The following is a 68,090-nucleotide window of genomic DNA, read 5'->3' on the forward strand; positions in this document are numbered from 1 at the left end:
CATCCGGTGTCTCCCCTTTCATCTCCTCCTCCTTCTCTTCAGCTCCTGTTGACCATCTTCCCTTGAGTAGATGCGCACTGATATGGACAACGCATCGAATTCCCCCCTCTCTCTCTGCAGGTCGCCCACTCGCAGACCAGCATGTGCAGGACCAAGGTGGTTCGAAAGCGACGCCGGCCGGCCGCCTTTGATTCGAACTCTGCCAAGAGCTTGTCTTCGTGATATACATTGTCCATATCAAACTGATTCTCCGAACGCGGCTCAGTCTGCGCCTCCGCTTTTGCCTTTGTCTTGTCCTTGTCGAACGACAACGTTCATAAGGCCACCTCGAAAGCAATGTCGGCATAACAAATGTCGACGGTCCCGAACGACTGACCATATTGACGTTATTTAGTTACAGCGCCGGTGCCTTTAAGTCTGTATCCTCAACTTTCCTTTATCTTTTCCGCCTCAATTCCTAGCTGGGTTGAGATACAAAATGGAAGCGCAACTGTCGTACGTCACCAGTCCTTGCATCTTGGATTCAACGGCTGTCAATGCCGGTTGCGAGCGGCAAGGATGGATCTCTAGTTACTGCGTGTTTACATTGTTCTGCAAAGTTGCCTCTGTGTTCTTGCTCTTGCCCTTTTTGGCTACCATTTCGTACGTGATACTCACAGTCGTATATGCAACTGTGAGCAGGCCACTACTCCTTCCTTGCCAACGTTTTCTGCCCTCGGCCCCAGACATGAAACGCAACTGCACATCATTTGTTCTTTCCCCACGGCGCATTCTGCTGGTAAGCGACTGGTGGGGCAAAAGCTGGGTCAGATCCCGCAACGCACTATTTCGTAACTTACAGGGTAGGAAGGGACGACTGGGGGGCTTTACTGCCAGAGAAGGAAAGAAAACACCCTGGGTGGAACAGTGGCGAGGAAAGAGCATCCCAGACAGCAAGCAATATTCGGAAAGAGCGACGAACGAGCTTGAGCTCTTGCGGTCTGACCTATTGCTCGATACTTTTGGCCCTTCCCCCTTTTTGGTATCTTGTTTTCTTCACAACACCAGCCTCCGTTTTACATCGTCAAGTATCAACATCTGTAAGCCGGATCCCAGAGTATCGCCAAACCGGCCCAGACGTGTCTTGGCAGGACATGCCACGCATCTGTGAGTTTGATATTGCAGGGCGCTCTGCTAAAATAGACTATCTATGCAAGATGGGCCTGGCATCCCTTGTTTTTGTCCTTTTCTTTTTCTTTTTCATTTTCTCTTCTGCGCCTTTCCAAGTCTACGTTTCCGTTCGCCCTGCTCTTATCATCATATCTCGTGGCGTCGCTCCCTGTATCATGTGTTAACAAACTGCTCCAGAAATAAACAGCCGGCCAACACCTTAAGGACGGAATTACTACGGAGTATTACGCCGTATATGGCCCTGCTGAACAAGCCCCGTGTCGTCTTCCAGGGCCCCTGGGCATAAAGTGCGAGTGCTCCGGAAGGAGAATCTGCAACTGCGGACAGAGGACACATCAGCACCGCTGGCTACGAGAAGAGACACTCTCCAGGAAAATCAGTAATACCTGCATTGTGGATGAACCACAGAGTAGTATGCACGTCAGCCGCGTATCTCACACCCTTCACCCGTGTCCCTTCACCCGTGTTTCTTACCTTCGAATGTTTCCAGAATCCCTCAGTGCCTGCCCCATCAACCCACAGAACCACTCAGATACCACTTCGCTTCCACCTACTCTGTACAGGTGCGGAGCTAACTCTGTTTCTGAGAACTCACGCACAACGTTCAGGAGAGCAACATCAACTCCTTCGTTAATTACAGATTGCTGAGCATCACCGGCGCTGACTGGTGTGTTGCGGCCCCCATGACCGCAGAGCACTCGGTTCATACATACACTAAATGCCTGGATATATGTTACCTTCTACTGGTATTTCCAGAAAAGGATCACACAGTGCTTTTTACTTGCGGGTGGTGGCACTCCAAAGGATACGATACTACCAAACCCCCATGTTACCTGGCCTGAAGTTGTTTGCATTGGCCATGTCCACATCGGGATTTGACTCGGCCTCTTTGCTGATTTGGCTCAAAGTTGCAGTTGCATGATTACGCCGCCAACTTGCGTCTTTTGGATGTCCACACGGAACAACCACACATTTGAACCGCCAACGACGACATGCAATTTGCAAAAACGGAAAACGATGTTGTCGATGCGACGGGGAAAGACGAGAGGACGGGAAAGTGTGTGGGTGTATGTGCAGCGTAGCTCACCATCCACGCTCGTTCTTACCACCAAGTCAGGAAACACCGAGGTTACTCAGGATCGCACCTGAGAGACTCTTCGTCGGGTTACACATTTAAGGCGAAACGGAAGCGGTGCTCGACGCCCCGAACACACGTCGCTGCATGGGCAAGAGGTACGACTGTGAATACGACACAAAAAGCCGCTCGTCCAACTGGGCCTGCTGCCCCTGGCCGTGGTGCTTGCTCTTATGCAGACGTTCCACACGCTACACTGCGGCTCCATGCCTCTACTCTCCCCGCCGAGAAGCCTCAATGTGAACGATTGCATTTTGCAATCGCAGCCCACTGGCTAGAAAAACGGTCACGCGCGTCAATATAGCCAACCCAGGCGAAGAGGGGAAAGCTCCGCGATATCCCTCACGTTTCTTTCTGTTTTTATTGCTGTGTTCGCCAAAGTGACCCCATCCTGGCGCCGAGGAATACGGAGAATGGACTGGAGTTTGGACGCATGCACTGAAGACGCACGTCCGATGCACTCTGGTCTCCATTTCGGGACTCCTGCAGGTGCTGCCTCCCTAAAACCGTGTGCTGTTGCATTTACTCGCCCTCCCCCTCTCACACTGACACTCGGTCGTCAAGGCCACTCACAGGCCTCTCGTTATTGTATAGTATATGTTTTTCTATTTCCCGTACCTTTGATCTTGCACAGCGTGCAGACAATACCCCTCTTTCAATTTATCTCGCGCCAGCTTGCCATCGCGTTTTGCAATATGCATCGACACACCTTCACGTATCGTCATTTTCTGGCCATACGACTAAGCCTTGTGCCATGTCAGAGTCGCATCAGAGGCCCGACGGACGCCGCCGATCCCGCCTTTTCAAGCTCCGCCTCGCGCCGCCCCTACCACCGTTAGCAGCCGTCTGTCTAATCAGTTGCTCGGTATTGCCCTCGTTCGGCGTCGGAAAGAGCGGAGTTTCTCACTTTTGAACGATCCTTCGTGTGTGGTGATACTGTGTTGGTCTGTTGGTTCGACGTCGTATGCCGTCCACTCATCGTTGTTGTCGTCGTCTGTTGACACTCTACACAAAACAGACAAGGCAACGAGACCAAAACTCCTCCGGACACAAGTGCCATGCATTTCGTCTTGTGTCCCAATTTGTCTTTTGAACACACCTCGGGGCTCTCGGTTGAGCAGGAAGCTGGGGTGCCTCACGATGCATTACCACCTCCTCGCCCACACTGTTTGACAAATGCGGAATACGGCGGGGGCTGCCCACACGTCCAATATACGAGCACACTCTACTTAAGACTGGGAGAATGAGCACAATAGAGGAGAGGCTGATTGCTTCGCTGGCAACTTGGCGATGGGGCGGGGGTGCGAAATGCCCTCTGATAGAGGTTACTGAGCTCCCTGGGCTGCAGATATGATGTGTCATTTTCTGCCTCGTCAACCCTGCTCTGTTTGGCTCCTTTCTGCATGGTCATCCACACTCATTCCTACGCGAGGCCGGTCGACTTTCTCAGGCAGACCATTTTCCTATTGTCTATTTCCCATATCCCAGTTCCCATTTCCTGCTTTCCTCTTTGGAAAGGTGGGCCGGCTACTGCAGACGTGCTGCACATCTGTTTCTGTGCGGCGCACGGAGGCCAGCTTGGCCGAATCAACAGGCCGCAAACCGACTCTGCTGCACACTGCCTCCCAATTGCCATGCCGCGCCTACCAACAGACCTACCAACAGACAGCGCAGAATCTGCCAGGCGAACCGCAACACACCACAATACTCAGCTCTTCCAAACGTCTACCAGGGAGTGGTGGTATAGGAGTGATTGGACCGAGCTACTGGAGTGCTCTCCAACACGGGTGAACGGGTGATATCCTTCGCCAGCCCTATTCACCTGCAAACCTGGCAGGCATCGTGGCTTGGTAGGAAGGAGAGGATTGCGGTGATGGTGTTGATCGGGCAGAAGAAATGTGTAACGTGATTGGGCAGGCTGGGAAATTGCTACGGCTCACGCTCCAGTGAGTATCGCCAGTCCTTAAAATGTGGTACGACACGGATGGTTGCTTCCTACCTATCACAAAGTTTTCGGTATGGCTGGCTGACGTTGAATCAGAACTATTTGTACGATAAGTCGAACAGCGAGCAGGTTGCCCGCTTCGGTGCTCCATATGTACGCCGCGACGTGCGGCCTGCGCCTCATTTTTTACCTGCCGGCCTACTTGCCAAATGCATGCTACCATCTCAACGCCATGGTGATGCATATGCAGCCACTATTGCCTTGGGGAGCAACGCCGGGGATTACGTTGGACCAACAGACCAAGACCAAAAGGAAATATTGTTGCAGGCAACTCTCCTGGAATTTCAAAAGACACCCTATGTCTTTCCCCATCAAGAGACCCGCCCCGGATATGTCACGGCTGGCGTTTGGGACCTGTCTCCTGCGGTCCTCTCCAGCGCCCTCATCACACAACCACAAGTTCTTCTACTTGCGCCATCCCATTGACACATGAACTTGACAGCGCTTCGTCTCCTTTCGGTCGTCTCGTTTGAGCTCCCATGCGTCGGTAGAATTGGCATGCGGCCCTTCTGTCCTGCGGTGTGCATGGCGTCTTTCTCAGTCCTAATGCTGCCGTGGACTTCCTCGGCCAAGGAACCAATGCTTTTGAATATGCAGCTATTTGTCGGAGAGGGATAACCAGCAAAAGATGCCCATCTCCTACGCCAAGAGACGTCAACGAGCGGTTGAATGCACGCGTGGATGAGCCAGGGGCGTGGGTGCAACCTCTGCCCTCCCGTTTTCCAACCTCGCTGTTTCCGGTTTTGCCTCTGGGGTACTTTTGTGCTATCTACGTCGTGCCTTTAGAGGCTTGCCCGAGATACGATTAATGCAAAACTACGGAGCACTGAATCCCATCAACTGCTGTGACCTCTTCGACGGCAAGCTTACTCGAATTGCCTGCCTAGATATTTGCATCAGACAGGCGATCACCGCCATCACCAACACCATAGCGTACGACTGGCAGCCTTTTTTATATTTTCCTTGCCTCCACTCGGCGCACGGCACTTATACACCTTTTGTGGTCATCTCACGAGTTAGTTGGGAATCCTTCTTGCGCCGGATAGCTCATATATTTTGTCCACGATAGGACAGCTCGATCCCTCCCTGCTTCAGGTTTTCTTTGACAGTTTTAGAAAGTGACTGATCCTACCTTACGAGGTAACGACAGTGCACTCTTCGAATGAGTCCGACACCACAGCCCACCCACGCAATTTGCCTCGGAAATTCACGCTTAATGTTGCCTGCCGCACCATCGTATGGTTGCACACGCCTATGAACAGGAAGAAAATACTGAGCAGGCGACTCTTGGCATTTACGACGCGGAGTCTCAGGCACGCTGGGCCGACAGCATTTCCCATTCAAGACACATCTTTGGCTGCATCGCATTCCAAAGGGCTACGAACAGCAAGTTCAGTTGCAGGTGCCAGACGAAGACGAGGTCGAGCCTCTCTGTACGTCTCCCCCATGTTGTCTGTCTTGGGGCTCTTACCAGCTTTACAGGTACACCCTTCATTACGAGGCTTTACACGCCCCCTCCCTCCTCCTTTCTGATCAACCTTTTCGGTACCAGCGTCACCAGAGCAGCAAGGTGAGACCAAAATATGATATGCGATAGAGGTCAGCCTCACCAATCGAAAAGGGGAAAGAATGGCGGAGAGGCGTGGTAGAAAGAGCCTTTGCAGGGTGGTTCGGGACACCACACAGGCTCCAACGTTGCCATTCAAGTGTGCTTTGTTCGTCATTGACTCTCGTGCGTCGACGCAAATGCTTCGCAGGCAGCAGCTTAGTCACGTAGACTGTCGTGGCTGGCTTTCCCTCTCCATGCTCACTTTGGTACGATGAGAGGATGGACGGTCGATTTTTCGGGCCTCTCTCGTTTTGTGCAAGGGATGCTTTCTCCTGCTCTCCCTACTCGTCAATGCACACGCCCTTGTCTGCAAAGGATTTGTCATATCAGAACTTTTGTCTTTCATTCTACTCCAGTCTGGCTACGTGATGCCATTGTATCTCTTTGCCGACTCGAGTTGCCCATTCAGTCCATCTCGGCGTTTGGAACCTGTTGCAGACTTGCTCCTTTTCTGTCAGTTCGGCTCTCGACGGCCTTTCCTTTGCTTTGGGACCGTTGACGTTGTGATTCCCGGGGGCGTGTGCATTGTCACGACTGCCTGAACAGTCTTGACTTTTTTTGTTCTTCTCAATGTACCTTTTTGTCAGAGGTACTTTCACGACTCGTTGAGCTCATCATTCCTCAGCTGAATCTCACAAACATTCACAGCACGTCCCATATCGGCACCGGTCCTGTCCTACTATCGGTGTCCAGGGGGGTTGAGCAAGTTGCCTGCATGGCCGACATGGTCACGCCTTCGCCTTGTCGTGCTCTCTCATGGTCAAAAGGATCGTGTCCTGTGTCATCAAGTGAGAACCACTCTGCATCGTTTTCTCATACTCGTGCCATATTTGCTTCCCGTTTCCATCCGCTTCCCGCCTTCACCGTCTGTTGGTAGGCGTCCGAGACAACATATCCAAGAGCGTGCCGGGGTCAGGGTCGACTGTTGTGCGCCTAGAATCGGAGAGAAGGCGTGCGAGATCAGACCTTGGAAGCGAGAGACGAAAATGAAAATATTGAACAAGTGAAGCCGTGAAACAGACCGGTGAGTCTTGGGAGCCGGAAAGGGAAGCCAGCGCACTCATAGAAGACAATAGGGCGCAAGCTGGGAGAATTCGGCATCCGAACCGAGTGTCGAGTTACACAAAAGACGTGGAGAAAAGAATGGACAGGGGCATCATGAACTTTTTGTGCCGCCCACTCCAGCGTCTTATCGTGTCCCCTTATTTTCTCCTTCCCTCTGCCCCCACACATACATGTTACCCGACGTGGTACAGCCCTGGTGTGTTTTTGCTTCCATTTTGCTTCGCTTCTTTCTCTTCTTCTGCTTTGTTCGCTTTTGTTGCTGTTGCCCTGGATTTTCCTTGGCGTGCCTGTCTTGTGAGCTGCTTGTACTACCAAACCATCCTTTTTCTCTCCCTATCTTTTCATCCTGCCACGTCTGCTTTATGCAGGGCACCTCAAATCTTGCTTCAGATAGCCTTCGGTCTTCGGTGTTTATCCGTTCTGTCCAGTCCCCTAGTTTTCCCTTCTCTTTCTACCCGGCTGCAGGATCGTTGTTACAGACGAGCTGCACATCTCGGGGCGAAGGAGGAGAAACAAAGACATTCCAGTCGAAGATAGGAGTGACTAGACATTTCATAGTCCACCATCAGCAAGATCCTATGCAGTTTGGCTGCTGTAGCAAGTGCCAAACGACAGAGAGGAGGCAGGTAGAGGCGAAGTGTCTCTTTGTTAACGCATAGGAACAGTGTGTGCTGTATGTGCAGCACAAGCAACATGAGCAGGTGATGAGATCATACGGCGGTCTGGCTGCCGATGCCCGTCCTGGTGTTACGACGACAGGATGATGAGAGTGACTACCAGCGATAGCTCAACACCCGAAAAGACTCTCACTCGGTCGGCCATTCAGAGAACGACTCTTTTTTCTTAAAAATAATTGTTTGAAAAAGAACGGCCGACGTGGGCCCGACATTGAGCGGAAGACGGACGAGAAGGAAACAAAGGACGAGAAAGGACATAAAACACGAGAATGACGACAGATACGATTCGTCTCAGAAACGACAATGGCGGCATATAGTACCGGTGAGCCTACGGAGAGGGCAACCAAGCATGAAGCTTCAAAAGTGACCTGTCACCAGCTCGGGCACCAACTCGGGCGTCCCGTTTCTGCTGTTATTTGATTAATTTTATGAGGTCTGCGCACCGTTTCTCGGAAAGAGGCGGTGAGGTCTGGCCGTTTTCGGTTTGCAAACGTCGCACAAGCTTCAGAGACCATGGAGGAAGAAGGAAGTCGACCAGGCAACCCGTTGTTGACACTTGACTCCTGTCAATACGACCACACCTCCCTCCCTCGGCTCCCTCTGGCAGTCTTCGTGCTCAAAGGGACATCAAGGTTGCAAGTGAGACATTTGGATAGTAGGTCGGTGAGGGACAATATATTGAGCTCTGCCTCTCTGCCATCGTTGTGCTGCCGTCTCCTCCCCAGATATGCACCTTTCCTTCCGTACACCTCCCCCCTGGTCTGAGACACTGCTCAGCGAGTATGGAGCACCCGCTTCACCGCCTCGTATAGAAGGGCGGGACGTGCAGAAGGGAGCAGAAAAGGAAGCAGAAAACAAGGCGGCAGGGTCGTGTCGAGCTCGACGGCCGTCTGTTGGTGGCTGATATGAAACCAATACGAAGGTCTTGGTGCAGAAGTGCAAACGCGCGGGGCCAGCTTGTGCTCCGATCCCACTGAAGGCACCAATTTATTTTCCAAATTGTGCTGTTGGCTTGCTTTGGCATCGATCACCAACCGTCTTGTCTCGTGCCGGCCAATGCATTGGACATCCAGTCTGATACATTGAAGGGGAAACTCGTAGTGATGTGTTACTTGCCGCGACAAAATAATAACAAATAAATGATATATATTTGTAAACAAGAGCATTCTGCGTACATGCACCCAAAAAAACTAAAATCACCTTTTAAATATTATTTAGTATTTTACGTATAACAAAAAAAAAAAAAAAAAAAAAAAAAAAAAAAAGGTAGACGGCATGTAAGACATTTGCTTTCTTTTCGTCTGCTACAAATAAACGAAATTATCAATATGGCAATTACTTTTTTCCTAGCCCCACGAAAACCTAGTAGTAATTAATAAAATGAAACAAATGCCAGTGTCAGACGAGATTTGGCAAGGCTTGATATCGGACATCAATATTCACAAAGTACATGCTGAACTCGGCTCCAGGCTGAGGTCGAGTCGCGGAGACAAGATCCTGAGTCGACATAGTCACACTGAGAACCGTTTAACAACCTGTGTCGCCTTCCAAAAGAAGACCATTTTGGATGGGTAGATAACTCCAGCCTTGCCCAATAACACAAAATGCAATAGAGTGGACAAAACGGACAAAAAGGACAAAGTAGAGTACACGTTCACAGGTTTCAGACTTTATCAACACGACGCAAGGAACTGGCTTTGCAATGGTACAGACGAGGAATAGCAAGACAAAACGAGCGCAATGACAGAGGACGAAACAAAAGAAAAAGAAGCAGAAGCAGAAGCAGAAGCGGAAGCGGAAGCTAGCGTAAGGAGTCAAACAAAACTCCACGGATGTGATAGATCAAGGAAATATAAAAGAACGTGCGAGCAGATGGGTCTACAAAGGCCGCTCCTCTCTTCGTTGCTCAATGGCTGTTCAGGCAACAACGTGTCGGTTGCATATCCCAATTTCGTGGTCCCGTCCTGCACGGACTGGGTTCGACGACATCGCCTCGAGACGAAGGACTGAAGAGGCGGACGATCGCAGTCGACAAGTGGACCGTTGCTCCATTACAGAGCCAGGTTGTAGGCGTACTCGTCCTCCATGTTCTGGCTGACCCAAAGAATGACGGAGCTGCAGGTTAACGTTAGCACAGGACGACAAGAAGAAAACGGGGCAAAGAAAGACAACAACAAAACAACAAAAACACGTACCTCAGACCAACCAGGCCGTTGGCCACAACGTTCTCAATGCCCATGCCCAGCATCGGCATCGCCACCTTGGGCACAATGTACTTGAGCACAAAGATGCACACGCCGCCCGCCATGCCGCCCGCCAGGCTGGCAAACCCCAGGAACAGCACCACGCGCGCCTGCCACGCCACGCCGCCGCCGCCGCCGCCCATGCCGATGCCCGAGTACCCAATGTTGTCCGACGCCAGCCGCGCCTTTTCCACCGAGTTGATAATCAGCATGCCCAGGCTGCTGCACATGAGCGGCAGCCAGTCGACAAACGAGACGTGCACGTCCGAGCCGTTCTTGGGGCTCTTGGACCACACCGCCGCATCGAGCATGACGTAAAAGGCGAGCGAGTAGAGCGCGCCCGAGGCATAGACGCCGGCGTTGCGGGCCCAGACGCTGCTGGCCCACTGCGGCCACTGGAACTTCCAGAGCCGATCCTCGTCGTAGGACATTGTGTGGGAGCGAGGGAGAGAGTGGGTATATGATGGAGCGGAGCGGCAGACGGTCCGATTGCGACCGTGGGACGCCGATGGGTTCGATGAGGCAGACGGCCGACAAAAGGACGACAAAATATCCTTGAGGAGGACGACGACTTGGTTATCGCTCAGGGCGTCTCGAAAACTCTAGTGAGGGAATGAAGCTCGGTGGACCGTACACTAGCTGGGGGGTTTTAATGCTTCGCCGTAACAAAGCTATTGTAGACCGGCGGGGTTGTGTCGTCGAGCGGTTGCGATGATCGTTGTGGTTGCGGCAATGGTGATGCTTTCCTAGGAAATCGGGGGGAGGCTGACAGGCATGACGGAGCCAAAAGCGCCTGCTGCACGCACGAGGGCCTTGTTTTGCGCCTGCCTGGGCCCACTGTTTTGGCGCTGCTCTCAGCCACAGCATGAGTGGCTGGTGGGGATGCCACGTGACCATGTTACCAACGCACCTTAATGTTATCTCACCACGACCTCTGTGTATACCGCAGATTGAATTCACTGGGATATACTACTGAGCTGAAGCAGTGAGTAGAGACAAGATTGCCACGTGCAATGCATTTTCTTAGACATCATTATCTCACAAGGCACGGTAGAAAGATTCATGAGGAGTTGAAAATAAAGTGAAATACCATTATCAAAGTTTGGACATCTGTGAATAAATAGACAGTTGATTACCATGAAAAAGAAGGGAAAAAAAGAGCAAAACATAACGTGCATCGCCGAATTAAAATCCACTCCCAGCTTCCTCTTCATGCTTCCTTCTTCCCTTGCCGTCTTTCTCCGCTTGCTCGTTATCTCACTGTTTCAATGCGTGCATGAGGGCATGATGTGCTAAAGACGAGAAAACAAAAAGGCCGAAACAAGTGCGAAATAGTCATTGCTCGGAACGAAGTCGTTGCCGTGCGTTTCATTCAATGGCATACATGAAAGAGCCGCCCATCTGGCCACGCCGTGTCGTGTTTCTGTGGTTGGCGGTCGATATGAGATTCGGAAAGATTGAAAAAGCCGCAGTCGTAAGAACAGAGGGCGCGTGAAGAGAGAGAGAGGCAAAAAGTTGAGAGAATATGAGAGGATATGAGGACGATGCAAAAGATGAAAAACATGACAAGATGTGTAAAGACAATGCCGCCAATACCCTTCTTTTTCTTTTTGCATTAAATACAAGCCTGACGCCGTAATAAACTCCTATCCAAAGTCAAGCTGGTGGTATCGCGTCTGTACGGTCGCTCTGCTCCGTGTATGGATGGGTATAGAGTGAGGGAGATTCAGAAAGAGAGAGAGAGAGAGAAATAGAGATCAAGGCCACGAGCTCACGGACGCGATGCTCGGAGCATGTGATGGTGTCAATCAAGACCTCTAAATCTCAATCGTCTTCATCGCATCCTCGGCCTCCGACTCCACCGTAGCCTGCTTGCCCTTGCCCTTGTTGGGCTTCGCCGCCGGTGCGTTCTCGTCGTTTTCGGCCTCCGCGACGGAGTCCGTGGCAGTTGCGTCGGCAACATTTGTTGCCACAGATAGGTCCGGCTTTGCTGCAGTTGGCGCAGGAGTCGCTCGTGGTGTAGTGGCCTCGACCAGTGTCTCTGACTCCTCGCCGGTAGGCAGGACCATGTTGAGCTCGGGCAGAGACGTCTCTTCTGTAACGCGCGCTAATGGGCTCAGTTTGCTGTTGGCGTATCCAGGGCGGCTGGGACTAGCCAGCGGAGAGTTGACGTTGAGGCGCTGGAGCGGCCGGCCGCGGTCGGAGGGGCGAGCGTCTGTGGGGCTGGCGTACGGTGAACCGGTCGGCGAGCCGTTGGCGCCCGGGACGACGGTTCTCCGCTTGTTGGCGCGGCGGTTGTGCTTCTGGTCCATCCGCCAGCGCAGGATGTCCATGTAGGGGGGCTCCACGCGCGCGCTCTTGAACTCGCGCAGCTTCAGCTCGCTGGTGTCCTCGTCGATAAACCACTTGCCGCTGCTCAGGTCGTCGGCAACGAGGGCTATGAAATGGGCCCACGACCGTGCGACGACATACTTGGTGTCGTAGTCCCGGCCAAACATAATGACCTGGCCCCAGATGCCGCGAGGACCAGGCGCAAGGTCGATGGCCAGGTTGTTTCCGCCCCAGTCGCGAGCCAAGGGGATCCAGGCCGGGTGCGCGTAGGCCTTCTGGATGGCGCCGGGCGGCACGCTCTGCTGGCGGGACAGGAGATCCTGTCTCCAAGTCGAACTCGTGCCGTTGCTGGCAACCGAGGGGGCCGACCTTGATGAAGATGCCTCGCCGTGATCAACGCTGCTCCGGGCACTACCGCTGGCGCTGGGGGTACCATCTTCAAATTGGTCCAACGATTTTAACGGGGACGGCCGGGCAGCAGCGGCGGCAGCAGCAGCAGCGGCGGCGGCCGAAAGGTATTCCGTGTTGACCTTGCGCCATTGGTCCCGCTCCTGGACGATCTCTTCGCAGTCGAGCAGCATGCATCCGAAGATGATACCGGTTGGGTTGCCGCCGCGCTCCTGACCGTCGTGCTGCTGAAGAGACTCGCGGACGTCGTTGGGAAGCGAGCAGTCGAGAACGTGCTCCAACTCGTTCAGGTCATTGTTCGTGCAGCCTTCGCAGAGCTGGTCAAATAGCTCCGGGTAGTTCTCCTCGGCCCACTTGTCTATCCGGCGCCACGAGCTGGCAACTGGAGGGGCTGGTGGCAGGCCGTCCTGGAACGACTGCATGGGAATCTCGCCCGTGGGACTCTGCATCTCAAAGCCTTCACCCATTTGGCTCTGGCGCCGGGCGCTTTCGGACCGGGCACCAGGTGAGTAGGGAGCGCCGTTATTCTGGGGAATGCGGGGACTCGCGGCGCCCGGGCGAGATGTTGGGCTCATGACGCGGTCCAGGGGGTTTTGGGAGTAGTCAGAGTATGGCGACGAAACGTCGTGGCGCGATTCAGAGGCCGTGGCCACCGTCGCCAGGCCGCTCATCTGGCCGTTTTCTGGGTTGAGAGGCACATGCTGGCCGGTGCGGTAGGGCGAGTTAAAGGTAGAGTCTAATAGCAGAAAAAGCAGGTCCAAGTTAGTCAAACACCCCTATTTCGGAGATGGACATAGAAATTGAGCAAAGTATGTAGGAAACGACATACGTCTGTCATTGCTGGTCATGGTATGCCAGAAAGACTTGAATGCGGATCTGGAGTAGAGGGCAGAGGCCGTCTGTCAGTATCTGTACTCCGTCCAACTTTTCCCTCGGTGGGTATCTCATTCTGGCGCCAAACGGGGCTCCAACTACCAGCAACTGGCGGAGGCTGTACTCACGTAAACATGGCGGGCAAGGGAGTGCTGCTGGCTGTGACAGCCAACGGACAGATGGGAAAATGGAGAGAAGGAGGAGGCCGTGCCTGGGGCAAGACTGAGCTCGAATGCAAACGCGGTCAATCGTCTACAGATTCTCGTCGGAGAACGGCAGCGGCTGTACAGCTCGTTTCGATAAGAATACAATGACAAAGCGACAATCGTCCAGCCGTGAGATAACGAGAGCAGGAGGAGGCTGATACGAGACGGGGTGAAAGACGGGCGGCACAGGGGGGGAGGCGGATGATGTCGTTTGCCGCTCGTTCGTTGCTCCCTTTGCTGCGGGTGGTTCGGGGACGGGAAGGCAAGCCGTCTAACTCCTAGAGAACTGATGGATAGATTGAAAACAAGAGGGATGCCAATAGGAAATGCTCCTGGAGAACGAGCGTGTCGTCACGAGTCGCAGTCTGCGAAGCGAAGCACCTTCGAAGAGGATTCTGGCCGTTGAAGATGCGTCGCGGTGAAAGGACTGTGCCGGGCGAGCGAGTGACGAGAGACGCGCGCACAGGTAATGTGGGCGAACGGAAGACGGTCGTCGGGGGGTTGTACCAACGCCAAGGTGAAAAGAAACTGAAAAGCAAAAACAAAAAAAAGAAAAGAAAATTGAAAGACAATCGTAGAAGCGAAAAAATGAACGTGGACAAGAAAGACCTAGAAAGGTATGTCGCACCGCAAAAGAAAGAAGTAACGAGAGATGCCAGAACAAGAAAGAACAAGGACCGAAAGTGGACAAAGGGGGGAAGGGGTGGAAAATAGGAGTCGCGAATTAAAAATTCGATTAGGGAAAGAGAAACCAGGTACAAACACCAGGTACAAACACCAGGTACAGCAGGACCACGGCCACAGGGCCTGATATGGCAGGAGAGGGGCCGTAATTCTAATAAAAGCCCCCTTTCGTGGGGCGACAAGGAAAGCGCGACTGGTGGTGACGGGGGGGCGTGGAGGGCGTGGAGCGTGGTGGAGGGCCGCAGCTTCCTCCTGGTTCTTTGGTTGGCAGGTTCTGGGCCGCTTGTTCAGCTTTGTTCCTGTTTTTGGCGGAGTAGCGGCGATTTTAGTGGATGAGGAACTCTTGGCAGAGGTCGGAATGTGTGCATAGAAGCTTATTGTGCAACTACTCACGCTACTGTCTATTTGCACAGCCGCAGTTTTGTGGTCACTGGCGTCAGATACTGTGCAGAACAACGTGCCTCAGTCACGTTCCTGGGCCTAGTTTCCAGCGGTTGCTCAGTAGCTGCAAGCGGCCGCCCATCGGCGGATGGGCGGCAAACAACCGCGAATAAGCAGGCCGCGCAAAGTCAACAAAGCGCTTGTGCGCGTCTTGGCTGAAGGCGGCCTTGATAAACAAGACGTCCACGAAGCGAGCTAGCGGACGAGGACGATTCATGCAAGGGACAGACGGGACCGAAAATGTGCGGCGTAGGGCTCTGAGCGTTGACGAGGGATATGGAGATACGCCGATATGGAAATATGGAGATGGAGAGATATGGAATAATGGAGATAGGCAGGGCTGGCTCAACTGGCAGGATCTGGAACAGACAAGATTGCAGCGCGCTTGGGTTGGACGGGCCTTGATTTGGTGGCATACGACATATACGGCGTATGCCTCACTACATAGCACGCAGTTACGATGTAGTTTCTTGTTATTTGGTGATGTACGAAATACGACATACTCGCATAGTGTCATAAGCAGAGCACCGTCCCTCCTTCCGTCTGGGCACGGTATGGTTGTCTGGGAAGCTGCGGCCCATGTTGCACGGAAGGATTTCTCTTTCCCAATATATGTTATAACAGGCTCCTGGAACATCCCCGTGTAATTAACATGAGCATTGCATCACGGCAAAAGAACAGGGCACCAAGGAGAACGTTGGACACGGGACAAACGTCATCACTTTTGGTCGAGCAGTCCGTGCGAGGCGAATAACATACGTAATTGTTCGTCGGGTGCTCGAGACGGTGAGCGTCCTTTTATACGCCCGAATATGTCGCATGTCATAGTGTCATAATGTGGTATCGAGATCGCGCCTCGTTCTTTCCCTGCGTTTGCACGCAAAGCACTTTCCGTGCCTGAATTGTGGCTTGGGGACAAATTGATTAAAGGCGCAAGGAACAGATAAGAAACTTGACCAGAAGAGCCAGAAAAGGAAAGAACGCAAGGCAAGGCATCCATCCAGGAAAGGAAAGAGAGGCACAACGGCGAACACCCCGACCGTCCCCCACAGGCTCCTGCCATTTCGAGCTCTTTTCCCTTTTCCACTTATCATTCTCCAAATCCCATCGTCAACGATCAACCTCTCCTGAATATGGCATACGAATTGCCTCAATTGCTCGCCAATTTACCAACCCAATCGTTTCCGCGAACCGGCATCCTCCGCACGCATCTCTGCTCGCTCGGTCTCGACCTGTGATCCGTCCCCACAACACCTCACCGCGCCGCACTAATAAGCACACCGTCGTCAACTACCCCTGGACACTATCGACACTTTTCTGCAGTGGATGTGGTGCGAATCTCCTTTTCTCTCTTTTAGTTCTTTGTCCCCTCCTCCGCCGCGTCCTTAATTCCGTGGCAAAAGCTCCCAACGAATGGCAGCACTCTCTATGTTGTGCGGCGGAATGGAGACCACGGTACTTTTTGTTGGCGGTGGGCCTGTGGGCTAGATCGCATATTCGTAGCCCTCGATTGGTTTGTTCAAACGAACAGGTCTCAAAAGCAAAAGCTTGACCCGGTTTGACACGTCTTCTGTCTTTGACGGCCTTGACGGCCTTGACGGCCTTGACGGCCTTGACGGCCTTCTGGTTTCCTTCCTCCCTGAGCTCCCCCGTCCAGGGGGCGATCCACTAATTTTCCTCACAGTCTTTCCGTCCTTCTCGTCTGGAATGAGCGCTACGCACGGTGTGCAAGACAACGTGACAGCGGAACACTACACCAGGTAGCAGGGCAGGCCGGACGAAGAGCCATACGATGTACGTACAGGACGAAAATCGGTGGTCCAAGAAGCAGGAAAACAGTGCTTCGTAGGTAGAGACTGAGGGTGAGAAAAGTAGTATTATCTTACATCAGTGACGGGTCTCACGCGCTGAACATGTCTCCATTCTTCACCAAATGACACCACTAGCGACATCCTCAACGCGTACCGGTTTTGCCCAAACCAGTATTCATCGGCGGCGGACGGAGTCCAGAACTCGACAAGCGGCCAAAGGCCCGGGGGCTGTCGCCTGCATGTCTTTCTATTTCGCGGCAGCTGCAATTAAACCTGACCCACACAGTCTCTATTGTCAGTTGCAGAATGGACTGTCTCTCTCTTTTTGATGGTCCAAGACACATCCGTGCCGGGCTGAGCTGGACAATGAGGACGCGACAGTTCAGATGGATGGATTGACTGCTGTCAGCACCGAAACGTCCCAGCTGCAACGTAGCAGGGAAGCAAGTGTCAACCGACGACAACGCCGTGGAGTAAATGCGTCTTACTGTGTGCGGGTTCTGCCGCAAGCCACAGAAATGCTCTGGTGTCAGGTCTGTGCGCAGCGGAAGCGTGGACTGGATCAGTCTGCTGTCACCAAATGACCACACAAAATTGATACTACGACGCCTGTCGTACTTCTTCATATAGCTTCCACGACTTCTGATTTCAACACAGTCTCGTGTTGCAAGGCAATTCCACTTTCGATCAAGACAATTAATTCTCCTTATTATCATACAGCTTCATCTGCCTCCCTAGGTTGCCAATAATAAATCAAAAACGCCCCAAGATGCAGCCAGATCCTCTTCCCGTAATTTTTAAAAAAAGAATTCACCTGTAAATGGCAAACGACTCAAAACGGGAGCCAAAGTACAAAACGGCCCCAAAGACAAACTCCGCGGTCCCTGAAATCAATAATCTGTTGAAGTGCGTGTGCGACTTCGCACAGCGTCTTCAATGACACACCCACTCCGCAAACACGCACCACCGAGCTGTGCGGTCGGCCAGCACCAGGCCGCGCCACACGCCACGCTCACTGCACTTGATGATCGTCTCCCAAGTGCCGCCGTCGGCCGGGTCGTCCTCGCCAAGCCCACTGCCCATGGCCGCCGAACGGCCTCCAACGCCGATGCCATTGCTCTTGCTGCGATCCTCCTTGCGCATCAGACGCAGGATCTTGCCGCCGGGCGTCTGGATGGCGAGCTTCGCCGGCTTCTTCGTGCTCCCGCTGCCACTGCTGCTGCTGCTGCCACTGACGCTCCCCGCCGGAATCGTGTTGTTCAGCTGGTTGCTGCCGGTCATGCTCGAGAGCATGCTCATTGCCGATGACGGGCGCGCAAAGGGCGAGGGCGACGAGGCTCTGTTCTGCGGGATGATGGGTGTAGCGCCACCGACCGAGCTCGGGTGCTGCCGAATGGCAAACACAAACGTGTTGTTGAGTGCCAGGCGTTGGCACTGTGGCTGCACCACGTAAATGTCGTGCCGTTGCGCGTGCGGCGTCGGATGACGTGTCACAAACTCGTAGCTCGGGTTATCCCCCGTATGGATGACCGGCAGCGAGAAGGCTAGCGGGTGCGGGATGTCCTTGATACTATGCATCAGACCCCGGCGGCCCGCGTACACCTTGAGAATGCCCGTGCCTTCGTCGCCAGGAAGCAGGGCCTTCACCGTGTACCGCTTGATGCCACCAGCAATCCAGTCGGCCTGGGCCAGGGCCCGCTTCTTGAGAACATCGCCGCTCTCAAAGTAGTCGCCGTCCGCGTCTCTCGACAGGGCACGCACCTCAATCTCGGCAGCCACTTCGACTTCTTCGGGTACGCTGAACCGAATGTGCACCATCTCGAGGTCCTCAATGCGCAGCAGAGATGTGTTGAAGTCCATCAGCTGGAGTCCGTTGCGGAAGTAGGGTGGGCCAGCGCACGGCAGATTCTGAAGGATCTCGTGCGCGACAGGCGGGCACAGGTGCTGTTGCGTGTGATGCTCCGGAATGTGCGTGTAGCAAGCCTCGCTGGGCTGCACGAGGAACCACCATGGATCGGCCGTGGTACTGCTGCCGCCGCCACTCAAGTATTGAGAGCGGCGGGGGAACGACGGGCTGGCCAAGCAGGTGTCCATGATGCGCCACTCGTTGTCGACAAGGACAGCATTCCACCAGTGGTTTGCACGTGGCATGATGCCCAGCTCGGGGATATCGCCTGGTGCTTTCAAGTAGCCACGGACCACCTCGCACGGTAAGCCGGTCGCCGCGCACATCTCAGCCACGAGCACGGCGTACTCCTCAGCACAGCCTCGCTTGGACTGGATGACCTTCCGCGTGTCCATGCCCCCGTCACCAACATCGCCCATCTCGTAGTCGTCCTCCCATACAATCTTCTCGGACACCCACGTGAAGATGGCGCGCAGACGCTGCACATCACTCCGGTACGGACGACACACATACGTTGTGGCCAGCGTAATGGCTGTCGTCATGGGCGGGAGGCTGCTGATGAAGCGCGAGTTCTTGTCGACTTGGCTCAGGTTCAGAGCGCCGTAGTTGGTGGGCTCCGCCACGGGCATACCGTCGGCCCCTTCGTCACCTTCGATCGTGTTATAGAGCTCATCAACGGGATCGAGCGTGGGGTAGTCGAGCATCTGGCATCGGTCACGCCGCTCGTTTCGCTCAATCCGGCTCAGCGAGTTGGAACGGTTCACATCTCGCCGGACCTGCACCCAATCCACGCCGTTTCCGCCGCCAGCGGCTCCCAGGCCCATCTCCCTAGCGGCATCGCGGCCGTAGCCTACAGAAAAGGGCGATGCGAGGCTGTTCATCGGCGATGACTGAGAATAATTGTGGCTTCCGACACCACTGATGCCCGTGTTTCCAAAGCCAGTCATGGCGATGGAGCCACGGCTGCTAGCCACGCCGGTCTTTGCGGACTCGATCATCTTTTTGAAGATGTTGCTTTTCTTAACTGTCGACTTGGGCTGTGTAAGTCCGCCAATGCCCGAGAGACCGCCGAGATCATCGACACCGCTGTGGAAACCGATCTGAGACTTAGACCGGAGCCGGTTTGCTGCACTGTTCTGCTGGTAGTCGGAAGCATGGCTGCTGTGGTAGGTGACGCCGGTAAACGGGGAGTCAGGTCGGTCTCCGTCCCACTCTCTCATTCCCAACGCGCTCTGGGCACGGCTCTGGTTTTTGCGGGCGAGACTGCCTGCGCTCGTAGCACTAAAGGCACTGGCCGATGCACCGCTCATGAGACTGCGGTTTGTGCTCTGGGTGTTGGTGCTGCTGTTGGTGGTCGTGCTGCGGTTGCCAGCAGATGCATTGGTGGAGTTCGTCTTCGTCGTGAACGTGCGGTTGAGAACCTGGCGGCCAACATCATAAGCCGATCGCCGATGGCGCAACTGCTGCTGCTTGAACGAGTCCACATCATCTTCCCCACCAAAACCACGATTGCCTCCACCACCCATAGACGACTTGGGTCGCTCAAAGAGACCGGGAGCCTTGGGAGGCGGCATGGGCGCTCCATTGTCGGCAAACGACTCGTCGAACTCGGGCTGTTGGTGTTGCTGGTGCATGCTTCGAAGCCGTGATTCCATTCGCTCGACATAATTACTGAGCTGTGGCAGCTGCTGCTTGTCTTCGTGCTGGCTAGAGCCATAGCCGTTGTCCTGGGACGAGTTTCCACTGCCACTGCCGCTGTAAGTCTCGTAGCCTTCGTCGACAGGTTGCGGTATGCCCATGGACGTTTGTGGCCGCATCTGGTCTTTGCGCTGAGCTCGTCTGGAGCGCTGGTTGACAGTATCAAACGACTCCGGTGACCATGCATCAAATGCTACGGGCACTGGCTCGGGTGTTCCTGCATTGTCCCGTGACATCCCAAGAGCATCGAGCTGCTCAATCACGCCGTCCATGGCTTCCCGTAGCGGTGACGGTGTCAGTCCCGACTCAACGGGACCTGGAGAGGGGACAGGTGACGGCACGCGTGGTGTGTGGTATCCTGCAACAGAGTGGTGGCTGTTGTAAGACATATTGGAGCCATGACGTTCAAGCCCGTGCATGCTGCCCATCATTCCTGTTCCACGGTTTTCATATGAGCCGGTCGAGTCTTGTCTGCTGATAGCATGGCGATGGGGAGGTGGCGGTGGTGGAGGCGAGTCCAACTGCTCAGTCGAACTCGAGGGCCGGTATGGCTGATAGACCTTCTCATCCGGCGGTGTCGGTTGGCGAAACTGCTGCAGCGGCATAGGTGGCGCTGGTGACGGCTGCCGCGAGGGCATATGTTGATGGTGATAGTGTTGTGCAGGTGATGGTGAAGGAAGTGGTGGTTGCTGCTGTTGCTGGTGGAAAAGCGGCTGGTGATGAAGCTCGGGATTATGGTAACTATTCATGCGCGTGTTGGGCGATGGTGACCTAGAGCCGCCGCCGTATCCCAGGGCCTGATGGTAGGGTGATGGGCTCGGCACGCGTGCAATGCTACTGTTGCGCACGCTGCCGTCGGCACTGCCTTGTCGGGAACCGTTTACATGACCGGTGCCTTTGCGCACGCCATTGCCGCTGTTGCTGCCCGTACTTCCAGTCGAGGTCGCCGACGTTTCCCTAGAACGTGAGGATCCGGGCTTGTAGATCTCGGGCTGTTTGGCTGTTGTATAGTGTGGTGCCTTGGCGTATGCTTCAAAGGGTTTCCGGAACGTCTTTGCCTTTTGAGGGGTGTTTTTAGGGCTCGGGGTGTTGCCGGCGGGCGGCAGCGGGCTCGTGGAGCGCGTGACGGGACGAAAATCGGGGGGCAGCAGCTCGACAAAGTTGGAAGGAAAAGCACCGACCATGCGGCGGTCACGGAACAGCCGGCCGGTCCACCAGCTGCCATCACCGGCGTTGAGGCACTCGATCAGGTCGCCCTCCATGAATCCGAGGTCGCGTTTTGACTGGCAAGTTAGCAAGACGAACAGCAAACAGGAACAACAATGCAATGGGAGCTTGGTGAGCGAGCATACCTCGCCTCCCCAAGAGTAGACTGCTCTGCACCAGCACGGAAACCGCGTGGGAAGCGGCGGGGGTGCTGGCACCGTCATGATGGCGGTGGCAGACGAAAAAGCGAAGGGTCTGGTGTCGTCGACAGTTTCGGGGTAGATCGCAGACGTAGATGTGTGGGTGATGGAGGCAGAGAAAGCAGTTCGAGGTCGAGGATGTGTCGCTTTTCGAGACGAAAGGATCGTTTCGTGATGTTCAGTCCAGTCGTAAACAAGACGTGGGAGAGTTGGAGGAGAGAGCGAGGTACGGACAGAGAGTCCACTGTTGTCCACCGGAAAACCAGATTTTGAAACGGCGAGAAAGCTTGCGTTAACCGATTCGTGACGGAGGATTTGGCGAAAGAAGACAATTGCAGCGTGGAAGTAATCCAGAGTCGAGAAATGCAAAAATAACAAGACACGGAAAAGATCATAGCAGGGCCACGATATAGCACGAGCGACGGTTCGGAGAGGCAGGAGCGATGAGAGACTGCCTGGCATGAAGGAAGGGACGTTGTGCCGTCGTTGTGTGCGCTTTCCCTGTTTGGTGGGCTGGCGTTAGTGTGTGGCCTGGTCGGCAGGTGCGTTGCTCGAAACGCTTACAGCAGGGAAAGACTGCGTTGGCGAGGAAAGCACAGGTGGGTATTTTGATCGTGTTGCCCAGCAACGCGGCAGCTGCCCCTGGGCGCTGGGATTGTCGCGCGACCCCACCTTGGCCAGGCCATAGGGCGGCCCGCGTGCTTGGGCGCACTAATGCGGAAACAGCGACCCCGGGCTTCAATCTGTAGGTAAGCGATCCAGTTTACTTGGAGACGATAGTGGCACGGTGCATCGATGCCTTCTTTCTATTTCTGGCCACAGTCACGCTGCATTCTTCGCAACGACCAATTTTTTCGTCTCAATAGTAAAACTCTCAATGCGATGCGCCACGAGACGACTGCCATATACACGAGACACAAGACACGAGCCGAGTCAGCGCCAGCACAGGCGTTCCGGAGATTGCATGCGCCTCCGTTCTACCACGCACGAGGCTGCGACGCGTCTCTCGTTACTTTATTGCCGTGGGCCATACATCGAGACATCTTACGATATTGAGAAAAGGGCTAATTGTCTTTCGTCTTTTCCACCTCTTGTTACACTCGCCCATAATCGCCAGAGTTGTGCTTGAAGAGCTCAACTTTTTGTTTGCTTTGACGGACGCTGCTCTGCTAACCCAATGCCGCCGCTACTAATACAATCCAGCACGCCATCCTGTCCCTCAAAACAACAAGAACTTGTCGTCGATATAGTCTTCACCAGCCCATCTGCGCACCACTCGTCTGGCCGAAAAGCTGATAATCTTATGGCCAGATTATGAACCGGACAGCCCGGGCTGTCAAGCGACCCGGCGAGCCGTCGGAACCTGCCCTTCTGACCAGTGTCATTATGCATCATTGAGTGCATCATCGCGACGTACATCATCATGCTCCCATTTCGAGGAATGATACAGCCTGAATCGCGCCTTATCAAGCGATGAATCAGATTGTCAACGGTGTTCCTTGGCATGCATCTTCCCAGTGAGCTGGCCAAGGCGAGAGGTGATGAATGGAGCCGAAGGATTCATGAATCGGAGATGCAAAATACATCTGTTTACGAGACAGATATCTCAGGGAAACAATCGGCTTTCCCTCCCGGAAGCCATGAATCGGCGCCTCTGGTCGTTAGGAATGGCTTCGTCGAGGCAGATGTCGCTATCGCCAGGCACCTCACGGAGTCAGACAATTCACTGGCGCAAGATGGCGTTATCATGGCGCTACCCACGTACAGCTGTGAGCGACACTGAATCCAGCACCACCAATTCAGTTCTGCCAAATGCGCTCACAACATCGCACTAAATGAATTGCCCATTGCACATCCAATGATGCGACACGGCCGAACATGACCGACGCTCTTGCGCTTGGGAATGCGAGGCTGTTACAAGCTAATATATGCCGCCGGGTATAAAAACAAACCACAAAGTAGACTCAACGAAGCGTGGTCTTCACGTGGACCAATCCCTGATCGTTTTCTTCCGTCTTGGTCTCGACACTCGTCAAGAGCTGCATGATCGGGCAGGACTGTCCGCTGGATGTGATCTGGGCAGCAGCTCCAGACGACTCCATAACGTCCGCCAACGCTGTTTGATGCCCGTCTTCCGACGACAGCCTTAGTCTGCCACACCTGTCGTCGTTTATATCGCGGAGTCGTTATCGACACCAGGTTGTGCTCTATGACGCGACAAATAAGACCTCGCACCTCACGCGGCGGGATGCGGGGATGCTGTCTCTCAAATGCTCGGGCATTTCCACATGTTTGTTCCTATCGCTCGCTTATGGCTCCGGGACAGCTCCGGGTGCAAGATGACAGCCACCGAGTGGTGTGCTGCTTGGCCTGGTGATGTGCTGCCGACGACGGCGCCGGTTTGCACGAATGATGGCAGCATGCATGGCTGTGGAGGGTGCTAGCCTCGGGGTATAAAGATGTCCATGTCGACGTGTCTAGACGATGGCTGCTTTTCACTTTCCAGGAACAACGAAGCAACAGTCAAGACACTCTACTCTTCTATTATACGCCCTTTTTTTTAAAAAAAAATATTTTCGCTTTCATCTTCACACAATGGCTCCTCCTGCTGCTGATGTCGATCTCGACATTGCACCTTCGCCCTATGTCATTCCAACCAAGGCCGTGAGCGGCTCCAAGCTCGCCGAGTCTCTGGTCTCGTCGGGCTCCCTGGACAGCTACGAACAGTTTGACGTGACCAACGTCATCGGCCACGAGTTCCCCACCCTGCAGCTCAGCGAGATCCTTGGTGACGACCAGAAACTGCGCGACCTGGCCATCCTGGTCTCGCAGCGCGGCGTCGTCTTTTTCCGCAACCAGGACCTGAACATTGACGACCAAAAGATCCTGGGCCAGAAGCTGGGCGAGCTCACGGGCAAGCCCGAGACGTCCAAGCTGCATCGCCACGCGCTGTCCAACAGCAAGCGCGGCATTGCCGTCGACGAGAACGGCAAGCTCGACGACGAGGTATCGGTCATCTCGTCGGAGCAGAACCGCAAGTACTACAAGGACCGCTTCACGTCGTCGTCCAAGCAGCTTGCGGGCGTCGGCTGGCACGCCGACATCACGTTTGAGCGCGTCCCCTCGGACTACGCCATCCTCAAGATTACGCAGCCGCCCGAGGACGTCGGTGGCGACACTTTGTGGGCGTCGGGCTACGAGCTGTACGACCGCCTGTCGCCGCCGATCCAGAAGCTGGTCGACGGCCTGACGGCGACGCACTACCAGCCCAACTTTGTCAAGGTCAAGGAGGCGTTCGACCTTGAGCTGATCGACACGGACCGTGGCGCGCCCGACAACAACGGCCTCGACTTCAAGGCCGAGCACCCGGTGGTGCGCACCAACCCGGTCACCGGCTGGAAGAGCCTGTTTGGCGCCGCTCACCAGGTCGAGGCTGGCTGGATCAACGGCGTCTCGGCCCGCGAGAGCGAAATTCTCAAGACTTACTGTACGTCTGTTCCTGTCTCCTACCCCTCCCCCCCCGAGCGTATTTACCGAGCGCAACACTAACACAGCAGTCCTCCAACTCATCACCGACAACCACGACCTGCAGGTGCGCTTCAAGTGGAACAAGAACGACCTGGCCATCTGGGACAACCGCTCCGTCTTCCACACCGCCACGTTCGACTACTCGGGCAAGCGCCAGGGCAACCGCGTCGTGTCGCTTGGCGAGAAGCCGTACTTTGACCCGGCCTCCAAGTCGCGCCGCGAGGCCCTGGGCCTGCTGTAAAGGCTGGGTGAAAGAGTGCAGGCAGTAGTAGCTAGAATGCATTGAATGGTTTCTCTATACGGCGTATGCGTCTTGCGTGTGACCCAACTCAAACATTGTGGCAGTGTGTACGAGATGGCAACGGAGCTACGCCATGGTAGCCCAGTAACACAAGCTGTAGAATTCCGACAATGTGCAAAGCACTGCCGATCAAAAAGGCCACGATGGATAAGACGGCGATGGCAACCATGTTGCAAGGACTTTTGTATAAATATGCAACCTAGCGTATGGTGTGCCTATTGTTTACATATTACCTCTTAAGCGCCTTGGTGACTTCTACGGAGTAGAACTCTGCATTGGGTTAGAGCTTCCCCACGAAATGGCTGGAACGAGTGTGTGGCGCTGCCGCCTTGCATATGGCGTCGATGTGTCAGTGCTCGAAAAAGCAAGTCCCTTTATTCCGTAGTTGGGTCACATCCCATTCCAGGCGTACGTTCTTTTGTGTTCTCTTTCTGTTTTTCTTACGAAAAGTTCATTCTCGGTGTACGTCTGAGGAGTATGCACTATTCCTTGTTCTATTTATTACCAAAGAGGAATAATGAAAAAAATAAATAACTTAGAAAAAAATTAAACAGGTTTTCACACAATATAATGTTTATTATATTTTCACATTTTTTCTTACTCGTCATAGAAATATCCTTTCCACGACCAGGAAATCGATACGACTATTCAAAGGCCGCTCAGCTGCCAATGCACCTCACACGTCTCAGGTGCGTTTACTGCTGCCACGCCTCAGCCAAAAGGTCTCTCCGTCGGCGATGTCTTCTGAATGCCCCATCTGCTTCAGACCGCTCAGCGTTTCTCCATTCGGATCGAGATCGACGGCGCGTGATCAGCATTGGGCTATCCTGCCAGTAGCAATGGCTGTCTCGCAAAAAACAGAAAAAAGGGCAGTTCGCGAGAGCCTAGAATCGCACTTCATACCCGCATGTCGCTCGTTTCCGAGTGTCAACAATGCATTGCCTATTTGAGTAACTGCAGCCCGCGCCAGCCAATCCCATCGCGATCCCCCCCGGGCGGTGTGCGCCCTCGTGCACCCTACTGGACTGCCAGTCGCTTCTATCATGATCTCTGAATCAGATCGTACGAGATGTCTCCCAATTGGAGCATGCTGTCAGCCACCATTCGTTCTTTCCTTGCAACATAACCTGCGCTTTCCTTTACTCATAGTACACGAAACATTCTGTGGCATAATACACCAGTTTACGGTTACATTTGTCCTCGAAATTTAATGAAAACATCATAAGACCGGTGCCGGGTTTCCGTCTGTGTATTCGTATCGACGATCGTAAAATCAACAATGCGCCGTATTGCGAAGACCATGTGTGGCATGCAAAGGCGTATTGAGTCTTATTACGGCCCAGAAGTGCCCTGACAGCTAGCCTGAATACAGTGGGATTTGCATCAGCCCAGCGCACTGGAATGCGCCCACAGCTGCCGTTGCCCACTAAATCGCCGCCTGGCAACGCTGCAAATCCCACCCAATTCTGTAGGCGAGAACGGGAGAGCGACCCGCCGCCGAGGAAGTACTTGAACCGACCTCCTTCCCCAGTTTGACGGTTATGTCGAAAAAGACAAAAAGAGAAACAATTTGGAAAGAGCACACGTCATGACAAGCACCGCCATCGTTCTTTCTTTCACTTCGCCAGCACTCACTTCCTTCCTCCTCAAATGTGCACAACGTCGCGCATCGCAGAACACGTCCTCCCCATCATGAGAAAACGCCGACTCGCTCTTTCCGCATCTGACAACTGCTTTTAGCCAAGAGAGACACGCACAAGCCGTCTTTGCTCCTTCCCTGTCCCTTATTGCGCCCGCTGTTATTGAATGGATTTGCACCTGCCAATTTCAATTTATGGCTGGGCCCTCCAAAATTCCGCCGTTGCCCCCATAACGAAACAAGGAGCCCCTCCCCATCATACGAATTAAGTAAGGGAGCCCGCTCCACCCCGTTGGGCTATATCGCTATAGTGCCCAATCCGCCCAAACAAGCCCCTGAGGCCGCTGCGTTGCCCGGACAGCTTGGCCCAAGCTCTAAACAATAAGCTGGCGCAGGGGCGCCTTCACGGAAGCTGCGACGGAGCTCTTATCGCACTGCGCTTTTACTGCAAGCAATCAAACTGGGAGGGAAAGAACGACGTCGATTGGGAAACGAAAAAGAGAAAGAGCCCAGAAAATAAAACAAGGCTGTCAATTCGTGACTTTCTTCTCTTTTTCCTTTTCTCGACACGTCTCTACATTTCTCCTATCCCTCCATTTCCTCCTGTTTCGAATGCCATCCTTCTCCTTGCTCCAATCACAACGCTGGGCTTTGTTGACTTTCTCCAATTCTCACAAATCTTCGCTTTTGGCTCGTCTATTCCACAATTCGACACAACGAGCACGAAGAGCACCTGGATCGCATTCGACAACTTAATACTCTCCTACCTCTCCCCGCCGGTGCGGAAAAAGGGTCCAAAGTGACCAGGTGCGAGCACAATGGCCGAGAGCATCGCGAACCACTACCAGCCACTGGAGGAGCTGGGCCGTATGTCCTTCCTACTTCATGAGATGACGGTCAATGGACCTTCGATATTCCACTTCATTGTTCTGACAGTCTTTTTTTTGCAGGTGGAAGTTTTGGTGTCGTTTACAAAGCACTTGATCGGGCAACAGGCGAGACCGTTGCTCTGAAACTGGTAGGTAGAACACAAACAGTTCGAGCGTATGCGGATGCGTCTCCCATGAACATTGCTGACGAATCTTCTTCCCGTTACAGATCGATCTCGAATCCAGCGACGACGATATCCAAGAGATCCAGCAGGAAATCTCCGTCCTCAGCACCTGCGCCAGCCCATACGTCACCCAATACCGCGCAAGCTTTCTCCACGGCCACAAGCTATGGATTGTGATGGAATACCTCGGTGGCGGCTCCTGCCTCGACTTGCTGAAGCCGGGAAACTTTGCCGAGAGCCAAGTTGCAATCGTCTGCCGAGAGTTGCTGCGCGGCCTCGAGTACCTACACAGTGAGGGCAAGATCCACCGCGACATCAAGGCGGCAAACATCCTTCTCTCCGAGACGGGCAAGGTCAAGCTGGCTGACTTTGGTGTCGCCGCGCAACTGACGGACCTCAAGTCCATCCGCAACACGTTTGTGGGCACGCCCTTCTGGATGGCCCCCGAAGTCATCCAGCAGGCTGGTTACGACTTCCGCGCTGATATCTGGTCACTCGGCATCACGGCGATCGAGCTTGTCCTGGGTGAGCCACCACACGGCAAAGTGCATCCCATGAAGGTGCTGCTCCAGATTCCCAAGAACCCGCCGCCACGCCTCGAGGGCAACTTCAGCAAGGACTTCAAGGACTTTGTCGCGCAGTGCCTCATGAAGGACCCCGATCGGCGGCCTACGGCAAAGGAGCTGTTGAAGCACCGCTTTATCCGCTCGGCTGGCAAGGTTGAGTCCATGCAGGAGCTTGTGGAGCGGCGGCGAATGTTTGATGCCGACCAGCAGCACCGCGTCTCCCACCCTGTGTACTACCAGGAGACGCTCAACTCCCTGGCGCCAAAAGACGATTCCGACGACTGGGTATTCGATACGGTCAAGTCTGTCGCTCCCGCACGCCGCACGATCCGGTCGCGGAGGACGTCGGCACTTTACGCTACAGAAGAGCTCATGCGCAAGCTGGACGTCAAGGACGGGCCTCTGCAGCCCAGCTCGCCTACTGCTACGGGCACCGTTCGTCACACTGGTACGGCCCGGCGCATACCGTCCAATGTGTCTACTGGCTCACCGCGGCGCACGTCTCTCGTCTCCAGCGGGGTTCCTGCCATTCAGCCAAAACGGCCACTCCAGCCGGACATGTCTTTCGGCAACAGCGGCTCCACCATGCGTCTCTTCCGCCGCGTTCCCTCCGACGGCTCAAACAGCAGCCAGATGGGATCATCCGAGCCTCCGTCCCCCGACTCTGTCTCCACCGCAACCACCATAACGACCAACGAGAACCTGCCACCACAAGCCTTGTCGCAGCCGAGCTACTCATCATCGGAGCTGTCAAGCAAGGAAGCCACTCTCGGCCACCGCCTCTTCACAAAGATTGTCGACCCCACGATGGGTGAACTACACGCGCAGACTTCTACGCTACAGAAGCGCGAGGCGCTTGCCAAGCTGTCCGACGCATTTGCCGTTTTGGATGCGGTGGACCCTGAGGGTGCATACCATTTCATGAAGAGCATGATGGCGGGCGTCGCAAACGACTCGCGCCTGAGCAGCGCCTTCCTCCCGCAGCAGTTTCAGCAGCCTATTTCCAAGACACCTCAGGATGGCACACCGCAGGGTACCGTTGTAATCAAGAACGGCAACAGCAACCCAACCGTCCAGTCTAACAACATTGTGCCCCCGCCGGCTCCGACAAAGCTGATCCTTAGTCAGGCCAACCCGCATTTGAAGAGCCACAGGCGGCGGAACGGCAGCATTGTTCAAGCTGACACTCCGGTACTTGACAAGCTGCCCGAGAGAGACCTGCGTGAAATGGAGAAAGCGCTGTTGCAGTCCAAGTTCCCGGGACGCGAAGCGACCCCAGGTATGGAGCACTCGAAGCAGCTTTCCGACGTTCTCTACAGACGATGGGCCGAGGGGCTCCGCCGGCGCTGGCCAGCTGTCTGAGCAAGACAGTTGGCTGTGTACAAACATGTACAAACATGTACAAACATGTAAAATACGAAAGTTGGGAGGACCATTTGATTTCAACTGTTGATGTTTTGTGGCTTATTTTCATTTTCTTGTTCCCGCGGGTTCTTGTTTTGCCTTCCAACCTTTTGCCTTTTTATTTTCTTCCCTTCTTTTTTTCTTTTTTCCTATTTTTATTGTCCAGCATAGCATCTGTTGCGTTGGCATTTTTTGGTCTTGCATCGTCGTCATGGCGCTGGGAAATGGATTTCGTTCTTGTACTGTCTCTTTCGATTTTTGATTTAACTGCCATCTGCATATAGTTCATCGAGTTGATCTTGCTAATATATACCATCTTCAACCAAAATAGATGTGCATATAAAACTGTGGTATCAATCATAGCTTAATCAAAATCGCTAAGTCGTAACGAAATTGCCAATGAGGTAATTTTTAAGTTGTTATCACCATACCTTACCTCCCCTCAACTGCCTCGATCCTCGCCGCTTGGCCCAGGATCTGGCGCTGACCGGTCTTCCGTGGCACCGCTCGTCGTGTCTGCACCGAGTGCTAGCTTGATACGCCAGTTGAGAAACGAGTCTGGTAAAATGTTCCCATGGCCCGTTTCTTCCACCTGGAACACCTCGATCTCGGGTGAACCCGGTCGCCGCCGGATTCGCCACACGCCGTCGCTGCCGCTGTTCGGCTCGCTCTCGTCCTTGCCCACCCCGAACACGGACTGGCGTAGCCACTCCAGAAACGCCGACGCGAAATTGATGCACGTGTCGCCGTCCCACGGTGGCGCTGGTCTCTGTTGCTGGCGTGCCCGCTGGACGACGGTCCCCGGGATGCCCTCGGTCGAAATCTCTTCGAGCCGCACCAGCCGGCCCTGTCGGCTCCGGAACCCGACAACAATCGTGGGCACGCCCAGCAAGAACGACTGGATCCAAAACTTGAGCAGCTTGCGCTCAAACGCCTCGAGGTCCCGGTCGCTCTGGATGTCCTGGCTGGTCTTGAGCTCGACCCAGCGGATGGGCTGCCCCTGCGTGTGCGGCTTGGCGTCCCAGACCGCGTCGACCTCGCCGCCCAGGCACAGAATGGTGCTGCCAATGCCCGTGCGGACGACGGAGCAGTACTGGGCCTTGTTGCTGACAATCTGGTCGTCGCGGGCCTCGATCTCGTCGCGGGAGACCTCGCCCCAGGGCCGCGGCAACGTAGCCAGCGCCTCGAATTTGTAGCCTGAGCGTGTGAGTGCGATACGACGACGACTGACGAATGACGAATGGAAAAAAAAAGACGGACAAGTACGCACCCCAGTAGGACATGACGTCCGGCGGGAACCACGGCCGATCAGGGTGTTGCCTTGGTGGTGGCCGGTTCTGGCGGGACTCCTGCTCGCGACGCGATTTCACCTTGTACGCATGATTTTCTTCAATGAAGCTGACAAACTGTCAGATAAAAACATTGTACAATACATTCAGAACAGAATCGCTACTCACATGCATCCCTTCCATACGGCAAAATGGTTAGTATAGGACACGAGAATTCAAACGTGTCATAAATATGCAAAAGCTCACCTGGTAGAGGGTGGCATTCATCTCGAAACTGATGCCTGTCAGTACATTCCATATTCGTCAGAAAATCAAGTAAAGAGTGTTTTGATTCTCATTCCTTACCCGTCCCGGTCGTCATATGGAGCGGCCAAAATCTAACCATCCTCGTTAGCAAGCTTTCCTCTCTACGGTGAAAAAAGAACGGCTACGTACCTTGGTCATCATGCCGCGCCACGTCAATACGTGCGCGTCGATCTTCGTCTGTGTCTTCTGCTCATGTGCCACCACCGACGCCAACAGGCTGTCGAGATGCTCGTCAACGCCATCGTCGTCGAGCTTGTCAAAGGTCTCGAAACCGCGCGACAGGTCTGCCTGCGGAAACTGCGGTGGGTAGTACCAGCGCAGAGACCGGTCGTCCAGGTGCAGCTTGTGGTCATCGTCGTACGAGAAGCAGGTGAATTCCTGCAATACGTTAGCCCGGTGACCAAGCAACGCAAGTGGGCTCAGGACAGCTCACCTTGGGCCGGCGCATCGGCTGGCTTTGGCCGTGGAAGCGGGAGATGGGGTGGACGGCGAAGCTGGCCATGGCTCGCCGGGGGTGGAAGACGGCGTGGAATGGAGCACAGACGTGAAACAGGTGGGAGGCAGGGAGATTCCGCAAAAATGTAGGGTTACGCTGGCTTAGTTGAATGAGTCGAGGCCTTCGCATCGTGTGCTGTTCTTTGTTTCTTTGTTGTGTTCCAAGTCGGATTAGCGTATGTGAACTGAGCTCCAGGGAGCTTTAGACGCTAGACCGCGTGTCGGGCGCATTCCCGTTGTGGCCGTACAGCAGTGTATGTTTGATGACTAATCTCTTACTCATATTTTTGCTCTTTAAAGGAGTCGTCTACATGAGATGGAAAAGGGTCACAGCAAAATCAAAAGCAGACTAGAAATATATATGGGGATGGTCATGGAAAACTACTCATGGGATCCAGAGTATTTCTCAGATACATGGGAGCTATTTACAAGGAGGTCACGGCTGAGTCTTTCTGAGCCTGAGAAAAGAAGAGCCGAAAAATGTCGATGAAATGCAATGATTATATCCGTATCCAGACCACATAGAAGCTACCAGTTTTTTGATGGAAAGTCAATTCACCGATAAGCATATTCTCAATGAACCGAAAAACGTAAAGTAAGGAAACAGCCTAGATCTTCTGAGGAATTGGAAGCCACATTACGCCGTGGTTCCAAGTATGTCGTTTGGTCGCTCGATGCTGCTGATATAAGTGCCAAATCACTGCACGTGACATATTAAACGGCCCACTTTTCGGTTCAATACCGTCTTCCTACAGGCCAGCTTTTCGCGACTGTATTTTTCACGACCAGAAAAAGTCAGCCGTTTGGTACGACGTCTTGACGACACCTCATCCGGCCGGGTCGTTTCGTCAGCCATTGTCCTCGCGCACGACACCTGGCGCACGCGCATATCCACCCGATACACAATGGCCAGCGTATGGGGCATCGCCCGCACGGCGGGTCGGCACGCCACAGCGCCATTACGGCCTGCGATGACAACGACCCTCTCTCACAATAGCTTCGGCCGCTGCGCAACTCGCCATGCCTCCTCCTCACAACCACAACCGCCGTCCTCTACAGTAGCGCCGTCAGACCCGGTGTTCGAAGACCTCGAGCTTGACTCGTCGTTCCTGACTCCCGAACAGCCTGAGATAGCCGCCAATATGCTGCCGCCCCGCGAGCGCGCCAAGCAGCGGACATCACGGCTACCGGGATCCAGGTAAGCTTCTCTTTCGGTCCTCGCGCCCCGCTCTCAGGCCCCCATGTGCTCTATTGTGCAAGCTCTCGCGTTCGCATACTGACCGTCAGATACCAATTCCATCCACCCAAGTACGACCGCGGCCCGCTGCACTCCATCCAGTCGCCCGCGTCGTCCGACCCCACTGCGCGTGACTTTGTTCCGGGGCCGTTCCACATGAACCGCATCCGCCAGACCTACAACACCACCATCGCGTCCGACCTCATGACCCTCATGTACACGCACGTCCCCCCGGGCACCGAGAAAGTCCCGACCCCGCAGCGCCTGCGCAGCTGGGACGGCACGTCCCCTTACCACAAGAACCGGCCCCTGCGCGGCCCCCGCGGCGACCCCGTGCTGCGCCCGCTGGAGAAGCCCATTACGTTCCGCAACATCCCCGAGCTCCGGTCCATCACGCTCGCTGCCTTTGTGCCGCAGGCGGCCAAGGATCCGGACCGGCTGGTTGTGGCACGCATGGTGACGCAGGCCATCACGGGCGTCGTGCCGACGGTGACGACGGTCAAGCACAACGTGGCGCAGTGGGGCATTATCAAAGGCCAGAAGGCCGGCGTCAAGGTGACGCTGTACGGCAACGAGGCGTACGACTTTTTGGACAAGTGCATCCACCTGGTGCTGCCGCGGATCAAGGACTGGCAGGGCGTCAAGGGCAGCACGGGCGACAGCGCGGGCAACCTGGCGTGGGGTCTGACGAGCGAGGCCACGGCGCTGTTCCCCGAGATCGAGGCCAACTACTCCATGTATCCGGCCAAGATGATTCCTGGCTACCGCATCTTTGTGGAGACGACGGCCAAGTCGGACCGGCATGCGCGCCTGCTGCTGGGCTCGTTCGGCCTGCCCTTCGTCGGCGAGCTGCGCGACTAGACGGGACAATGGGGACATAGGGTGTTGTGTGTCGTGGGACACTAAAACGGTAGCTGTACATTATACATTGTATGATTGTTTTATATACTCTGCATATCTTCATTTCTATAAATAAAGCCTTGTATGTTAGGGGGCACTGTTACAAGCGCAATGTATGCTTTGTCCGCTTATGAATGTGTACTTTGTTTATTGCCAATGTATATAGTAGATGCATATATGCTCAATAGCAGAAACTGCCCACCAATGGCAACGTGGTTCTATGAACGTTGCGTTTGACTCCTAACGCCAGTGTCGTGCAATGAAAACGGGATAACGTAAACGAAATAAAGCAAGGTATCTTAATGAAGCATGCAGTTGGGCCCTGACCCAGCTCACGCCGCAGCCTCGGCTGTGGCCACGTCCGCCTTGAGCACGTCAATCACCTGGTCGACGGCGTCCATGTTGCCGGCGTCCACCTTGGTCGGCAGAGCCGCCAGGCCCGCTGGGACGGGCACCTTGGTGGCTTCGTCCGTATTGGCGGCCAGCGCGGCCAGTGCCGTCAGCGCGGCGTCCATGGCCGGCTGGTAGTTGCGGCAGGCCGAGCTCAGCGCATACACGGCCTTGCGGCGCACGGCGGGCGACTCGTTGCCGTTGGCGGCCGACTTGGCCAGCAGCGGCACGCCGTTGACGGCCAGGAACCGCTCCTGGCTCGGCTGGTTGTTCTGGACGGCCGTGCCGATGCACCACGCGGCCATGCGCCGCAGCTCGGGCTCCGGGCTTGACTCGAGCACGCCAATCAGCGGCGTCCACAGGCCCAGGCTGCTCATGAGGTTGGCATTGTCGAGCGACTCGACGAGCTGCTCAAAGTTGTCGAATGCGACGAGCTTGTTCTCAAGCGTGTTCTCGGGGCTGTCCTCGGTGCTGACGATGATGGCCATGGAGGCCTTCATGAGGTCGGCATCGGAGGGGCCGCCGAACAGAGAGGCCAGGACCTCGGGGTTGAGGCCGCGGTTGGTCGGGGGCGCGGCCTCCGCGGCAGACGGGTCGTTGGGGTTGGTCGAGGAGTTCTCGATGCCCCACTTGAGGAGCTCATTGAGGCCCTTGTCCATTGCGAACGTGATTCGTTTGTGTTGAGAGTGTAGGAGGAGGGGTGATAGACGTGAACGCTGGCGTGACAGCGGAGAAGGACAAGAGCAGAAGCAAGGAATGGCCGTTGCCGTGCCGGTTTCGTCGTTTCTTTTATGAGATGCGATTCATGATGCGGCCACATTTTTTCTTTGCTTGAAGCTTCTTTTCCATTCTAGGAAAGTTCACGAAGGTTCTATACCAAAAAAGGTTAGCGTATTTTGCAGTGAAGGCGGGTCACAAAAGACCCCACAATACATTGTGTGGTATACTACGAAGTACAACATACAACCACTAAATATGTGAGAGATGTAGCCTTCTAGATGACGTGTGGCAGATTCTTCATGATGTTTGTGTGGCTGAGACAAGGGAAAGACAATGTGCGGTTTCTCTAAAAATAATGAATAATATTCCGGATGGCTTCTGTTGCTGTCGCATACCACCATATCACATTCCTGCTGGAACATTGGCGGCAAATCATAAATGTCCGCCGTCCATTTGAATTGGCTGTTGCCTTGCATTAGGGCTTTTGGACCGGCCCAGATGAACCACATCCAACAGGATTGCTCGCTTTCATATGCACACTGACGTTGTGGTGTGGTGTTGGATGGTTAATTATGGAAACATTTAGAGCAACAAACGCACGGAGTACGGGGCACAAGAACATCCGGGAATTTACCAGCCTGGATGGGTCTGCTCCGTTTCTGCTTTGAAGGGATAGAAACCAAGAACACGAACTGAGATAAATCCTGCTGCCTCCTCTGGTATTTAGATCACATCGTCTTGGGCCATCGTGTTATTTTGGTGCCTACGCGACGGCAGCGCACGGATTACGGGTATGGTCTGGCCTGTGATCTGGCCGGGGTTTGTGGTTCGTGGATATGGCAGACAGTCTGTAATCTGGAGAAGTCCGCTACTGTGCGGGAGTGGTTCTGCTAAGGCACTCTTCCCGATAGACTGGACCGGACTAGACATTGCCAGCCTCTCGTGGTCTCATGGGTACCTGTCCGAATGATTGCTGGAGGCTGGAAATGCCTCACCTGCTAGGAGCCTTGAGTATTCTGTCAAGTCAGAAAACAAAAGGGAGGCTATGTCGGATGTGTGATGATGGGCTTTCTCTGCGCTGATGCGGTGGCTTGCTTGGCCCTCTGTGACATGTACGCGTGAGACTTACTTTGTGTGCTGTATTTTGTATTCTGAGGGCGATTCCCCTCCAATCTTTGGAAACCCGTAAACTATTATCATAAAGTTCAGAAAACTCGCCTTCAAGCCGTGCGTACGTCAGCACTTGGCCGCAGCTGAGCAGACGAAGAGTGAGGCGTGACGGCCTTCTGAATGGTCCGGTGCCAACGTGTGAGCGGCGTCGTGCTCCATCGGCTCGTCACTCGGTCGTTTTGTTCTATTTTCACAAAAGTTCATTTTGTTTGTCGTCGCCTGCTCCGAGCGTCGCCGGCCCGGTTTGACGAGGAAAGAGAAACCAGAGGCAGCCGTATTCTTGCTCCTGCCACTTGTGCGCCCCACGCCAGTCGGTGGCCAGGGCCAGAGCAACGCCAAAGTGGGGCACACTGGGAGCCACACAGTTTGAATTGAGACAGTATTTACACAGTCCAGTGCGATAAGCACTGATTTGGCGGCGAGCCTCAGAATTAAATACGGCAGCCTGGTCGTCATTGTCACCCAGAGCATAACAACAAACCGCGCAGCTCCAATCCCTCTTGTTTCGCATTTCCATTTCCTTTCCAGCCACGAGGCTCCAGCCATGCATTTCAGGTTATGAGCTCCGGTAGCCTTGTTTGGGCTTTTCCATTTTCCATTCTGCCTGCAGCCCAGATTGACGCCATTCCGGCCGAAGGCTGTGTCGTATGGTGTTTCATTTGGTGCAACCCTCAAACTCGGTCCGCTTGTTTCCTCATTCTTGTCTTGGCTGATTGTAGTCTCGTTTTGCGGATGCCTAGATGTGCTAATCTGGTGATGCTGCGTTGGTGATTTGATATCAAATGCGGTCGTCCAGCCCTCCACACGTCACAGCACAGTGCGCGCCCGCTAGCCCTGTACAGCCACAGACCAGTGATTAACGCCGTTGTGGATGTAGGCAAGAGCAAAAAAAGGGGAAAGAGGGGCACAGAACAAGGAGTACCTGCTGGAGCCTGTGCACCACCACCACTTTCAATGTACCTTTTTGAAATACCTCTTGGCAAGACAGAGCTTCTCGGCCGACGTTTGAAATGACAGGCACGGCCAGCCCGCGAGTTTTGGAAGCAAGACAGTGTGACAGCATCGACGGACAATCCTGCAGGGCGCCTTCTGCTCTGGTAGGCTGGTCTCTCTGTATGCCCTCGCCTGTTTCTGTGCTGTGCTGTTTTCTGCTTGCTGCTTGCTGCTTGCTGCTTCCAGGCAGGGTCGTTTTTATGTTTTTATCCCACACCTTCCTTCCCTGGTTCTTTGCCCCTCCCCGCCTTTTTCCTTCCTGGGACAGAAGCACACATCGTGCAGATAGCGGTGGCCTGTCCGGCCAGCCAAGCGCACAATCTCGGGCTGCCCCTTCCTCCCAGGGCTCACTGCAACCGTTGCCTCGCACTCTGTTGCCGCAGGAATACGCCATACCTCCACCAGCCAGAGGGCTAACAAGGGCATCCTCAGCCACAAATCGGCCTCTCCTATTCCTTATGTGTGTTTCCCGGGAGCCTATTTGTGCTAGACCAAAGTAATTCGTATGCCTGCAAGCTAACCACACAACTGCCCCCCTCTCTCGCGACTTCCACTAATGGCCACTGCCCCCCTTTCCTTTCGCCCCAACCACCGCCCCTCGCCCTCTCTCACTCCCAATCCCCGCCAAAACCGCTGCCCGTCTTTCATAAAGAACTTCCACCACCCACCCCCCTATTTCCCTGAACCTGTTCTTGTGTTTCCTTCATCCATCAACAGAAGCTCTACTTCAGCTTAGTTTCGCTCTTCGCATCATCCTTTTCCGCTCGTCAACGTTCCCATCCTCGCATCCTTCCCTGATTCCCTCGTCAACACCGTCGCCATGGAAGGTATGTTGATTTCCAGAGATGCTTCGTTTTCGTGCGAGCTTCTTCTGCCTCTTATCTGGCGCTGCTCGGCCGCCGTCTCCCCTCTTCCCATTGCCTGCTCTCGCCATTCCGCCGTTGTCTCCTCCGGAAGCATCGAGTGTCGGTGAATTACCTCGTCTCCTTGAGCCTCTCCTTTCCCTTACCTCTTCTTATCCTCATGCGCAGTTTTTTGCAGAACCTCTGCTTGCTCCATCTCCTCCACCGCCTTTTTGTCCCTTGTCCGAGCTCTCCATCTCCACCGAGCCTGCTACCCGAGTAGGACGCACATGCTAATGCCAATGCCCTCACAACAGAAGAAGTCGCAGCTCTCGTTATCGACAATGGGTAAGCTACTCTCCCTCTCCGCCTCGTTCCGGGTGCGGTGCCGGGGCCGGGCAATGCTTTCCTCTCTTTTTTTGGTATCGCAATCCGGCCTTGGGTGCTGCAGGTCGCCCGAAACCCCTCTTCCCAAAACCGATGATGTGGCCGAAGCTAGGGACCCACCGCTCGAGGAAAATGAGGAGGCGGGCGCGCCCTAAATACAAAAAGCTACGCCATACAGCAACCACGCGCAGGCTATGCTTTCCTTGTCCCTCGTGCTTCGACCGCTTCATCATCGTCGACAGCTGCAACCGCTAGAATGTGTTTGTTTCCTGCCATGCGTTCCCCATGCTAACGTCCCCTTCAGTTCGGGTATGTGCAAGGCCGGTTTCGCCGGTGATGATGCGCCCCGTGCCGTTTTCCGTAAGTGATCACCCTCCCACAAATTGCCACCCCCTTGCTTTTTTTGCATCTTGCCCCGTAAAGCGTCAATTTGCGAGCAGCTGCGTCCGGCGGATCCGGAGCACATCTCTGCTGGCTGGACGGTGCATCAGGGCAAGACAAGCCCAAAAAAGGAGGGTCGAGGCGGGTAACTTTGTTACAACCGCAACATGCGCGGGCACAAGGAACGCAACACTGACCGCCTGCAGCGTCCATTGTCGGTCGGCCCCGTCACCATGGTATCATGATCGGTATGGGCCAGAAGGACTCGTACGTTGGTGATGAGGCACAGTCGAAGCGTGGTATCCTGACCCTGCGGTACCCCATCGAGCACGGCGTCGTCACCAACTGGGACGACATGGAGAAGATCTGGCACCACACCTTTTACAACGAGCTGCGTGTTGCCCCTGAGGAGCACCCCATCCTGCTCACCGAGGCCCCCATCAACCCCAAGTCCAACCGTGAGAAGATGACCCAGATCGTCTTCGAGACCTTCAACGCCCCCGCCTTCTACGTCAACATCCAGGCCGTGCTGTCCCTGTACGCCTCCGGTCGTACCACCGGTATCGTTCTGGACTCTGGTGACGGTGTCACCCACGTTGTCCCCATCTACGAGGGTTTCGCGCTGCCCCACGCCATTGCCCGTGTCGACATGGCTGGCCGTGACTTGACCGACTACCTGATGAAGATTCTGGCCGAGCGCGGCTACTCCTTCTCCACCACGGCCGAGCGTGAAATCGTCCGTGACATCAAGGAGAAGCTCTGCTACGTCGCCCTTGACTTTGAGCAGGAGATCCAGACCGCCGCCCAGAGCTCCTCGCTGGAGAAGTCGTACGAGCTGCCCGACGGCCAGGTCATTACCATTGGCAACGAGCGCTTCCGCGCCCCCGAGGCTCTGTTCCAGCCCTCTGTCCTGGGTCTGGAGAACGGCGGTATCCACGTGACCACCTTCAACTCCATCATGAAGTGCGATGTCGACGTCCGCAAGGACCTGTACGGCAACATTGTCATGGTAAGTAGCGAGAATGACAGAATGACAGAATGACAGAATGACACAATGACGGGAGAGAGAAGAGAATGGACGAGCGTGGCTCAAGTCGTGGAAAGCGCCTCTATAATATGCTAACCCGTCCTTCCAGTCTGGTGGTACCACCATGTACCCGGGTCTGTCCGACCGTATGCAGAAGGAGATCACTGCCCTGGCCCCCTCGTCGATGAAGGTCAAGATCATTGCTCCCCCCGAGCGCAAGTACTCCGTCTGGATCGGTGGTTCCATTCTGGCGTCGCTGTCCACCTTCCAGCAGATGTGGATCTCGAAGCAGGAGTACGACGAGAGCGGTCCCTCGATCGTTCACCGCAAGTGCTTCTAAGCGACGTACGAGGACACGCGGAAGATGCGGCTCTTGTTTATCGGTTTCCCCACGCGAGCCCCGGTCTAAGCAGGCGAGACGACGAATCTGGAATGCCTGTGTTGGCGCCGCTACTACAACGACGACCTCGACGGCCAGCTGTCCACCGACCCGGTCCCGACCATCGTTGTCCCGGCTGCACCTACACTAGCCTTCAAGATTTCTACACTCGTGTCGCTTATGCGGGGGTTTGTTTCGCCGTTGCAGCCGAGATCCGGCGCCCGTTTGCTTTTTTACAGGAGTACCTAGGTTGTCGTTGGCCAAAGTTTGATTCTTCTCTTTTATCTCTTGTTTTGGGAGGGAGGGAGTAGGACGCGGGAGTCAGGCACACAGTGGTGGGGCAAAGGAAGACTGGCGAGCAGCGGTTGGAAGTCAAGCTGGAAGGAACACCGCAGAGCAAGATCCAAACGATTCCAAAACTAAAAACCAAAAACACATTTTTCTCGCGGAGGTTGATTATACGAATTCACTTTTTTTATACAATGTTTTCTCCCCCTTCTGTTTCTCACAAGGCTTGCGGTTGTTGTCGGTTGCTTTCCCTATTGCCTTAGCTTTTTTTTATGATTGAGACGGGCGGTTGACATTGACTCGAGTTTTGCGGTTATTTATTTCTTTTTGATGCCGTCCAGCTCCTTGTCTCTCGTGACTGCACGTGGAATGTTGTACATTCGTAGACATTTTCATATGTTTCAAGTTGCCTGTCACTGGTCTGAACCTGCGTTCTCCTTTGACCTAGGTAAGCGATCGCCCTCAACATTTCTTGCGTCATCCGTAGCCACATCGCTCGAATCTCGAGCAGAGCCGTTCATAGACTTTTTCTCTGCCTCTGGCTTTGCCGGTGTTTCATTCGTCTCTTCCCCTTCTTCTACTGCTGCTCTCTCGTCTTCTGCACCTTCTTCGCCCTCCACCGCGCCAGCCTTCGCCGCCTCCTCCTCTAGCTTCCGATACTTGCGTCGCGCCTTTTTTGTCGCGTTGGCCTTCTTCTTCTGCTTCGCGGCCGCCACGACTGCTGTCCGGCTCTCTGCGCCGTTGGCCAGCTCGTCCAGCCGCGCGGCGAGCAATGACCGCGCAATCGCCCGGTTCTCCGTGCGCGACCGCGTTGCCTGCGACTTGACCACAATGCCCGTCGGCTTGTGCCGGAGCTGCACGGCCGAGTTTGTTTTGTTCTACACGCGGACGCAGCCGCCGGTCAGTATATGTCAGTCACAAAAATTCCTTACAAAGAGAAATACTGTACAAATCGTACAATCTTTTGACCACCGGGCCCGGTCCCTTTGACAAACATCTCGTCGATTTCGTCTTCCGGGGGTGGCTTGGGCCGCGACGGCATTTGCTTTTTAGCTGCGTATGCCGAGACAGAAAAGGGCCGGGCCGCCGAGGGCGATGGAGCGGCCGCACGCCATGGCCATGGTGCTTGGCACGCAGCGGCCGTATATTGTGAACGTCGAGATATGCCAAAATGGCATGCGCGCCCACACGAGAGTGAGATGAGAGGGCGCATTGGAGGTTGAGGACGTACAGAAGCTTTACAAAGCTGTAGACGAGTATTGTACGCTGAAAATGTAAACAAATATACAAGGCATTGCTCTTCTCCGATTTGTTGCTCAATGCATGGCAGCTCAAGTTGTTTCAAAGGACAAGCCCGTGACGAGTACAGTCGTGCAGTGATGTGCCTATGCTCAGCGGCGACGTTATACTGAATGGCCCGTGTTCCTCAGGTGTGTCTTAGCACGGACAGGGTATGTGGTGGTTTGGCGGGTTTAGACGATCGGCACGTGACCAGTAAATCTAAATTGAAAATATTTCAACGGGGCTGCCAGTCAGAGGGAAAGATAGTTTCAGGGCCTGCGCGCCACTGGCCAACGCCTGCAGGACCCCTGACTATCCAATGGACCGCCGCGGTTTCCCGTTTCCCTGTGGCGCGTCCCAGTGGCCGGGCATCCGGAAATGGCAGCCATTCTCGTCCCTTTTTCGCAATCAACACTATTCTACCTCATCTCTTTTCTCGACAACGCCCACGATCAAGAATTGCCATTGCCTGCGCTCCGACAGTATATCTTCCATCTCTACCGCCGACCACTCATCAAATCCATTCTTCGCGCCTCTGCACTGGCCCTTTGCTCAGACTGCGTCCGGGTGAACCCGTGCATCTTTGCATATTGACGCGACGACCCCTTTTTGATAATCGAATATCTCGCCATCTTCACCACCGCCATCATGTCGCCCCTCGAGCGCTTCAGCAAATGGGTCCAGCTCAAGATCTACCAGTTTGAGGTCACCTACAGCGTCTACATGCTGACGCCCATGGAGAAGTTCTTTGTTTGTACGTTTTGTCTCCTTTTTTTTTGTCCTCGCTCCGCTCGCTTCTTTGTGCCCTTGCTGCGCTCGTTCATCTGCACCCGTTCGTGTCCATCGTTCGCTCTTTGCTAACGCTTCAGACTCCCTCCTCTTCCTCCTCACGAGCCTGACCTCCATCGCCATCTTCCTCTACCTCCCCCACCACGTCGCCTTCCTGATCAACCGCGCCTGGTTCTACGCCCACGGTGACAGCCAGTTTGACGCAGCCCAGAGCCTACTGCAGGGCGTGGCCGTGGCAGAAAAGGCCGGCACCACGGCTGCCGTGCAAGCTACCACGGCTGTCGAGAGCCTCGCCGACGCCGCTGCGACGGTCGTGCGGGAGCTGTAGGCGGGAGGTAGACGGTGACAGCAATCGGTGATAGCAGTCGGTGGTGACAGCCGGCACCGATGGGCTTGTTCCTCTGATCAAGCACTTCATATTTCTTTCTTTTTTTTTACTTTTCGTTGTATTACGGCGTTTGGAGGGGACGACATTACGGGACGGGTTGGCCGCGCATTTGGCTACTGGGAAACACAAGCAAACAAGCAACAAGCAACAAGCAACGCGCAACATACAACAGCATACGGCGTACAAAGACTCTATAATCACAGACGTTTTACGTTCTAGGAGCGAGGAAGCGGACGGCATTGGATAGGACGGGCGACGCCCTCATTGTACTCATTGTACTCACTGTACCCACACGCACACATACATACAACCTTAATCAATAATGCTCACACAATATAGACTTTTCCATTATCTTTTGATGCCCTCTATTGTTTGCTTTTGCCAATGTGTCCATGTCCGTGACGCCTGTTGTATAAAAATGACCCAATGCAAAGAACGAGAAGGCAGCAGGCTAGACCCCGGCTATATGATACACACGCAGGGATGCATCCTCGCCAGCAACCGCCAGGTCGGCACCGGTTTCGGCGTTGGTTTCACTTCCGGTATCAATTGAGCTGGTGGTCGTCGGCGGCCGCCAGGCCAGCTGCAAGACCGCCCGGGGCAGGCACAGGCTGGCATCGAGCGCCACGGCCGCCGTCACAGCCAGCGTGTGCGCGTCCAGCGACACAATGGAGAGGCGACCAGCTTCCGTGCCGACGGCCAATGCCAATGTGGGCGTCGACGAGGTTGCGGTTGTGGTCGTGGTCGGCCGCCACAGAAAATCAACTGCCGTGACGGGGTGTTCCTGTGGGATCGTCGTGGCGAGGGCAAAGGACAAGGACCGGCCCGTCTCGCCGTCGCTGGAGGCCCACACTTTGACATTTTTGTCGCGGCCGGCCGTGGCAAAGACGCCGTGGCCGGCGGCGTTGGAGGTGGAGGGAGCGGGCGGGGCCCATGCGCAGTCGAGAACCATGCGCGTGTGCGCCTTGCTGTTGTTCTGGAGAAGGGCGTAGGCGGGGGTGTGGGTGGCGCCCTTTTCGTTTTGCTCGTCGTTGTTTTCGTCCCCTCCCGCCGCCGACGGCAGCCTCTCGAAAACGGCCCACTGCCGGTCGCGACCCACACTCAGCAGGTACCGGTCGTCGGCACTGAACCGCAGCCGCGTCACCGTCAGCGTGTGCGTGGCCAGCGGCGGCCGCACTTCGGTCCACCGCGGCGCCGTCTCAAACAGGCGCACAACGGCGTGGTTGAGCGAGCTGGCGCGGCACGCACTGGCCACCAGCCGGCCGTCGTGGCTGACGGCCAGGCAGCTGATCTCGTAGCCGTGGCCGTACAGCTTCTCGGTCTCGGGCCAGAGCGTGTTGCGCGCCAGAACATCCTCGGGGGGTGGGCCGTCGCCAGCGGCGGCGTCGCCGGTAGTAGCGTTCGCGTCTTCGGCACGTGCCTCGCTGTCGACCACCACGTCCTCATCCACGGCCTTGTTGGACAGGCCGAGCACGGGCATGTTGGCGGCGTCGGGCAGCGCGTCCACACCCGTCTCGCCGTCACCACCCGACCGCCCCGTCAGCCGCGCCAACAGCCGCGCCACCGTCTTGGGCTCGTGGAACACGCGCATCAGCTTCTCGTCGGCGCCCGACACAAACTGCGAGGCGCCCAGGCTGTCGATGCAGTTGAGGTCGTAGCCGTGAATCTGTGGGCGGGCCATTTCGTGCCAGGAGCCGAGGGACGAGGCGGACAGCGACGGCGACGGCTTCGTCCACGCGGCGTGCAGCCGCGTCGTCTGGTCGCCGCTCGTCGACAGCAGGTAGGCACCGTCGCGCGACCATGCCACGCCCGTCACGGGCGCCACGTGGCCGGCCGCGCCGACGGCCTGGATCCATCGTGCGTCCTCGTCTTTCTTGTCCTCGTCTTTTTTGTCCTCGGCCGGCGCCTCGCCTTTGCCGTCGCCGGCCGCGCGAGACGTGGTGGCAAGAGTCCACCGGCGCCAGCTCCCTGTCCGGCACAGCGTCACCACCTCTGTCCCATCCGGCGACCACAGTCCCGCCCAGAAGCCGCCCACACTGCCTGTCGCCGTCGTGGCGCCCTTTTCCTTGCTCAGCTCACCCAGCCGTGCTGTCGTGACCCAGATGCCCGACGCCGCGTCGGCCTCCCACACTGCAAGCGAGTTGTCTGCTGAGGCCGTCAGCAGGCGCAGTGAGTTGCTGTCCTTGCTGTCCTCGCTGCCGCCCGATGCTGTCCACCGCGCACTGTAGATCCAGTCCTCATGCCCCAACAAGAGCGCCTCAAATGTCACCGAGTACTCGTCGCCGTCGTCGTCACCACCGGCTCGCACCCGGTGTGCCTTGTTGGATGGTGCGTTGCTGCTGCCGCCCTTGCCGTGCACTGGGACACCGGCGGTCGGCGCCTCGTCGCCCACCGCTGCGGCGGCCGCCGTGGCCGAGGCCGTCGGTGGTGGCGCGACTGCGCCCTTGTGGATGCGCCACAGCCGCACATACTTGTCCTGGCTGGCCGACGCCAGCAGCAGGTCCGATGCAAACGACACGCCCTCCCAGCCAAAGTCCAGCGACCGGACCCAGCCCTCGTGGCCAGTGAGGCTGGCTTGCAGTGCGAAGGCGACGCCAGATTCTGTGCTGGCCGTTGTGCTCGTGCTCGTGCTCGTTCTCATGCTCGTCGCCGTCTCGGAGCCGCCAAAGATCTGAATGCGGTTGTTGGTGCCAGCGGCAGCGAGCAGCCACGACTGCGACCCTCCGGCTCCCGCTCTCGCTCCCGCTCCGGTGCCGTCCGTCAGTGCCACCAGAGCCAGACACAGGGGAAAGTACCGCGGCGCCGTCTGGATCGTCTGCAGGAGAACAATTTGTAAAGGCGGCCCGCTGCTGGCGTCGCCGCCGCCGCCTGTCCTCCGCTCCAGCGCCCAGATCTTGATCTTGTAGTCGGCGCCGCCCGTGGCAAAAATCTGCCGGCCACGCTCCGTCGGTTGCCCTGCCTTGGCAGCCGCAATGCAGTTCATTGGCGCCGCGTGAGCGTCTTCAATCGTCTGCACACACTGTGGTGGCGCGCCTCGTCTGGTCGTGTCGGACGGCACGGCCCACAGCTTCAGCGCCTTGTCGTCGCCGCCGCTGACAAAGTAGGACCGGCCGTCTTCGCTGTCCACCGCCAAGTACTGCACTGCCTTGATCTCGCTGCCGTGTCCTCCAAGCAAATGGGCCACGCCGTTGGCATCGGCCGGCCGCCACACGGCCAGGTTCACGCCTGCACCGTAGCACAGCGTGCCGTCGGCGCCCCAGTCGGCGGCGGCCGTCTGCCGGTTGGCCCCAGCAGCCAAATAGGCCGTGTGGACGGCCATGGGGGGGGGTATGAGATATGGACAATGTAAAATATGAAAAGAAATGTATGTGGATTAAAGGAGCGTCGAGAGTACTGCTTTACAGCCTTGTTGGGGAAAGAGCGATGGGTCGATGAGTGACGCTGAAAAAGTGAACAAGGCCTGTGATCTGATTGGCTGGAGCTCAAGCGCCTTGCAGCTATTTGTGACAGCAGGTGCCATCCAGCATCAGCAGCGAACAGTGCCCCACAGCCTAAAAGTCAACCTCAACCTCCAAAGTTGGTTCAACGTTCATCCAAGGCTCAAGTCAGCATCCTCCTCTTGCATCCAATCATACACTCTCTCATAATGTCGGTCCCTACCGGCGAAACGATTCCCATTGTCGTCGAGTTCTCGTGAGCCCCCCCCACCCTTCCCCTCCTCCCTCTCCATGTCTGTACACCATTCTCTAACCACAAGCAGAGGCGGCCTTGAAATGTTGTTCGCCGACCAGAAGCGGCTCGACGTGCAGCTGCCCGTACTTGACACCCAGGGCCAGCCCGCCACGGTCGGCTTCCTCATCTCGCACCTCTGCGCGACGGCCATGTCGGACGGCCGCAAGGACCTGTTTGTTCTCGAGGCAGACCACCTGCGGCCGGGCATCTTGGTGCTCATCAATGATGCCGACTGGGAACTGGAGGGCGAGGAAGCCTACGAGGTCCAGCGCGGCGACAACATTCTGTTTGTGTCCACGTTGCACGGTGGCTAAGCGGATCGAGTGTCTTACAAAGACAGATACCAACAATCAACGCCGCACAATGGACAGTGTACAATGCCACACGCGCCGCGACGACCAATGGTAGCAGGGGCAGGGCAACATTCCTGTCACCGACGGACACTGCCCACTGAGCAAAACGCTCATTTGTGGTCTATGGACAAAACAGCCACGCACAGCCTGGACATACTGTGTTGCTGTGAGGTCGATATGTTCTTACGCCAGTTGTATAGCCAGAGCAAAGATGGCTACAACATTTTGTCTCCGCAGCTACCTGTCTCTTGTCTATATCTGGACCTTGGGAGTCGTCTTCCGTCCCTCTCCTGCGTTGCGGAGGTCGCGGTTTGGGGACGGGAAAGAGAATCGAATGGCCGTCCATGGGAGGTGGATCGCAGATTGTTGGAGCATTGGTGGACCGCGGATTTGGGCGTGGGAGGAAATTGTGGAAGAGGACGGCATACTCCAGGTGAAACGGCGAGACAGCAGTACAGAAACCGGTGAAGAATCCAGACGCATCGAGATGGGCGGGACACCATTGCATGAAACATTATGATGTGCAACAAGCACACTTCTGAGATGACTGTCTGGATTCTGCTCGGACCTCATCTCCAATTGATTGAGTGTTGCGTTTGTATTCCGTTGTCGATCTCATGCATGTCATCAAAGGCACTTTTAAATGCATTTCAGCTGACAGAGCACACCGCTGCTTTGACGACCCTCGATGCGACGAAATTTTGTGGCGTCTGCAGGTCGCTGCAGCGAGCACTTGATCACCTCCGACTGGCTGTTCTTTCGAATTGTTATCATTGCCGCACTTTTTCAAAGGACGATAGCTAAACGACTATACTAGACGACTCTACAGGCCGACTATGCTACAACGACGCCCGTCTCCCCTACTGTCCCTTCTTTGAAAGTCAACTCACGACCAAAACAATACGCTTTGAGTGGAAAGGTTGAGCAAATCATGAATGTGCGCGTCAATGAGTATCAATAGTTAACAACAATGGATAAAAGAAACAAGTCGAAGAAGAGAAAAAGAATGCAACGCTCGCTCCGCCGACTCCAATTCTCCGCCTCTCGTCCGATCCCAAGCCAGTTCAAGGCCACATCCAGCCTTACACCTTGCACTTTGCGACCTCTTCCTCTTTTCCTTGCAGGACGTCCATATTGCTGTGTCCTTCCAAGTAGACCATTCAAATAGTCTGTCGCTCTGATGTTTTTATATGCAATATACAAAGTGAAAGTGTGCCAAACAGAGATATCAACAAGGAATTCAAATAAAAGATGACAAAAATCAAACAAGTCACAACAAACAAATAGGCTCATTGTACAATCGCACACACAAAGTGAACAGTATAACAAACAGTATAACAAACAGTATAGCAAACAAAGCGAAAAACAAAACAATTCAACGCAGCGCAAACAACCAAAACAACAAAACAAATTTAAGCTTCGTCTTTCAAATCCATAATAGGCCGTAAAACATTCATCGTCCACGTCCACTAGTACACGCCATTGTCAAGGAAACGCATATCCGATGGATGGTGGCTGCCCGGCGGCGGCGGACCGGTGTTGGTGCCCGGCGCGCCAGGACCGCCCGGCTGGTGTGCATTCTGCAGGTGGTGGTGCTGCTGCTGTTGATGCTGCTGGGCGTGGTGCACACCGTAGGCCTGCGGCGGCGGCAGAGAGGGCGTCAGAGAGGGCGTCAGAGACGGAGGAAGCGTCGGGATGTGGTGCGGGTGCGGCTGGTAGAGATTGGTCTTTGCCGGCGGCGGGAGAGGCTGTTGTTGGTGGTACATGGCATAGGCAGACTGGTGCTGGTGCTGGTGCTGCTGGTGGTAGGTCGGCTGCGACTGGTGATGCTGGTGGTGCTGGAGATGATGGTTGGTGGGCGCCGTGGGCACCACCATGCTGCTCATGCTGTAGCTGCCGCTGACGACGGGCGGGGCCAGGCTCTGCTGCTGCTGCTGCTGCTGCTGCTGCTGCTGACTCTGCGTCATCCGCGGCTCGTCGTCGCCGCCCTCGTCGTCGTCGTCCTCGCCGCCTTCGCCGTGGTTGCTGCCGTCGCTGCCGGGCGACCGACGCAGGCTGCCGCCGCGAGTCTGCCCAGCCTGCACCGCCTGCACAGGCCGCACGCGGCGGTGCTTGCCGCGGCCCTTGATGCCCTTGTTGCTGTTCTTGTAGAGCCCCGCAAAGTAGCCAAACAGCTCGCGCTCGTCCTCGGTGATGGACGCCTCGACGGCGGCATCGCCGGCGGCGGCGGCGGCAAACTTGGCCGTCAGGGCCTGCAGGGCGCCGGCGTGGTACTTGTTCTGGTGCGCCTTCATGTTGCCGAGCTGCGTGAAGCGCTTGGTGCAGCCCTCGAGGCGGCAGTCGTACGGCTGCAGGCGCAGGTGCGTCTTGTAGTGCGCCTTGAGGTTGCCGCGCTGGGCAAAGTACTTGCCGCACTTTTCGCAGCAGAACGGCCGCTCGCCCGTGTGGCGGCGCTCGTGCGTGCGCAGGTTGCCGAGCTGCGAGAAGTGGGCGCCGCAGCCGGCGTAGCTGCAGACGTAGGGCTTTTCGCCCGTGTGCGACCGGCGGTGGATGTCGAGGTGCGTCTTCTGCCAAAAGGTCATGCTGCAGCCGGGCAGCGTGCAGGGGTACGGCTTCTTGACGGGCACGACGTCGTCGTTGCTGTTGTTGTTGCTGTCGTTGAAGTAGTGGTTGCTGCTTCTCGAAAGACGATCCTCCTGTCCGGCCTCGTGCGCGCCCGTCGGATGCGGACTGGTCGAGGCGCTGTGCCGGTGTTTGCCATACTGCTGCTGCTGCTGCTGTGACGGCGAGCCATACCCGGAAAAGGCATTGATTTGTTGTGCCTGTGCCTGGACAGGCAGCGGACCGCCCTGCGGCGGCTCGGCCTCGCCAGCCACGTCGGCCTTGGACTGGATCGTCCGCATCAACAGATCAACCTGCGTCGAAAACGTGGGCCGGAACGACGTGTCCAGAGCAGCGGCCGGGCCTGTCGTGGTCGTGGCCGTGGTCGTGGCTGACTCTGTCGTTGTCGGTGTCGTTGTCGTCGTCGTCGTCGTCATCGTCGCTGCCGTCGGACTGCACGGCGAGTTGAGGGTGGTCACGCGTCCGCGGCTGCCAACGCCCGCAAGGTGTGGTGAAACGGCCGTGATGGTAGCGACACTGCTGCTGCGCCGCGAGCTTGCACCCGCGCGTCGACGTGGCGAGACAGCCGCGGCGGGCGGCAGCGGCTGATGTTGGTACGGTGAGGTGGCCATGGGCATCTGCAGTGATTGTGGTTGCTGCTGCTGTTGCTGTTGCTGCTGTGGTGATGTTGGCTGCGTCGACTCTGCGCCCGTCAAAGAGGCCATGGAGAGCGCTGGCACGGCAGCCAGGCTAGCCACAGACACAGCGGCTCCTCCATAGACGGCGTTCATCAGGTGGTGGCGTTGGTCTTGGTGTTGGTGATGCTGGTGGTGCTGGTGCTGGTGGTGCTGGTGCTGATGCTGCTGATGCTGCTGCTGATGCTGATGCTGATGCTGGGCAGCCGTTGTGCGAGTGTCGTACGACATGACAGGCTGCGTATCCAGGAGCATGTACTGGGGGTGGCTGTTCTGGTGCTGGTGATGATACTGCGACGGCGGTGCCGGCTGGGACCAGCGAGCCCAGTGCGGCGGGACGGGCGGCTGTGCGGCGAGAGCCAGTTTGCCGGTGTTGGTGCTCGGCAGAGTGACCGAGCGGACAGCGGCGAGGCCGTGTTGTTGGTGAGAAGAAATTGGGGGATCCAGTGGATGGACGGGGGCAGTGGGCAGAGAGGCACGATGCAGACGCAAAGTGACGATGAGAGGGGAAGAGAAGAGAGCTGAGTCTGTTGGTTGATGCAAAAACAGTTTGCTGTCGTGAGTTGAGGCTTGAAGAGGTCGACGAGTGAAAGAGAGTCGGTTCGAAACGAACAAGTCGATCAGCCGAGAGGGACGGGACGGGGCCCAAGTATGATATATGTGTAGAACACAGGACAAGAGTCATATAGTCATATACACGACAGCTAGGAGGCATGGGAATGGCAAGACGGGCAAGGATGGTCCATGGACGTTGTCAAAGGTGAGCACAGCATAATGTTGTCTGGGTCGTGGCTGGAGGGCGTGTCGTTTGGTGGGGAGGATATGCAGAAGGGAAAAGAAACAATAAAAAGAAAAAGAAAAAAAGAAAGAAGAAAAAAAAAAAAAAAAAAACAGACGAGGAGGTCGAGACAGACTGGAAAACCAGAAAACAGCTGGCGGTTGGGGAGGCAGAAAAAAGAACAACAGAACAAATGACGATGGACGAGCCTTGGCGGTGGGTGGTCGACCGGCGACAATGGACGATGGACGACAGACGGTCGACGGCAGACGGCGTGGCCCCGGGAGTCGATCCCAGTCTAGGCCAAACCTTGTGTTTCTTTTCTTTTTTTCTTTTGTCTCCTTTTGCCTTCCTGGACCGTATCGACACCTGGGCAGGGGCTGCTACGGCGTTAAGGCTATGTCCACCAGGATTGGGTAGGGAGCTCAACTGTGATCTCCGTAGTTACTGCTTTCATACAGTAGACGAAAAGAAGAGAGAGCGAGAAATAGAGGGGACGAAGAGGGTGTGGTAAGCGGTGGGGGAGGCGTGAGGGCTGGGGGTGGACTCGAAGCAGGCAAGGGTAGGGGGGGGGGGGGTGTGCTCCATACTACATGCTGCCTACGACATGCGCCTACTCTTCATACATCCAGACTACGACATCGACATACAAGTACCAAACATTCCCACTGCTTCCTCTACGGCACTGTGGATCGTGCGAGAACCAATGGCCTGGGAACGGCCGAGGAACTTGCCGTTTCTCTCCACCAGCAATCTTGGTTCACTACGAAGCAGGCGTCGACTGAATCGGCAGAGAGGGCAGAAGGGGCGTGAGGGCGTCTGCGCAGGCGTCGGCGTTCGCGCTGTCCGTTGTCCGTTGTCCGTTGTCTGCTGTCAGGTGCACGTTTCCAGAGCAGACGCCCTCGTGCTGTTCCTCGTGCTGTTCCTCGCTCTCGTCATCTCGTCATCTTCTCACCCTCGAGCCGAAGAAGAAAGCAGCAGAGACGCATCATCTGCGAGCGATTCTGTAACGTTGCGGGGGCATTGCGAGGAAAAGAAACCAAGTCGTGGAAATAAACTCAAATACTGGCATCTAGTCAGCCCCGTCCATCTCTCCACCTCTCCACCTCTCCACCTCTCTACCAGTCCACAAGGCCACGAAACGACGCTGTATCCGCACGCCCTCTTCCACACAGCGACCCAGACAAAGCTACCAAACGACGGTCCGCGCTACGACCAGATACAGCAGAAGAGTGCCTGCGTGGTTTCGCGGTAAAAGAGGTGGTAAACGGGCAAAGCGGTTGTGAGGTGTGGTGTGTGGTTTTACGCCCCTCGTTGTCCCTTTCTTGCCTCTGATGCATTGTTCTGGCCCTGCCGCTCCTTGCCCTTCGCAGCATCAGCCCAACCTGGCTGGCACGAAGGGTTGAGAGAAGTAGATAAATACGCAGACGACTGTACTAAATAACGACTGTACTAAATAACGACTGTACTAAATAACGACTTCGTACTATAACGACTGTACTAAACTTAGCAGGTGGCAGGGTGGCACTTGTGGAGTACGGAGAACGGAAAACAGTGGTCCCGTTTCGATAGTGCCGCCGATTCAAAGAAACGCGCCAGCGGAGGCCAATCGTGTAATATACTGTAATAGAGTGTAGTGCGGTGCCACAGCTGGACGACGTATTTGGGAGTTGACAGACACAGACGGCCAGTTCGGTCAATCTCGGAGGTATCCGTGCACACCTAAGTGACAGACTACAATCTACAAGCTACAAGCTATTTCGTATTTCGCCGCGACTGGTACCGGTACAAAACTCGGCTTCTCCCCCGACTGCTCATCTTAAGGTGCAGACTATGTGAGACATTCTGGAGCAGGCGCAACCTGTGATATTGCCGCGGGAGCTGGACTTGTGAGAGAAAGAGAGATGTGACAGATAACAGGGGCAGAGAGGCGAGAAAAAACGAATACAGGACGGAAATAAAATTTCTTAAAAAAAAAAAAAAGTAAAAACACCAACTAATCAAAATAATTATGTGCCTTCTTGCCCGCCAAGACACACGACTGTTTCCACTTCTAGGATGGTCACGGCGTGTTTCTCTGTCGATTTCGAGCGATGCCCTGTGTTGCGGCCTCTGATTTTCACATTTTCGCTGCTTTCCCTTTCATAGGCCCCTCACGGCCATCGCACTAGCCACGCCGGTCAGGAATGCAGACAGTTCCAATCCTAGGACGACAAAAGAAAAGAAAACAAGACCACAAATAAGAAAAGACCCAACTTGGAAGGCAAAGAAACATGAAAGAAAGAAAACAAGACCAGAAATAAGAAGAAAAAACCCAACTTGGAAGGCAAAGAAAAGATGAATGAAAAAAAGAAAGAAGCCCCTCGAAAGTACAGAGAAATAATACAGAGACAGGGGGGGTGCATCGGGAAGGATTTCAAAAACCTCCAAGAGAATCTAAGACAGGGGTTGCTCTCAGCTGCCTGGACCTGCAAAGTACGTCGTACCCCTGGATGGAGTCCATTCGTGGGGCCACCGTGCAGTCGTGGAGGTGGCAGTGGAAGAAGATATGGCACGCTTGCAGTTGCATAGCCGGTGATGCGATTTCTGGTAAAGAGAGTGGAAAAAGGGAAAGGCAACAGACGTGCGGACAGGCAACGAAAGTCAGACAGTGGACGCGATGAAAACCGTGTCAAAAAGAGTAGCAGAGGCGAACAGAAACAAACAGAAACACAAAACACAACCTTGCGCCTGGGATTCCAACTGCGCGCATTGCAACTCCTCTGTACAGCTGTCCAATCCTCCTGGAGACCTGCTTTGGGTTCATGGCCGAGGAAACGTGCGCAGAAGTCGTTCTGTCGTCCTCGATCCCAAGACCCACTGTACAAGATTACATGGATGGGGCTTGCAGCGCAGAAGAGAAAAGAGACGAGGAAAATAAACCGCGGAGAAATACGGCCTGCCGCCAAGACGTTCGAAAAGGAACAAAAAAACAAAGTAAAATAAAATAAAATAAAAAGGAAACCGCCCCAACATGCGGCAAATGCCGACACATGGTGGGGCGTCAAGGAGAAGAGGACAGCAAAACAGAAAATAAAACAAAAGACAAATCATGGAGAGCAAACTATGACGAGAACTATGACGAGAACTATGACGAGAAATATGACAGCTAAAAAGGAACAAAACGACAAAAACAAATCAAACGAGGTCGCCGCTGTAATTAGTCGACCAAGAACGACTCGTATCACTTCCTCCATTGTGACAGAACTGGTCGGTTGTCGGCGATTGAAGGAATGCGGTGCCCGAATACGCCCGTAGCGATTGACGTTGTTCTGATAGAAAACGCACAGACAGAGTGAGATGCATGAACATACATGAACATACATGTACAAACGCGTCGAAATGGACACCTGCGCAAAATGACGACAAACACGGAGCCGATCAGCACGTCGCCGTTGTGCCTGCCGGGCGGTGGAGTGGATGCTGGCGTCGATTGTGCCTGGCAAAGAAAAGCATCCCCTGGCGAGTGGGCATCTCACAGGTGGAAGTCGAAAGAAGCCGAAAGGCAACAAAAAAAAAAAAAAAAAAAAAAGAACGAAAACGACGCTCGCCCACAGATCACAGACCGCTCGCTGGTTCCTGTCCAAGGTCCATGGCCCCTGTCTGACCGAGCGCTAGCGGATGATCACTGGTGAGGATCATTGAGGGCGAGGAGGGGACAAGTAGCAGGGGAACGTCAAGACAAAGGTGGCATGGAAATGCAACTCGTCAAATACGCATTGGTTGATATTGGCATTGCCAGCGAAGAATACGTTGAATAAAAGGAGAGACATGTTTTATTTGGCTTGGCAAAATGGCTAGTATTTGTGTTTTTGAAGTCTTGAAGTTGGTCTTATAATCTCACATAAAGAGCGATCCATGATGTTGTGTTTATACCTTAATTATAATTTTAAGTTTTTGAATTCGCATTTTCTTATTTTCTTATTTTCCTTTTCTTATCTTGCTTTTTTTTAAAAAAAAAAAAATCAAAAACAATATACCAATAATGCAACACCAGCCTTACATAAATTAACTGTGCCGTGTGTTGCCTTCTTGTGTTCCCTTCACATCGATGCGCTGTCAATCTTGTATTGCGTGAAGTCGTTGGCACTTCGCTTGACGTAGATGAAGTAGGACAGTGCCGCGCTGAGACTTTTTTTTTGTACGACGGTCTTGTCAATGACTTTTCCTTCGAAACAACACCCGCCACCTCCTGAGCAGGGAGAAAAAAGAGACACAAAAAAAAGAAAACGACAAAGAAAAAAAGAAAAAAAGAAAAAGACACAAAAAAGAAAGAAAGAAACGACAGAACAATGAAGTGGAGCAACCGCCGCCTCGGGTACCTCTACAGCCCTTCGGTCCCGTCTGCTGGCCTGGTCTCCGATCTCACCTCTCAACGGCTGGCCGTCTGACCCCCAGAATTCACAAATGGCCTAGGCCTCAAAGGCACTACAATCCCTGTGCTGCATACACCCCTCGAAGCTCAGCCCTTTCTTTTCGCTGATCTCTCTCCTTCCTTTTAGCTCTCGAGTCGAGTATTGTCGTCATGCAGCTCTTGCTGCGTGTTTTTGTTTGCCGGAGACGAGGAAAGCCAAAAGGAAGGATAAGATGAGACAACGCGAGGCAATCTTGACTGGCTTTCATTTCCGTTGTCCCATTCTGCTTCATATCTGTCCCTTTTTTATTTTATTTTTCAAAAACAGTCAAGAGGACGACAGAAAGGTGCATCTCCATGCAGCACCTTCATCTCCAGCCGTGCCTTGAATGCACGTGAGAGGAGTTGGCTACAAGTTTCGACGACATCCTTGACCGCCTCGTCTCGTCACCGCAAGTTTCTGCAGCCTGTTTCTGCATCTTTGCGAGCGTGTATTTCGTCTTTCGTTTTTCGTATATCGGGATCTTCCCGGCGTTCATTCGTTTTACCCTCTTACCCTTTTTTCTCCTTCGTTCTCCTCCTACCCCCCGACTGATCGACGGCTGTCCGGTCGACTTCCGCGGACGTCTCAGGCTTGCGACGCTCCTGGACAATTCGGGCATGGCTGGACTTTGGCGTGGCTTATTCGCTATTTACGCTAGAAGTCGAGCCGGTAAGACGGAATACCATTTGCCTGCTGTCATTCTTGTCAAGCGTCATGGTATTGTGACGGCAACATGAAACCTGTCGTCGACCCCAGGCAGCCATCGTTCGCCAGCCTCCATCCCTCGAACCACAGCCTCGCTGTTTTGTCTGTTTTGTCTGTTTGTCTGTTTTATCGTTCCCATCGCTCTGCTCCCTGTGTCCACTTCACGGCAACAGTCGGCGCGGCGTTGTATTTTGGTGTACTCCGTAATTACAGCACAGATACGACAGCATGCCGATTCTCATAAAATAATGTCCTCGCAGCTCGACAATACGACGGCAAGCGATACAGGGGAGCAGTCATGTCACCTTACCATCCGTACCCGTGCATCTGATGAACCAGTCGTATCATTCCATTGAGGTGCTGCATGCTGGACATGAGAAGTGACAGAAGCCACCTGCAGTCCACAGTGGCCAGTGGCTCTGGTGATGACGGAGGCGAAAGAGCAGTCTACGTTTTGTGTTTTGCGGTTGACGTTTTACCTTTTACGGAGCAAAGGCAAATCATGGTAGCATCGAGTCCAAACGGAGCAGTCTCAACCCCCCCATCCCCCCCCTCCCCCCTACCGTTGCCACCTATCCCCGTCGTTGTAATTGGCAATGGTTGTGTTTTGCTAGGCAGTGCTCAGGAGATGGCCAGGGCTTTGGTCTCTTGCACGACCGAGCTGCTTTCTGTGTGTCGGTGTTTGTGTGAGTTGACAAGTGGAACGTTTCGTTTGTACATTTATGTCCCGACGTCCATGTTTGCCATCTCATCGTCGATTGCCAAAACGTTTTGATTAGCTCGACCACATTCAACGTGCTTGACCTCACAGACCAGCTTGCCTCCTTTCCTTTTCCCCTGAACTCTGCTTCTCCATTCACAGCGGAAGACGCGTCCGCTCTGGAATATGATGTATCTGTTTTTGTCCGGTATGTTCTCAGCCCTTCCCCGTCGCCACTGTGACGACCGAGACAGCATCCGGCCATTTTTATTCGTGCTGCCCTCGGTTTGCCCGTATGCGGCCGACGTTCCCCTTTGAGAAACGAAAGTATCAGTTCGTGATACTAAGAAGAAGGGAAAAAGAAAGAAAGAAAGATGGAAAGATAGAAAAAAGAAAGAAAACAGAAAGAAAGAACTTCTCTGTATGACATAAGCAGTAAAGAATTCCAAAAAACAGGTTGCAGTGCCCCATCGTGTTTAGAATTCCAAAAACGAGGTTGCAATGCCCCGTGTGAATTCCAAAAACAAGGTTGCAGTGCCAATCGTGCCTGCGTTGCAGACGGCCCACCCCCTCGTCGTCGACGCTATTATTGGGCGGCGGCACGTTGTGCTTACGTTGTACATTCTGGGTGTAGTCGCCATACACTTTTTGTCCTGCCAATCTGCATGGCCCTTATCAGGTAATTTGTCCCTTTTCGTGCACACGACACACGTTCGGCGATGAAATCCCCATGTTTTTGCCGAAAGGTCAGATTGACGACCGAAAGGGGAGCAAAAAAGAAAGAAGAGAAAAAAAAAGAAAATAGGAAGGCAAACTAAACGAAAGACAACAAAAAGGGGGCAAGGAACGGGCAGTAGTGGTGTCAGCTGCGACGGACAATAAAAAGAAAAAAGGTACCGACCGAGAGAGATCTGCCCGAAAAAAGACACACGTGCGCCGCTGTCCATTTTTTTTGGGTTGGCATTTGGGTTGACATTTGGGTTGACCTTTGGGTTGACCTTTGATCGGACATTTTGATATTGACACTTTGATATTGACACTTTGATATTGGCACTTTGACATGTTGGCTGATGCGTTCTTCCGTCTGTGTTGGACAATGTAATGGCCCCGCAGGCTCGCGGCAGGACATGGACGTCTGTCTAACAGACTGCCGAAGCTCTGTGCTCTGCATCGTGTCCCAGCACCGTGTTTCCTCTTCTCGTTTTGCCTTCCCTTCCAATCACAAGCACACTTTCGTGCACAGCTGCACGTCTGTGTCCTCTGGACGTGCAGCACACCTCGGACCATGGCGCCAGGTCCAAACAAAATGGCCGACGACGCACACCTACTTGTCGAGAACCGCCTCTCGTCCCAATCTTTAGCGTGGGGGGAGCCAGTCTTTTGTTAGATTTCTTTTCACCACCCCCTGCTCGCGCTGGGGCAAGGATCTGCGTGGACCCCTGTCGCCATTTTTTGGGGCCCGCCGAGACTGCCTGAGTGCCTCTCTCTTTTCTCGGTTTGTGTTGCCCCCCCCTGTTCTTAAAGCGCCACTCAATCATGAAGCCCCCCTCGATGCTCATCACCTTTCTCCGTCTCGTCCAGCCCTTGCCAGAACTTAGTTGACCTTACCTCTTTTGGTCTGCTTCGTCTCCGGTTCTTAGATCCGAGGGACAGCATTCATCATGTGCACACAAACAACGGGTTTTGCCTGGCGGTCGTCGACGCCTCTGGCGCTGTTTCTGGGCTGAACAAATTGAGAGCGGCAGTCACAAACCGGAAAAGGAGTTGATGTCCATGTCCCTCGGCCGTTTTCTCCCCGCCATTTTCTTCTTCTTTTTCTGTGCAGTTCGCCTTGTGTCCTTATGGAGTACTCTCTGCAAAACATTATTGTATTTAAAGAAACCAGTTCCTGCTGGTCGTTTTTCGAGGGAGACATTTTTGTCGTGCATAACAATAGTCCTTGTTCTGTACTTTTTGCTTACCGACACCAATCTGGCAAACGCGGCTCAGTAGCTTCGTCTTGGGGAGTTGTTTGTTTGTGCGTCGGTCGGTGTTGTGGCGGTGGCACTTGAGGTGTGCCTCCCAAATGTGACATCTCATATTTTCCAAATAAATACCTAAATAAAAATAAAAAAATCATTTCTTTTTTGTTTTGTATTTTCGTGTCTTGCCGCTGCTGGCGAGAGTTTTCTCTTTTTCTGCACACGGTTTTGTCCTTTAGTTGTCTCGTTCTCGTCATCTCGTCATGTCGTCGTCATTCCGTCAAACACTCTTGCTCGTCACCGCTTGTCTCTTATTGACTTGCTTCTTTCTTTTCTTTTTCTTTTTTTCACGTTCTTTCTCGTTCTGCTTTTCTATATGTCCTTCTGCTTTCTTTTTCTCTTCTCTTCCTGTTCTTCTGCATGGTCCTTCTGCATTTGTTTTGCCTCAAGGCCGCCTCCGCATACTGCGTGTCTCCTCCGTGCCGTGGAATACTTGTCCAGCTGAATTAACACTTTGCGTCCTCGAATAAGAATACAGAAGGACGGATGGCGGCGTCGACTGCTCCCCCTTTGCCCACGTCTCCACTCACTTCAAACATGCTGCGATGCTGGAGAGGCTGTTCACTGCAGCATTTTGCGGCAGAGGAACGTCATTTGCAAAGGGTTGCAATGGGTGCGTTGCAGTCCCCGTCCCAGAAATCTCTTCAAAAGTCCCAGAATTACCAAATGATTTAACCCTGCCGATGCTCCTCCCAAATGGCCCAGTAGCGTCGCCCGCGGATGACGTTCCGGCGACCAGGGGGGGCCAGGGTTCCTCTTTTTTCTCTGTCCCAAACCATCCAGGCCTGCAGGTCACAGTACCAAATAGACCAAAACAACCAAAGCGACCAAGCGACCAAACGACCAAACGACCAAGCGAACCTGGTTATTGGTTCCATAATGGCACACTAGCAACTGGGACTGAGACACACAGAAGAGCGACCAGGAAAAGAGACGGAGGGCGGGAAGCCGCGCGAAAAGGGAAAACGAAGACGAGGAGCTGGCGAGAGTCGAAAAATGACATATGACAGACTCTCGTCCACCTTTGTTTTTGTCTCGTTTCGCTCGCCTTAGAACACAAGACTCGGAACACGGCGAATCCGTGCCTGATCCCTTCATTTCCGCGGTATATCCAAGGAAGCTGCGTGATGTGTCCCGCGAACGTCGTAGACGGCGATTGTCCATAATAAGTCTCTTTTCTGCGTGCTTTTTTTGTTTCTCTTTTCTGTAGCAAAAAGTAGAGGGATGATCTGCCTGGTTTTTCTTCATCCTTACGAGTGATCGTCAAAGATGCGTCCACCGTCGTTGCCAAAAGTAGCTCACCGCCAACGATAAAAATATCCTGTACAGAATTACAAACCCTCCCCTCTCTCCTCTCCCCCAGTCTGTCCCATCACGACGGTAGCCGGGAATTGATTTAAGAAGCAAAAGTACCGCAAAAAGAAAGTTAGACGAGGAGAGGAGGATAACACGAAGACAACGCCATTCCGGCTAACCTATGGGAAAAGACGTACAAAGTGTAGGAGCGCACACAGAGCCATCACACAGCATGACCAACAGAAGGACATCCAGCTGGCATCCCCTGTCTGGACAGCCCCTCCGGTTGACCCAAGAACCAGACCCCAGGGACACATCCCAAAAGCAAATAAAACGCACATTGCAACCGCACCTCGCGCACCCACGAGCGATCTACCAAAGAACTGTCGGTGGGAGTGTGGGAGTGTGGCCGCAACATCATTCGCATGATGTACTCTGTATTTACGAATCTACATATTTACATTGTACACGTACCTGGACAGGAGGCGAGCTATTTTCATCGTATTCCAAGCCGGCAGGAGCTGACCTTTCGCTAATTCACCCTTGCTTCGTTCATTTTACTCAAACAAGTAATAGGCCGCGACCTGCGGAGACTTATCAACGGAGAGTATCCGCCGTCACATCGTGCTTCATGATGCGTGCAAGTACATTCGTACAACGTACTTTTGGTACAATGGCAAAACGACTGGCAAACACCCCTACTCGGGTCCCCTGACTCTAGCCAATGTGCTGGCCGCCTCAGACCAGAGTAAGGGAGGAGAGAAGAAGGCAAAGATAGGAAGAATAAGGCACACAAAAACAGAAATAGGAGCGTGTGAGACAAAAAAAATACAGCCAGTGGGAAGCAGGAGGAAGAGGGCTGCCCGCACAGTACTGATGCAAAATAATAGACTCCACATAAAGCTAGAATGGGACGCAGTTTCGGAAACGTGACGAAATGGGCCAACGAAATCCCAAGAAGGGGCACAGCATTGTGTTTGGCGTATGGCAAACCAGCGCCCCCTGCAAGAAAGGTGAAGAGTGAAGTAGAAGGGTACAAAACAATGGGAAAATAAAGAGCACAAAAGAGATCCTCAGAAAGCCACGAAAAAAAGAATGCAAAAATCCAGGCTCGCGGTACGCCACTCTCTGCAACTGTATGGATATTTTTGTAGCTGTGTCTTTTTTTTCCCACCAGCTCCGTGTGATAGATCATATTAAAGAGGTCCCGACCAGGGAGAATCAGAAAAGCTACAGAACCGAAAACGCCACAGAATCCTGGCTGTTGGTATCACTACTTCTGTACTGTTGTTTTTGTTGAAAAAAGGTTGTATTTTTATCTGCTTTGGGAAAACGAGGCAGAGGTTGCATTGGGAGGCGCGCTTGCATGGAGAACTTCACGCAGTGGAGTACTGGCGAAACCTCTGGTGGAAATGACTGGTTACCAACAGCCAGGGGACAGGGCGGTTGTGATGGGGGGTGAATGGGAGGGCAGCGTGACTCGGGCCGGGGCTGAGAGACCAGAGGTGGCTGACGGGGGAGAGACGACGAGACGACAAGACACGAGACGCCGAGATGACGAAAAAATGGCGAAAAAGAGCTGAGCAGAATTTCTAAATATCTGGGGCTGAAGTGGACAGGGTAGAAGCGAAAGAGGCAAGGAAAGAAGAAGACAAAGAAAAAAGAAAACCAATGACAACATAGTGACGAAACAATGCGAGAAATGCAAGGTGGGACAGCCGTCAGCCAACCAAGCACCGTAGCAGGGAATACGTACCCTGTGCTTGGGGTCGTCAGGACGTAATTACGATCTATGTCGTACGTCGCAGAGAAAGGTGCTAGTTACGAGTGTACGGTTGCGCTGTACCACTGCTGACTGGGCTTTGGCTGTTGACATCGCCATCTCCGTTGCGTCGGTTCCAAACCCTCGGAGCACACCGTCCATCGATCGCTGGTTCGAGCGCAAGCCGCCTTCCCGTCCAAGGTGCCACACCCTCGGCGCATTTTCTTACTCAACTGGGAAGACAGAGTGAATATACGGAGTACTTTGTACATTTTTGGGGACGTACAACCTACCGGGGACAACAAACGCGAGACGGCGCAACTTCAAAGTACATACGCCGTACGGAAGCGGGCCAGCGTTGCAATGGTATTGGACCGCACCAGTCGTGTTTTTGGTTCTGGTTTGAATACTGCGTGCAGGAGCGGCCCATCTCAATCCCAAGAGACGGAAAGGGATGGAGTGGGAGGCGTCAAGGGGCTGAAGGGGGGAGGGCGGCGAGGGGGGTTACGCGGGGGACAGAGTCGTATTTTTGCGTACAGCCCACTACGAGCTGAAAACAGGCCAAAATCAGTGACACAGTGACGACTGACGACAGGCGCCCGGTCGCCGATTTACTCATCCATCCATGCGGATATGGGAGTACAAAGTCCTTCGAGGTGGTGTTTGCGTCCATATGTTCATACTCGGAATTTTGGTGGTGCACGGACTGATCCGATCATGGTGTAGACTTTTGTTTTTGATATTTTCGGACAGTTTTAATCTTTCCGGCGTTTCCTTTGATAGCGACCTATTGTGTTCGCGCTCATTTGCCAGACCATGTTGGTTTCGGAATCGCAGTACGACGATATTGACAGGGATGGAAAACAAAGAGGCTACGGTAAAATGACACGGTGTGGAACTGACAGCATCCAATTCCAATACGAATGTCTATATGGGTGTCAGATACTGGGCAGCATAGAGGAAGACACCATATTCCAATATTGAGCCTCGGATGTCGAGTGGAACAAAATCTCTCACATTCAACGTGACCAAAACAGTCTTTCATATGATCTATTCTCTCCTTCTCTCCGCCCTTGGCCAAGACGGCGCGGCAAGACATTAGGATGGGGTTATTGGAAACAGCAAGTGAAGAGACGAGACAATGATGTAGAAAAACACCTAAACGTAAAAGAATAGCGGGAACAGGTCGGAAAGGGCACAGCAAGACACAAAAAGGGGCTGACAAGCTCAAAGGCCCCGAGTTTAGACGTGAACTCGGAGATTCGAATGCCGTAAGACTCCATCACCTTGCCCTCGAAGCGACATGTTTCGTTCAAGAGATGGCTGGGCGATGCATTTCTCGTCTCGCTATCGTATCCAAAACAGGCCAAGTCGAACATATCGGCCAGAACGTACGAAAGGGATGTCAACAAATACCCAGACCGTCGTCGTCTTGGCCATTGGGCCAGATCGCGTCTGTTGATAGGACAGCTACAGGCCCAAAGTCAGATCCCGTGTACGGTGTAGGAGAGATATATCTAAGCCTTCAGCATATTCAATAGTCCTGGTTTGGCTTGGTGGAAACGTCTCTCGGCCGAAACGCTGAAGATGTTGGATCGCGCACCGTAGTTTTTCTGTGCCATGCAGCTTCACAAGGTCGCCGTTTTCGTTTCTGAGTTGTATTCACGTTGCCTCTGTCCCTGCAGTCGACCCGCGCATAGAAGCACAAAATCAGACAAACACCGAATTGACAACAGCGAGCATTCCGTTTGTGGACCACAGGGAGAGACGACGTTCGAAACTAGATTGTCGGTCGGTCTAGATCGTTTGGAGCCACCCCGGTTCGACTGGATGAATGGTGAATTGGCATTGTCTCCAAATGTCATGTTTTACACGCCAGAAAAGTTTTGCGCAGGAGCTTCAAGTAATCGTTTACAAAAGACATATAAATCGAAAAAAAGGAGAAGAAAAAGCCGATGGCCAAAAGGAACAACAGGGTGAACCTTGACTTTGTCGCACAGATTTGTCATAGTGCCTATCTTTCTGGCCCAGCTGTTTACCTGGAAGCGACTGCTCGCGTTGATTCGATAAATAGCGGCGTTCCTGGCATGCTGAAAACGAGCGACGGTTGGCGTCCGCGTCTGTTCTCTGATTTGTATCCACGTATCTTTCTAAATGAAACAAGTTTCTTGCCCACAATAACAGCACTATGCCGTTTACTCTCATGTCTCTTTGTTAGAATGCTAGAAAAAGAGAAAATGAGTGAGTCTGCGGATCCATGACGGTGCCCACTTGGGCTTCTTGGACGAAAAGAGAGTGAGGAGATTGAAGGGCTGAAAGGGAGGCAAGCGACAAAAGGAAATGCAGGTGCGGGAGCATATCGAACGCGAAATGTACCTATCAGGAGGGTTCTCAATTTCAGTTTTGTGCGTCCGACTTGTCCAGGCAGTATGAGGTTAAGACGTTGGCTTTATTTTTATATTATTTTCATAATATATATTTGTTCATGTTGTCAGTCCGATCTTGTTCCTGCCTAAAGATCCGCACAGTGCCCGTCGCTCCTTCCAGCACGGGGTTTGGTAGGCGGATCATCGCGCGTCGGCCCGCGATTGTGGTTTCTTTTGTCAATCAGGACTTGCAAAGGAGTGCTTTTTGTTCGTTGTTGCTGGCCGCCTTTTGTATACCCTTCTTGTCGCGTGTCCTGTGTCCCTTGTTAACACAATCGTTGAAGTCTTATTCTTCTTCTGTTGATTGTTGCCCGTGCACACTTGTCTCTCTTTTGTTTCGATTTGGTTGGTCTAGACTTTGATCAACGCCACCAAAAAGAAAAGCAAAGTCAAGGAAGGCGGCAAAGTCAGGTGAAGCAATGCGGAAAATTTAGTCATTCGATGCGTCCGCCACGTACCGTCACGGAGAATGCACCGCAGCGCAGCTAGAACGTTGAATTGCTCCGTTTGCGTGCCCCTCTATGGTGAAAGCAAGAGCCAGAGATGGAGCGCTCATTCGGTGCCTGGTGTTTCTTTTTCTTTGCACTCTTTCGCCTCGCCCCCTTCTTTGTCTCTTCTCATACCCCTTTCGCTTTCGCCTGCATAGGCGAGGAAATGTATTGTAAGTCATCGAAGTAGAAAAACACAGACAGGTTGACCAGCAACAGGTAAGCACCAAGCCGATGGCTCAACAAACACCAAACATTGACACGCTGCAGCCTTGCAGCCACTCCTGAACCCAATGCATGCATGTCCCTGTACGGAGTCGCGGCTCTTAATATCTCCGATGCGCCTCAGAGGCGTTTAGATGAGACCTAAGGGGCAGTGAAGCGGGCAGTGAAGCGGGCAGTGTCAGTGTACGTCAATGATGCACTCCATATATATGACTTGACAACTCGATGCAGATGTTCGACTTGCAGCAGTCCCTTTTTTTCAGATTTCACACGTAGCGGCCTGCCACAGCTTTCAATAGTACTTTCGGTGGCTTTTGAGTACTTCTCAGTCGCTGTCAGAAGCTTCCACTTGCCCCTAGCTCCAAATGGAAACCGATCACACAAGGGGTGGCGTGGCGGCTCGCCAAGCCTTTCCCCGGCAAAAGATGCTCCCTGTTGATGAGAGAGGGGGGTGCGAGGTCTTTGTTTACGTATTGTTTTCATAAAAGGAATCCTTCAGTATCGTTTATCTAGGTGCGCCATCCGAAGAAAGAAGTGCTGTGTCTTGGAGGATGACTTGAGAAACACGGGACTTGGGCGACCCGAGACTTCCATCCCTTCGTGCCTTTGGTGATACTGTGCATTGAGTTCGCTGTCTTTCACGTTACGGTGCATGGCTTGTTCAACTGTCCTAGGTCATCGTTGTTTCACTGAAGAGAGAATGGATCCTGGCCGGCCAGGGAGACTGGCAGAACCTGGGGCTGATGGATGTCCTATGAAGGGAGAATGAAACCGAATCCCCTTTTGGGCCGCGACAAGAGCCATGACGTTGACTGCGTCTCCCTCAGCGACATATAATCGTAACGCTCGAAATAGGGCGACTGTGCAATTCAGAGTGCCAAGCTTTGCTATATCATTTTTCGAGATGCATCCCAAGACAGTGGGCAAGATATGCCTAAATACGGCCAAAATTTGGTTGCTCTCAATTTGGGAGAATAATAAGACGAGAACAGGACAGTAACGTGGTTCTTCCGGAAGCCGTCGTATGGGCACGTTGATTTCGCAATGCGATTGTCTAAAGAATTGAAATACTAGACACCGTAATGTCATATGACACCCACAGTTCGGATTGTATTTTCAATCACACTTAAAGATCTTTTTTTTTGGTGTCAGATATAATAGAGCCATAATAAAGCCGTCGTGATGGAAAACCTTTCATACTTGTATTGCCGTTGTGCTTTCTGCAACCACGTCTACAACAATGGGCTATCGTTAACGAACTACAACTGACTTTGTTTCTCTTGTTGTATTTTTGACATACGCCTAGTTTCTTTTTCTACTCACATATTCTCGTATCTAAAAGCATATCCTATTTATGTCTCAGAGAAGAGAAATACTAGTCCACCTGCCTCTCCACCATATCCAAGGGGCGTTCCTGGTGGTGTCTAGCTCCCTGGCCATCCCGTGCTCAATAGTATGGGATATGTATGGCCTGTGTCTCTTCTACTCCGGCGTGCCTTTGAGCATGCCGTACGATGCTAGTTCCTGCATACAAAGTTTCCATGTCGTAGGATGCACCCCTTTATTTCCTTTTGCCAATGCTAGTTTCTGAACCTTGACCTGCTTCTTGGATCAAAAAGAGGCCGGAACGGTCTTGAAAGGTGCAAAGTGCCAAAAAGTAAACAAGGGGAGGCATATTGGTTGTCCATTGTGCAAGCCGTGCAACTCGTCTTCATAGTTATCCAGGGATTGGCATGGCTCGGTTTCGTGTTCAACGGAAGGCATGCTTCGCGAGAGACAAGTCGACTCCTTCCCTACCTTGGATGCTGGCATGGGCCGGGGTCAACTGCTTATTGCCCTGCACAGCAGAGACAGGCGACTCGAGACACCGCCCGATGGAGATTAACAGCAAGTAAGATAAGAATAAAAAGGCAATCATTGCCAGAAAGAGCCATGAGAAGGCGACGTTCAGATGGCAATAAGAACACAATGCGAACGACGGAGGCGGACTGTTGCGGATAGACCGAAAGGGGGCACAGCTCCAGGAGGCGCTCGCTCTATTGGGGTACAGTCACCGGCGATCGTCGACCAAGATCGCCTTACATTTCTAAGGATCCATCAACGTCGAGGTCGCCCTCCCTTGGATTGTCGACTAGGATCTTGCCGGGGTCGACTAAAGAGAAAGAACGTTCTGTCCATTCCCCAGAGTAGAGTTGACGGAACAAGAATTGCAACATTGACAGGCAACTGGGCAGTAACGCCCCTGGGGAAAGGCAAGGGAGTGGGACTGGAAGTTCTAAAAAGCCGACCAGAGAGACTGGGACGAAGAATACGATTGTTCTTTCAGTGCTGACACAGTTGCTGTTGAACAACGTTTTGCCCATGTGCTCACTCTGGGGTCTTTTGTGAATTTGTGGTTCTTTGCTTCGAAGATCGTGTCACCGGCAGTTTTGAGGGCTCCATGATGTAAT

The 68,090-nt window shown here is 54.1% G+C and overlaps 14 protein-coding genes across 14 annotated transcripts; 6 read left to right on the top strand and 8 right to left on the bottom strand.

Annotated features, from left to right (window-relative positions):
- Window positions 1-9,712: 9,712 nt before the first annotated feature.
- On the bottom strand, window positions 9,713-10,335 carry SPBR_01028 (uncharacterized protein; the record flags this gene model as incomplete). Its single annotated transcript, XM_040759347.1, has 2 exons — window positions 9,713-9,776; window positions 9,857-10,335. 2 exons carry the CDS (start codon window positions 10,333-10,335, stop codon window positions 9,713-9,715), a joined length of 543 nt encoding a protein of 180 aa, XP_040618898.1.
- A 1,386-nt stretch (window positions 10,336-11,721) lies between these two features.
- On the bottom strand, window positions 11,722-13,491 carry SPBR_00433 (uncharacterized protein; the record flags this gene model as incomplete). Its single annotated transcript, XM_040758752.1, has 2 exons — window positions 11,722-13,379; window positions 13,473-13,491. The coding sequence occupies 2 exons, from the start codon at window positions 13,489-13,491 to the stop codon at window positions 11,722-11,724; spliced, it is 1,677 nt and encodes a 558-aa protein (XP_040618899.1).
- A 4,100-nt stretch (window positions 13,492-17,591) lies between these two features.
- On the bottom strand, window positions 17,592-21,692 carry SPBR_00054 (SH3 domain protein (Cyk3); the record flags this gene model as incomplete). The annotated part of the gene is made up of 2 exons (XM_040758374.1): window positions 17,592-21,545; window positions 21,615-21,692. The coding sequence occupies 2 exons, from the start codon at window positions 21,690-21,692 to the stop codon at window positions 17,592-17,594; spliced, it is 4,032 nt and encodes a 1,343-aa protein (XP_040618900.1).
- Window positions 21,693-24,263: 2,571 nt separating this feature from the next.
- SPBR_00739 (taurine catabolism dioxygenase TauD, TfdA family protein) lies at window positions 24,264-25,437 on the top strand (the record flags this gene model as incomplete). The annotated part of the gene is made up of 2 exons (XM_040759058.1): window positions 24,264-25,155; window positions 25,226-25,437. 2 exons carry the CDS (start codon window positions 24,264-24,266, stop codon window positions 25,435-25,437), a joined length of 1,104 nt encoding a protein of 367 aa, XP_040618901.1.
- A 2,517-nt stretch (window positions 25,438-27,954) lies between these two features.
- On the top strand, window positions 27,955-30,118 carry SPBR_00305 (Mst3-like protein kinase; the record flags this gene model as incomplete). Its single annotated transcript, XM_040758624.1, has 3 exons — window positions 27,955-28,003; window positions 28,087-28,154; window positions 28,235-30,118. The coding sequence occupies 3 exons, from the start codon at window positions 27,955-27,957 to the stop codon at window positions 30,116-30,118; spliced, it is 2,001 nt and encodes a 666-aa protein (XP_040618902.1).
- A 484-nt stretch (window positions 30,119-30,602) lies between these two features.
- Window positions 30,603-32,257, bottom strand: SPBR_00482 (RAT1-interacting protein; the record flags this gene model as incomplete). The annotated part of the gene is made up of 6 exons (XM_040758801.1): window positions 30,603-31,357; window positions 31,431-31,566; window positions 31,696-31,723; window positions 31,795-31,826; window positions 31,885-32,133; window positions 32,189-32,257. The coding sequence occupies 6 exons, from the start codon at window positions 32,255-32,257 to the stop codon at window positions 30,603-30,605; spliced, it is 1,269 nt and encodes a 422-aa protein (XP_040618903.1).
- Window positions 32,258-33,155: 898 nt separating this feature from the next.
- Window positions 33,156-34,348, top strand: SPBR_00728 (50S ribosomal subunit; the record flags this gene model as incomplete). Its single annotated transcript, XM_040759047.1, has 2 exons — window positions 33,156-33,448; window positions 33,538-34,348. The coding sequence occupies 2 exons, from the start codon at window positions 33,156-33,158 to the stop codon at window positions 34,346-34,348; spliced, it is 1,104 nt and encodes a 367-aa protein (XP_040618904.1).
- Window positions 34,349-34,719: 371 nt separating this feature from the next.
- SPBR_00987 (Hsp70 nucleotide exchange factor fes1) lies at window positions 34,720-35,436 on the bottom strand (the record flags this gene model as incomplete). Its single annotated transcript, XM_040759306.1, has 1 exon — window positions 34,720-35,436. The coding sequence occupies one exon, from the start codon at window positions 35,434-35,436 to the stop codon at window positions 34,720-34,722; it is 717 nt and encodes a 238-aa protein (XP_040618905.1).
- Window positions 35,437-39,200: 3,764 nt separating this feature from the next.
- Window positions 39,201-40,637, top strand: SPBR_00592 (actin beta/gamma 1; the record flags this gene model as incomplete). The annotated part of the gene is made up of 3 exons (XM_040758911.1): window positions 39,201-39,249; window positions 39,477-40,279; window positions 40,407-40,637. The coding sequence occupies 3 exons, from the start codon at window positions 39,201-39,203 to the stop codon at window positions 40,635-40,637; spliced, it is 1,083 nt and encodes a 360-aa protein (XP_040618906.1).
- A 740-nt stretch (window positions 40,638-41,377) lies between these two features.
- Window positions 41,378-42,006, bottom strand: SPBR_01025 (uncharacterized protein; the record flags this gene model as incomplete). The annotated part of the gene is made up of 2 exons (XM_040759344.1): window positions 41,378-41,818; window positions 41,923-42,006. 2 exons carry the CDS (start codon window positions 42,004-42,006, stop codon window positions 41,378-41,380), a joined length of 525 nt encoding a protein of 174 aa, XP_040618907.1.
- An 887-nt stretch (window positions 42,007-42,893) lies between these two features.
- On the top strand, window positions 42,894-43,362 carry SPBR_01094 (uncharacterized protein; the record flags this gene model as incomplete). The annotated part of the gene is made up of 2 exons (XM_040759412.1): window positions 42,894-42,999; window positions 43,115-43,362. The coding sequence occupies 2 exons, from the start codon at window positions 42,894-42,896 to the stop codon at window positions 43,360-43,362; spliced, it is 354 nt and encodes a 117-aa protein (XP_040618908.1).
- Window positions 43,363-43,873: 511 nt separating this feature from the next.
- Window positions 43,874-46,741, bottom strand: SPBR_00168 (elongator complex protein 2; the record flags this gene model as incomplete). The annotated part of the gene is made up of 1 exon (XM_040758488.1): window positions 43,874-46,741. One exon carries the CDS (start codon window positions 46,739-46,741, stop codon window positions 43,874-43,876), a length of 2,868 nt encoding a protein of 955 aa, XP_040618909.1.
- Window positions 46,742-47,068: 327 nt separating this feature from the next.
- SPBR_01114 (uncharacterized protein) lies at window positions 47,069-47,468 on the top strand (the record flags this gene model as incomplete). Its single annotated transcript, XM_040759432.1, has 2 exons — window positions 47,069-47,115; window positions 47,183-47,468. The coding sequence occupies 2 exons, from the start codon at window positions 47,069-47,071 to the stop codon at window positions 47,466-47,468; spliced, it is 333 nt and encodes a 110-aa protein (XP_040618910.1).
- Window positions 47,469-48,976: 1,508 nt separating this feature from the next.
- SPBR_00091 (uncharacterized protein) lies at window positions 48,977-52,573 on the bottom strand (the record flags this gene model as incomplete). The annotated part of the gene is made up of 2 exons (XM_040758411.1): window positions 48,977-51,330; window positions 52,537-52,573. 2 exons carry the CDS (start codon window positions 52,571-52,573, stop codon window positions 48,977-48,979), a joined length of 2,391 nt encoding a protein of 796 aa, XP_040618911.1.
- Window positions 52,574-68,090: the final 15,517 nt, after the last annotated feature.

This window comes from Sporothrix brasiliensis (genome assembly GCF_000820605.1).
Source record: "Sporothrix brasiliensis 5110 chromosome Unknown Cont19, whole genome shotgun sequence".
Classification (NCBI taxonomy): domain Eukaryota; kingdom Fungi; phylum Ascomycota; class Sordariomycetes; order Ophiostomatales; family Ophiostomataceae; genus Sporothrix; species Sporothrix brasiliensis.